A 72,089-nucleotide genomic window follows, 5' to 3' on the forward strand; every position below is an offset into this window, starting at 1 on the left:
ATTGTAGACTTACTCTATATATAGATGTCGACAGTTGAATAATCTGTCAATGGTGGACGTCTGATGTCTTCAGTTATGGTGTGGAGGTTTGTTTCCTTATAACAAAGACAAGTAAATCAAGCATAAAACAAAAAGATAAATATATTATGGTATAATGAAAAAAAGAAATTCTTGTTTTGACTTATTCCCAATATTACTATGTGCCCTTCTATTTGGATGGCATTTGCCCTTTGTAGAAGTGCTTGAAAAGTCTCTTGGATTTAACTGGTTTATTAGTGTTTTTAGACCACCCCACTCTTAGTCAATATATGTCCCTTAAAGAAGAAATTGTGGTGAGTTGTCAAATAGTTTTGGTTTCTCTGTCAGTGAGAGAATAGCGCTTTGCTTAATCAAAAACGATTTTGCTTTCTTACCGATGTCTGGAAGCTTATTTAACGTTATAAAATGGATGCCACATTACATTATATTTTCTCTCACTGTCAGAAATTTTTATTGTGTGATGGCTTTTGTCCCCTAGGCTGTGGTGACAACGGTCTTTGACTTTTTGGAACTCAGGGGAGGCTGATTGGGACAGTTTGGGACACTTTTTGTTATGCTATCTCAGTCCATAGCCAGCCTTTTTTAATTTTTGCTCTTGCCTACATATATATTTTATGTTATGGTTTTGGTTTCGTTTTGTAGACCATATTGTCTTCCTCGATCTGATAGCCAATCCGCTTAAAGGTCAGAGGTTTATGGAGGGAAAGTTATTAAATTGAAAGTCACCATCTTATTTTTCATGGCTGCCCCCATCTGGTGGCCGCCATTTTGTTTCACGGCCGAGTTATAAACAGTTTATATGGATTTTTGAAGTGTGCCATTTTGAAAGGAGTTATTGCTATCTTTGGGGAAAAATATTAGTGTCACTTTTGAATTGCATTATGGGAGTTTGGCTTTAACATTTTAAAATACACTGAGTTACATTTTATGGTTATGGTGAACCTTTGTTCATATACACTTAGTTAAAAAATAATAGGAATTTTCTTTGATTGACTTCTGTCTGTATGTCATTGCCTTGGGGTCTGATTGTAAAGTCTATAGGAATATGTATCAGTGCTGCAAAATATTATGTGCCCTACAAATATAAAATTTGTCAAAACTGTCTTGTTTCATTTAAATATAACTTTGAATATCTATTTAGGTAAAAACAGTATATATATGAGGTTTCCATGATAATAGTGACTCTTCTGGGCTCTTTTTGGGCTATTTTATTGAAACTTGAATATCTCATCTTCTATCGGGTCTTTTGCTTTGGTTCAAAGTTCTTTCAAATTAAAATAGGTCTCTCTTTCTTCCCCCTTGGCTTTCAGCTCCCTCTCGTGGGAATTAACTGAGTTCGTGTTTTTCTTCTCTACAGTGCCCCGAAAATTTTTGGTGAGGGTCTGCATTGCCTTCCTTACAGAGTTGTTCTTATTGGGACAAACTTTCAGCCAATTACATCAATTATTCTCTGAGTTAGAGCACTTTCTAAAAAAACAGCTTTTCATCCGGCTATTTTTGTAACATTTTAGGAAAAAATTCAAACCTCGATTTCTCGAGTTCTAATCATCGGATTTGGTTCAAATTTGGTGTGCCCACTGTTCTCCTGAAGGCCGTCTCTTTTCTTTAGTGGCACCCCCTAGCGGGAATTTTTTCCTTGGTTAAATAATATTCATTTGATCCTGTTTTCAGAAGTTACTTTTAACTGCCAGTATGTCTGGTTCTCATCGTAAAAAAAGTCCATACTACAGCGTCTTCTTGTGTGGCTCACACCACTGAGTCTCCAAGCCTGGTGGATTCTGAGAGATTTCCTTTGGATTCCGCTGAAAATATCTTAAAGGCATATGACTTTGCTAAGGTTCAATTCAATACTATAATGAATAAATCTGTACTTAAGCCAAAGATTTTGGCCAATGCTTTGCGCCTATGGAGCAACTTTGATAACATTGTTCAAGGGGTGGCTTCCTCTTTGGACGACTATATTAAACAGAATAAGGAGCTTCAGGAGTCCAATAGACTTCAGGATGCACGCGCCAGGGAGTTTATTTCTATGGTTGAGGCATCGAATACTAAACTTTGGGAGGTAATAATACAAAATAAAGAGACAACAAAAGAACTAGAACAAAAAACTTCTCTAATCTCTGAGTTGAATGCTAAACTGGCTTCCCTGACAGATTCTTCACAAGAATTAACTCTGCTAACAGACTTGGTGTCTTCTAAAGATCTCCAGATCTCAGAACTTAACTCAAAAATAACATTCTTGGAGGACATGGTGAAGAGACAGGATAATCTATTGAACACTCTTAATGCTAAAGAAGAAAAAATTATAGAACTACAATCCAAATTGAGTTTCATTACGGAACAAATTGAAATAATGTCAATTTAAAAACACTTCCAAATTCGGATGAACCTATTTCTTTATCTACTGATACGCAGATAGAGTAATCTTTGTCTCCTCAAGTTGTTGTACCGTCTCCTCCCAATACAGACTCTATTAAACATGTTGTTCTTGTTAACACAGACGAAAACTGCTCTCTGATAACTGGAGAGGAAGTTCGTACTACATTAATTAAAGATTTTAAAACTGAGTTTAAGCACGTGAGAATTAAATCTATTATTATTATTATTATTTGGTTTTTTTTTTTAGGAGCATTAGCAACTAAGGCCATATTAATTAAATCTATTAAAACTATTAGAGACCATGGTGTGGCTGTTGAAACTGCCTCTTCAAAGGATATTACCCTTCTTCAAAATTGTCAAAAGTTACGCGATCTCCATCTTAAGATTACTCTACCTTTGAAAAAGAACCCCACAATGATATTATATGATGTACCAAGAAACACTACTGAAGAAAGTCTTTTCGACGACATTTATTCAAGAAATTCCTTTTGTTCTGAATTCTCTATAACTGACTTTACAAAAGAAATAAAATTACGTTTCAAAATTAAGGCAAAAAATAAAAGCAACTTACATTGGATTTTGGAAGTTTCCCCTCGTTTAAGACGTTGTTTTCTCGGCCTAAAAGGCCGTATTTTGAATGTTGTCAAATGAACTAATGAGACTCATGGCAGAGAAGAAAAAAGCGTGTGCTTGATTGTAAATTATCAGGCGATACAGAAGCCTATGGCAGATATAAACTAGTCCGTAATCAAGTCACAAAAGAGGTTAGGCAGGCGAAAGAAGATTACGAGAAATCTTTGGCAAAGGATACTAAGAAAAACAGCAAGGATTTCTTTATTTAAACCTTAAAAGGAAGGGGATGAATCTGATTTGTCCAGTTGATATCGATGGTTCGACTGTTGCTGATCCTGCTCAGATAGCAAACAAACTGAATGAGTATTTTGCATCTACATTTACACTTGAGGAGTTATTAAGAAAGGAACATGCCAAAAGGTTAACAAATTGTAGCAGGATACTTAATGATTTTGTAATAACTGAGAGCAAAGCGGAGGAGAAATTGTTGAAGTTAAACATAAGAAAGGCACCTGGGGGTGGATGGGATCTATCCAGTTGTATTAAAGGAGGCGGCAAGGAAGTAAACAAACCCTTGGCCATAATTATGAGAGCATCTTTTTACTCAGGGGAGGTCCCCACGGACTGGAGATCTGCAAATGTATCCCCAATTCACGAAGGGGGATCGAAGGCTGACACGATTAACTACATACCTGTTAGTTTAATTCGTGTTCCGGAGAAAATAATCTAGTCACTGATTAAAGAAGCATTTCAGAATCATCTAGACAAGAATGCAGTTATAGTTAAGACAGCACACAAGGGATGTCTTGTGTGATCAATTTGATTGGATACTAGGATCTGGTCACAAAGGAACTGAATGCCAAAAATAATTTTGATATCATATACTTTTATTTCAGGAAAGCTTTTGATACTGTTGCACATGGAAGACTGCTGTACCAATTGGAGAGGCATGGCATTACGGGTAAGTTGCTACAGTAAATAAACGGATGGTTGAGTGGGAGACGACAGAGAGTGGTAATCAATGGACACTGCTTTTCGTGGACAAATGTTGTTAGTGGAGTTCCCCAGGGTTCGGTGTTGGACCCATTGTTGTTTTCTAGATTTTTCAATGATATTGATGAAGGTATATTCGGATTAATGTCCAAATTTGCAGATGGTACTGTGGGGGGATATATAGTTTACTTATATTAAAATGCTTTTATTTATTATCATATTTTATCTCACAGAAGATTTTTCTTAGGTGCCCTCACACCTGCCAAGGCCCCACCTTTTATCCACCTGACTGCTATACACTGTATCGCTCGCAGAAGATTCTCAAGATCAAGATCTTGAGGGTAATTTCTTTTTCTTTGTTTCCCCTTAATGAGTGTACAGGATTCTGTTGACAAATTGTGGGAGAGCAAACACTTAACCAGGCAAGCAAGGCGTGTGTTACTTAGAATAACAGGACTCAAAGTGAAAATAAAACATGAAATTTATTACATACATATATACAATATCACATACAACTGATTTAGATAGCATATGATCAAAATCTACAAACTGACTCAGAGTCACTTGTACACTGAATATATTATTATTACAGTTTCCCTTCACTAGTATAATCTGATTTGTCAATTATATAACAACCCATGATTCATTCCTCATGTCTTGACCATTCACTCTACCTATTTTGTTACCCCTGGATACAATACTGTTTCATATAATAATAATCAAAATGCCACATTCATCATTAACTCTTATTCTCACTACACTATTGCAATATTCAATCTGCACTACACTGTTACAATACCAATCTTCAGTGTCCTAATTCCCCTCCTTGTTTCTAATCATTCAGATAAACAAATTGTACACAAACTTTATCAATTAAAGCACTATATTCAGAGTTGCTCATATAACTTAATTACCTATCATTTTAAAACATATTCTTCTTTATATACCTTACTACCCTTCTAACACATTATGGTTATTTGTATCAATTTCATCTATTACTCATTACTGTGTTTCCCTTGCATTATACACTAACCCCTTTTAACATAATAAACTCTGTTAGTATATCTACCACAGCGATAATTTATCTTTCGCCTTACTTTCTAGGGCTACCCCCTTTTCTTTAATTACCCCACTTATTCACTAACAGTCCTTATTAACTTAGTGTACTTGTTATAATTTGCTCACCTACTTCTATAATTTTCACTTCTCCAGGGAAGTTTCAAATTTCCATCTTAGGCTCTCCAGGCTATCTTCTAAGGCTTTTCCTTCATCTTCTTTCCCCTGAATCTGCTTCAAATATTCTTCCGGAACTCTTGGCTGCTTAGGTCCGGCATCCTTTCTCCTGCTTTGAATACACAACACCTCCTTTACTCCGGATTACTCATATGTATCTTTCTCCAAGGGGATCGTTACTTTTCCTGATTCACTTATCTGTCTTTCATAACTTTTTTTTTACGATGCTTAGTCTTCCCTTTACTTACTACTCTCAACTATTTCTTTCTGTCTGGGGGCCTTTTCCACTGCCCAACTTACTTTTTTCACTCTGTCTCCACGATCATCCCTTTAGCCACACACCCTCTTATTCTCTTTCCACTTCTGTCTCTCCTCACACTCACGACCCCAACTTTTTATCCGTCGTTTGAACCTCCTTCCCCAGGACTCTCTACCCATCCCAAGAATTCACCTAATCGTCCCCTCTTTTCTATTCTTTAAAAAAAAATTACCATAACTATTTGCCCCGTGTGCAAACCAAGCCTTGTTCAGTAATTTTCTTGCTTAGTTCTCAGGGTAGCACAATCCTTTCATGTCTGCCGTCGTCTCCCAGGATAGCCATTTTCGTCTTTTCCCACTTACGAAAAAAGTAAAGTGTAAAGTGTATTTAGTGTCTAACGGCACCAGGGGTTTCCCCCATCTCCGCATTGCTTTCATTGTGGGTGTACCAGTTCACTGGGAAGGCCAGAGATTTAAAAGTGTATGGATATTTTACATGTGTAGTGTTGTGTTCTGTTGTTCATCTGGCCATTTAGCCGCTGGACCCCTACTGAGGCCCAACGTTGCCCACACCTAGCCCCGTGGAGGCAGACCAGGTACACCAGTAATTTTAGATAAGTACTCTGGCAGGTCCTGCCACCTAATTTCCTGAGATTTCAGTGGCTAGGACCTATATATAAAAAAAAAAAAAAAAAAAAAGGGGGGGGGGGATAAACGCTTGAATTTAATTAGGCCGAAAGAGGTTGCAAGTGTGTCGAGTTTGGCATTTAAAATTTTTACGTTGTGTGGGGCATTCGCTTTTCGCTGTCGATATAGGTAGATTAGGGGGAGAGACGGAAGGCTGGGGGGAAAAGACAGAAGTATGGGGTCAATAGGGAAGGCGACCCCAGGTATATCAGTGGGGCATGCCCTTGCCCCACCAGAGAGAAATGAGGGGGTGGTGGGGTGGGGAGGGGGCAGGAAGTCCTTCTCCTCACCCCACCAGGGATAGGGAGTGAAAGTGGGCTGGGCAAGGGAGCCCTGCCCAGTTCGCCATAGCGGCAATTTGCAGTGCCCTCCAGCAAGTGCAGTCTGTTGATGACTCGTTGGTGGGGTTTGGTCCTTTGCTAGGTGTGTGGTTTCATCCTGGGAGCGACGACATTCTGGCTGGAGCCACTCCCATTGGTTCCTAGGTCGATGCTGTTTCATTTATTCTGCTGCATATTACGCCGTTTGTCCTTAGTATTTTGCGATCATTTCCTCTGTGTTGATGTTTTATCAGTTTGTCTTTATTTATTATTTGTGGTCATCTAATCGTTGTGGATGGCTATTTCTGTTCGTCGTCTATTGAAGACGTCAAGTGCAAATCGGCTGAGGGCTCTGTATTCATCTTCTGAATCCAGTAGATGGTACTCTTGATTTTTCGGCAAGTATTGAACTTCAGTTATAAGTCTACTTCTGTGTTCTTCGTAGCATTCACAGTCGTGCATAATATGCTGCCAGGTTTCAGGTTCTCCACAGGTGCACGTGGAGTCTTCTATTATTCCGAGTGCGTTCAGTTTTGCTTTAAATGGGCCGTGGCCCGTCAGGAGGAAGGTTGTATTTAGCCCAGGATAGAACCACGAGGGGGCTTTTGGGTACATTTTTGCGACTATCGGTATGAAGCTTCTTGTAACTTGACCCTTTGGCGACATCTCCCATCTGTGCTGCCAAATCTTCAACATGTGAGCCACTATTCGTTGTTTCTCTACCGTCCGGCTGTTGGTTGAGTCCAAGGTAAAGTCATAGATGGAGGCAGGTATATCCTTGGACAGTAAATACATGAGTCCACATCTAGTCACCTCGAGGTCCAGCGGAAGAGCTCCTGCCAGGACCTGCAGAGTGTGGGTGCTCACCGTTTTGCATGCCCTAGTTATAGTTAGAAGTATGTTTCTTTGGATAGTGTCCAGCAGTCTTCTGTTGACCGCGGTTCCGGCCTTCCTGAACCAGATTGGTGATCCGTAGGTGATCGCTGGGATGAATATTGTTTTATAATACAGGGACAGGGTCTTCCTGTTGAGTCCCCAGTCCCTGCGAGATACTCTTGCTACAAGTGCTGCATAGTTCCTTAGTTTCTCTCTCAAGTAGGTGAGGTGAGGTGTAAAGGACAGGTTTCCATCCAGGATAATACCTAGATACTTTATTTGCTTTGCTAGTTTAATGGTGGATCCCGCTATCTTTATTTGCGGTGGTCGTCTGATGTTTAGAGAGCCTTTTAGTAGTACTGAGTTTGTCTTGGTTGGTGAGATCATTAACATATGTGTTTTTGCCCAATTCTGTAAGGTTTGTAGTGCTTGGTTTGCCTGTGTTTCAAGTCCCGTTCTGGAGTCCGCTTCCACCATTAAAATGAGACATCAGCAAAGGCCTGACTGGCCACATTTCCCAGGTCCAGAGCCAAGAAGTCATCAAAAACCATGTTCCACATTAGTGGCCCCAGGACAGATCCCTGTGGGCAGCCCCTTCGGACGCTTTTAACAACTCTTCGGAAAGTTGTGACGACCTCAATTTTCCTATCCGACAGATATGCCCGGACACTGTTATACAAGTTTTCTGGGATTGCTGCTTTCCGGAGTCTGCCAAGGACACTGGGCCACCAGATGGTGTCGAAGGCCCCAGCAAAATCCACTGCTATTACCAGAAAATATTTCTTGTTACTTTGGGTTGCCTTGGTTATGAGGTTTTGGACTGCTTCAATGGTCGAGAAGCCCGGTTTGAATCCATATTGCCTGGGTGATTCTAGGTTGGCGGTTTTGTAATGGTTCATGATCCTTTTGTGGAGCAGCCTTTCATAGAGTTTGCTTAGGGTAGAGAGTAGGGCTATGGGGCGATATGAGGCTGGTTGGTCCGAAGGTTTTGTTGGGTTTTTTAAGATAAGTTTTAGGTGTGCAGTCTTCCAACTTGTCGGGAAGTTCCCAGTTTCCAGGCATCGGTTGAGGAGATTAAGTATCAGGTTCGGTATATATTCCACAGCTTTTTTGACCATCTCTGGTTCTATGAGATCCGGGCCGGGACATTTCCTGTTGCGCATTTGCAAGGCCGCACCCTGTAATTCATCCACTGTGAAGGGCGGTTCTATTTCTTGGGTTCTATACGTTTGGTTTGCCTGGCATATTACCTTTTGTTGTTCATTAAGGATATCTGGTGGTTCATGGATGATAGTACTAAGGATATTGGTAATCGATTCCTCCCACGTTTTGGTCAGGCTTCCATTGGGCATCCTCGTTACAGTGGATGCTTCTCCCCTGGGGAGCTTGTTTGTGGTGATTTTATACACTACGCCCCAGGGGTTCTCGTTCCCTGTCTTGGAGACCAGGTTTTTCCAAGAGGCTCGCTTGTTCTTTTTAATTTTTTCTGTATAGGTGTTTCGCACCTCTTTGTATTGTTGCCTTAGTACTGCTACCTCTGTTGGTGGCCATGTTCTCCGTGCTCTTTGGAATTCTTTCCGTTTTGTCTGGACCTGTTTTCTCAATCTTTGCAATTCTGGAGTCCACCAGGGCATGTCCCCGACTGAGGGGGTTTTCCTCTTCATCGCTGTCTCTGCTGCTTCAGTTATGATACTGGTGATTTTCTCTTGGAGTGTATCTGGGTTTTTAATCTCACTGTCCACCGCCTGTCTATCCAGTTCTTCCAGCGTTTTTTGCGCCTTGCTGGTCAGTTGTACTCTGAAGAGTTCCCAGTCTGCCTTTTGGATTGCGAATCTGTTTGCTAATTGTCTGTTTGTAGTTATTTTTGTCATTGATCTTCTGATTTGGTAGGTTATTGTACGGTGATCCGATGTGGTCCAGGAATTTTGCACTGTCCAATCGGTCACGTGGGCTTCAATATTCCTCGTGGTCAGGGTGATATCAATCGTGGCTTCCCACAAGGTATTGCAGAATGTTGGCAGGTTAAAGGGTTGGTTTTTGACTGTGAGGATTGAATTTGCCAGGAATTCGTCCAGTCTTTGTCCATTTCTGGTTCCGCGGCGGTCCGGTGTGGCACTGTGCCAAACAGGGGAGCGGCAGTTTACATCTGCTCCTACAATTATTCTTTGTCCTGCTAGGGTTGTCTGGACGGATTGGAGATATGTGATAGCAAAGTCGATTTCCACACCAGGTCTGCAGTACAATGAAATTGCCTAGAAGCTCCCAATTGAGCTGATTATATGAGCACAGGCAGCCCAGGGCGTACAGAGCTGTGGTAATTTTGTTGCCGCTATTTCCGGATTCCTCACTACTACTGCTGCCCATGGGGTATCCTCGTCACTCTGGATAATTTTATAACTCATTGGGAATCCCCTGACCTGCTTTGTGTGTGTATAGGGCTCCTGGATAAGGATGATGTCGGCATTTTCTTCATCGGCTTTGTGGCGCACCTGGTCAACCACTGCCCTGGCACGCTGCCCATTGATCTGGTGTATCTTCAGAACTCCGTAGTTATATTTCTTATGGTGTGTCCCCATAATCAATTCGTTGTTGGAATACACTCTTTACTTTTTGGTACGTTGGGCATTTTGCATCCCGTATGGAGTGTGTGTGTGTGGTCCAGCCTCAGGGATTTGCAATTGACGCATATGGGATCTTTCTCCTTGTTTGGGCAGTTTTTAAATTCATGCCCTTTCTCTGAGCAGTGGCCGCACGTAGCTTCTTTCTGGTTGCAGGTATGGGAGGTGTGGCCATACTTGCAGCACCTATAGCACTTTATTACTGCCACATGCTCCCTATACTTGTGACTGCTCCACTCCACATAGATGGTACTCTGTGTTCGTAGAATTCGCCAAGCCTCAGGGGCAAGTTCTATGACCCAATTACAGTTGCCACTGTTATTTACTCTGGTTTTGTATTTTGGGAAAACCAGCACTTTCCCATCCCGGTCTGGGAGTGCACTTTTTAAATTCTTCCTGTAGATCTCCTCAGCCAGAAGTTCAGGGGTCAAATCCTGGTCCATGTTGAAGATAACCACTGAGGGCCTTTTTCTCTTCGGGGCCTCCGCTGTGAGGCCCAGTGTAGGGATCTTGGGGTTTGTTATAATTCCTTCTGCTTCTTCCTTACTCTCCGTTTCTATTACTATCCCTGGATTTCTGGTCTTTCTTATGGCTTTTATTCTGGTTGCTCCGAATTCTTCTCTGAGGTTTTGGATTACTTTTTTCTTGATTTCCTCACTTGTACTGGTTTCTTCCCCTGTTGGTCTTAAAATGACTATATTGGGCGTTGGCAGAAGTGTTTTCTTTTTAGCTTCTGTGGCCTTGCCCATTCTCAGTGTTTCTGTGGGTGTGTTCCTCAGCGCTTGAGCATATGATGGGGCGCGCTGTGGCATTTGATTGCCGCCATCTGCACGTAGGGCTTCCAGGGTTGCCATTGTTCTCTGGTAATTTGTATGTGTGTTCATTAGTATGGTCTCCAGCTTATTCCATTGCAGGATTATTTCTGCACGGATGGATGAAGAGATCCTACTACTATTCTCCTTCATTATGTTTTCGAGGGCCATACGCAGTAGGAGTGTCTGCTCTGGCACAGTTCCCCGTGGGAGTGTCGGGTCTAGGATGGTTCCCTCTGCCATTTTATGCTGTTCTTCAAGTCCTCCCACCTGATCGCTTGGTTGCTTGGCCTCACTTGTACTCCGGGTTTCCCGATCAAATTTCGGTAACGTCGATTTTGTATTTTTCCTCTTCGTGACCGATTTTGGATCCTTGGTCTCCTCTGTTCTTTCGGTTGAGTTCGGTTGTGTCCCCTGTATTGGTGGCGTGACCTCAATTGTGCTTGGAGCACCAAGCTCTGTCTCTTCCATTCCATTCTCCATTTCCCTACGATTTCGGATTTGCGGGGCTCTCTGGTTTAGCGGGATGCAAGCTATACTGTGTAAAGTCCTCCACAACAGCTGCAGCATGCATGCGATGAAGCACAAGTTCGTGCGTCAATTTGGGGCAAGAAACGGGAGGAGTTGAAAGTCAGTCGCGGAAGATTTGAATAAGTGGGGAGGGAGAGAATACAGAAAACATGATAGAATCAGTTGTAGCACAGTAGACGCTCCGAGGAAGACAATACAGATCTTCTTTTTGCCGTCGGTCAGCAAGGTCAATAAAAACGTGGTGAGAATTGAAACGTGGTCAATAAAAACGTGGTGCCGTCGGTCAGCAAGGTCAGCAGAGCTGCCGGAATGTTCAAGCGCACTTAAATCACAAGCAAATCTATCCACTGTCAGCACACAAGGGGGAAACCCACCCCCAGTCAAGGTCGCCTAGATACTTTCGTGGCGGCCAAGATAGAGTGACCGCACTCTCCAATGCTATGTCTATGGCGGCGTGGTGACCCGGCCCACAGACAATAGCGCCGGATAAATAACGAAAATATCCCAGCGGAGAACCCAAAAATCAAAATAAACTTACTCCCACGATAGTCCACACGACGAGGAATCCGTTGGTATATGTTTCAAAACAAAACTCATTGTTAACATTAATTTTTAAAAGCAAAAATCTGGAGCAGTAAACATGTGCGACTAACCAAGTAGGCAGACAACAGCGCCCTCCTTCCCACTTGCGAAAATGTGACCTGGTCTTTATCGACCCAAACGCTAGCCCATCGCGAATTATGTCCAGATGCCGCATATTTCTTAATCGCCTGCATTTCGCTGACCCATTGTTCCGTTTCTAGTAACCCTTTTCCGCCTGTCCACTAATGACCACTGCCCCCCTACTATGGGGAGGCTGTTTTTGTTTACTCACAATTCACCCCTTTTCCCACACATCTACATGGGTTACCTTCTCTTCCATTTGAGTGCTATTCAGTTTGCACATCTATCGCTTATTTTTAATATTGTATTCTTCTCATATATGCTTCTCTTAAATACCAAAATTTCCTTTTCCATATCAAAGATTAAATTATTCCCATATTACAATTTTTTTTCCCAAAAACTAACTCTCCATATTTCTAAGAGTCACATCTTACAATACGAAGGTTGGCAGGGTTGTTAACGACACTAAAGGCAGTATGCTACTCCAATTGGATCTAGATGAGTTGGGAAAATGGACTGAGAAGTGTCAACTGAAGTTCAACATTGACAGTGGGCTGAAGTGGGATTGAGTAAATCCCACTTCATCACACTGTGATCACTGCCACCTAGTGGTTCCTTTATCTGCAGATTCATAATGCATGAAGAATCACTACTGATAATCAGATCAAGGGTATTACTCCCTCTAGTTGTCTCCCGAACATGCTGATGTAGAAAACAATCATCCAATAAATCCAAAAAAGCCTTGCTAGTGTGTAACTGACCAACTCAGAAATTCCAGTCAATGTCTGGGAAATTAGACTAAGAACCTGAGGGGGCACAGTTTCAAATTAAAGAAAAATAGTTGTATAATAGCTGTGCTGAAATATGCTTTTAGCAGCAAGTTGTTGATTGATGGAACAGCCTTCCATCTTTTGTTGTGGAAGCTAAAAATAAATTTACAGCTGAGCTGGACACGCATTTGAAATGAATGGAGGGGTGAAATGGAAGCGTTTTTTTTTTTTTTTTCTTATGCCTCTACAAATGCTATTGTATTCATTAAATAAATATCAAATTTCACCATGTTTAATTACATTTTTTTCAACTTCACTCCCAGAATTTCTCATTAACGTGAAGGGTTTTTCTTCTGTAAATTTCGAGGCAAAATAACTGTTGAGTTCATCTGCAATTTCAGCAGGAGTGGCTAATACTGTCTCACGTCCATTACATAAGGGTCCGATCTGGTTTGTCCTTTTCTTCTTTGTATGTATATATATATATATGTGTGAATTCCTTATCCCCTTCTTTGCCAGCAAAAACCTTAACTATTGAAAATCACGGAAATAGTTTGTGCATGATGAAGAAATCCCGGGACGCCCAGCAATTTCTGCAAGAGAAGACTGTTACAAGAATTGAGGCAATAATCCTGGAAGTTCGCCGTATTGGCGTTAATAAACCGGACAACATCACCCATCAACAGTTGTGTCATGTCCGCAGTGTGCACCTGAAATGTCAATCTGCAAGAAAAACTAAAATATTAGCGTAATTTGCTTAATACCCTGACATTCAACCTTCCGATTTCTGCACTCAGGTCGTCGCTTCATGGAAAACAATTTGCTACTGCTAACGAGTTGATATTGAAAGAACGTAATACATAGTATTCAGCCAGAAGCAGATGCATGGTATCTGCTTCTGACTGAATAAAAAAATCCTTTTTGAAAGCACCACCCACCCGTAGTAGTCATACATTTGATGGAGATTCGTTTCGATGTAGTTCAATACCATTGCAACTCGCTACGTAGGCAAACCCTTTCTATGCTGTGAATGTGAAGAATAGATTGCCTGTTAGACAATCGTGCCGGATGTTATGTACACATCAATAATCTTTCATGTGGTGTTTTGAAATATTCTTTAAAATATATATTTTTCATTTTTATTAAGAATAATCATTACCAAAGCAATATTCATTCGGAATAATTCGTTACTAATAGTTCCTGACATTGAAATTTCGCAAAATACACAACGTGCCAAATTTAAAAATAATTGAGAAATTTGAAAGTAAATAATAGTTTACAAAATGTTATATATTCTTTACCTTTTAAAGCAATTTATACACATAATAAGTAGAGGAAAATACGACTTCGGAATATTGAACAAAACAATTAATAAAAAAAACTCATCATTTTTAATAAATACCAGTTACCAATGTTTCTTGTTTAATTCGGATTATCGATATCTTTGTAAGTTTGACATAGAAAACTAATACAAACACTCCTTTAACCAAAATAAAGCTTAATTTTGATTATTAATTTCCCAATAGAATTCCTGGTCAATAATGAAGACAATTCAATCTATCTTCATATCGATAAGACTTTTGATTTTAGTTTCCTGGCGCAACCCACTGGTACGAAGACAGATTAAAATTCTGTCTACTATTTTTACAACATATCCAATACATAACATGTTAAATATTCTTTGAAAAAAAAAAATCATTCATCTATATTTAAATCGATAATCCCTCCAGCTTTTTCTTTATTGAGTTTTTGGAGCATCGGCGACTAAGGCCACGTTGCTCCGTTTATGCTGTCTGTAAAAAAACATTGTCTGAGACCGACTAACTCAGCCACGGTATGATAATGGCCCATGAGAATTCCTCCCGTCATCAACGCGAATCTTGTCAATGACGGGAAGGTCTTTTCCACTCGTCGTGGAGAGGACAGCAATTCTACCAACTGTGTTACCAACGAGGACCGTTAATCCTAAGTACACTGCTGTGCAAAACTTAAGGACCAACACTATTTCAAAAGGTTACCAAAATCTTTACTTGAGGTTCTCTTTCCTGATGAGAGTAGATTCAGCCTAAGCAGCAATTCTGGAAGTCAGCTAATCTGGCGAGAGGTTGCACACGGTATCACTAAAAGGGATCGATATGGCGGTCGAGGTATTCTGGATGGACGTACACAACTCCAGATACTGGAAGGTGGTACTCTAACCGGTGCACGCTAGTGTACTGAGGTAATCGTTCTCCGTGTGCGTCTGTTCCGAGGTGCCATTGACCCCGAGTTCGTGTTTATGGATGATAACGCCACATCCCATCACACTGCAGCTGTTGATATGCTTTTGGAAACATTGTTCGTATGGATTAGCCTGCCCGTTTCTCGCATGTAAATCTCATCGAACACATATGGGACGCTCTGCTGAGACGCTTAGAGACACGTCCACACCTACCAGAAAATGTTCACCAGCTGAAGATGGCGCAGATAGAGGAATGGACGATGTTACGGCAAGAATTTATCAACAACATTGTTCTATGGACAGGCCTGCATCGACATGAGGGGTGGTCATATCTCCTTCTGAGGACCACCTCTTCTCTTTGTCTCATCTTTTTTCCCAGTGATGCATCTGTATCATGGCAGCCAGTGCAATGCTGCCATTTTTGAATAAAGTCCCTCTGTATCGCATCATTTCTGTACCTCACGAGGTTCCTTTGGTATGCTTTTCGCGTATCCAAGCCACCCCTATGTGAATTTACAAGTGAAAACCTGACTGGTCCTTAAATTTTGCACACAAGTGTAAAATGAATAAATTTTTAATACCCAACTTTATCATTTTCATAAATTGGAAAAAAAAAAAAAAAAGAAGAAAGTAGAATTCAGAGTAGTTCATTCTTCCCCCAACGGTGGATCGCCTCACTCAGTGTTTTGAGGAATAGAAGGCTGAAATGTATCTTCCTCGAAACACCTGGAACAGGATAACCATCACTGCATATTATCCAGCTTTTGGGATTTGCGTAAGGGATTTGCTTCCTTAAAATTTCCAAAATGTTAGTTTCTACACTTAGCAAAATATTGGGGGCTTGCAACGTGTTTCTGCAATCCAGAGTTTCGTCAGCTAGAAAATTTTTAGATTGTCAGGTAGACTACAGATATACACTCATTCGAACATTGACACAAAATCATAGCAATGCCTTGTTTTCTTGTATTCCTCCGTGTGGGTGTGAGTGCTATGGTCGGTTTGCCTGTTGTGTTTCAAGAAAAACCGTGCTATATTTTGGCAGAGACCGACTAACTCTGTCACTAATAAAAATAGCTTAACACTTCTATAAGGAAAGAAACTTCCCTTCTATAAGGAAAGCATCTTTCAATTTGCAAAACAAACAGAACGCAAGTTATTTTCACCCGATATGGGACACCATTTCCACTTGTCAACTCTGCTTCCGCCCCACCACATCACCTAATGAATTCCTTGTCCTCTTTTGCAGAAACAAAACTGCACACCAGAACTCAAGACATGAGACGTCCACCAAAATGACAAATATTCTCAAAAATGAGTCGACAATTGGACTTTTTTTTTTTTTTTTACAATGCATTCCAGTTACCTTCCATATTCAAGTATACTGGATTATTCGTAATAGATTCAAGCCTTGTTTCACAGTCATGGATAACGGCATCATTGTTCGATATAAAAACAAGAATTATAAAATGTTTAAAAGGTTTTTTTTTTTTGGCCTTTTTACTCGTCCTGTCACTTGTCTTGCCGGTCAGGGTAAGAAAATGTATTTTGTCACCCTTTCTGTGCTTCTAAAGCATGTTTTTTATATATATCCGAATCCTTGATTGATTTTGTTTGCAACAGATTAAACATTGGTCCATTTACGATATGTGGAACCAAATACGCATCACTTATAAAATATACCATAAGAGAATAAATAGAATATAGAAAATTACTTTTCTTTCTGAAATAATTTACACATTAAATAATAATTATAAACAAAAGAAGAGGCAGCTGAAAATCATTCACCTGGATTCCCACATCGTAATAATTCTGTTGAAAAGAAGGCCTGTAGTGACTTTGAGCTGCCTGTTGTTTACCTCTCTGCTATAATGGCCACTAAAATGAATCTGGGCGACTTTCATTATTACTTGCGATAATCTGATTGAGTTTATCTTCAGAAAATAATTAAGGAACACGGCATGAAATAATTACTACTTAGTAATTAATTATTTCCCTATAAAATAGGCAATTACAGAAGTATAATGTTAACGATTATCTATTTATATGCTCATATCGGGCAAATACTGGCATGTGCACACAGAGTGTGCGCAGTAGCGATCAGAGAGAGCGCCTCCAGCTGCAGTTATGTAAAGTTCAACAGTAAACCAAATATTTCACTTGTCCGCGTATTAAATGATCACCTCTCGTAAATCTATTAACAAAAAAACTATAAAACTACTAATATTAAATAATAAAGCTAATAAACTTTAATTATTCATCAATAATCTTTTCAATTACTCAGAGAAAAATAATCAGATAAGAAGTAATTAAACACACCATATTATTTCAAATATGCTATAATTCGCTTTAAAATGAAACAGTTCGAATATATGTATAGAACCGTGAGATTTATATTAAAAAATAAATGAAATAAATGAAAAATAAATGAATTTCGTTAAGATCAGTTTTTCTCGGTTAAAATATTCAGTGGATTAATTGCAGATGGATCTGCATCCTCCTGGCATCCTTTCTTATCCAACGATTGGGTTCCTTTCAACACTCATTTTGGACAATGTGTCTGCCTATGGCCTTTGGTCATTAAGAAACGTGGCGGGATTCCCGTCTCTCCAATGCTTGATCGGGATTATACTTCTGGAACAGAATCATCAATAAATGTCAAGGTCCTCTGATGTCGGAACGCAATGCTGTTTTCATCGTATTCGCCCTTTGCTTGCATTATTTCCTCGATGTAACAGTCCAATATGCTGAAAACTCATGTCAAGACTCTCAATTGATGAATATGAAATGTTGGGCAAGCATCAAAGGCAAATATTGTTGAGATATCAGAGACGAAGTGTCAGACAGATATAAGGGATGCAGAATTGGAATTTCGGGAGTTCAATATGTACAAAAGGGAGGACTGGTTAGGCTGTTAGTTAAGAAATACATGCAGTCTAAGGTCCAAACTCACTCAACAAAGCACCAGCTAAGGATGGTGATATGTTGAGTCAATGTGGTGTAAAATAAGCACTGAGAAAGCACAAATAACGGTAGGAGTGTGTAACAGGACGAGTATAATGAACAACTATAGAGAAAAATAGAGTGGGCCGGTAAATGAGAATATTTTATAATGGTGGATTTTAACTTCGCAGATATTGACTGGAACTTGTCGATTTGTCACCCCCACACTGGCAACTGTTTGTATATTTATCGGATAGCAACTGTTTATGAATAGTATTTCTACAAGTAACACATTGGTATTTTATATGAAAGGCAAACATATTCACAAGACTGAAGTCAGCGTTAAAACAAAAAAAAGGGTGAGAGAGAGAGAATTAAAAAAGCAATAAGTTTACAAAAAGAGCATACAACAGTAATTTATTACCAATATTTTCTAAAAAATAGTTCTAGGGATTGAACCAAATCCATTTAAAATACAAATTATTATTCACGAATTAATGGAAGAAAAATAAAGGTTTTTTTTTTTTTTTTTTTTTTTTTTAATTTAAACCCCAAACACGAGAGGTATTAGAAACTTCAGTACCGTGCTTGGGTTGGAGGTTGAGAAGACGAAAGAATATATTAGTTGACGTTGGACTTCAACTTCAGTAGACTGTAATTTTCAGGAAATACGTACGAAGGAAGGTTGTTCCAGAAAACGGCAGTTGAATGAATAAATGAGGAAGATGAAGAGTTGGTTCTGTGAGTTCGAAGTTGGACAGTAAATGGATGTTGGCTGGTTGCTGCACGTGTTCGGACTGTTTTCAAAGAGAGAGCGGGAATTATAGAAGCCAATTAAGAAAAACAGTGCCCATGTAAAAATCTGTAGAAGAGGCATGCAGCAGAAACAGTACGTCGATGAGACAGAGTGGAGAGACTCTGTTAGAGAGGAGTCATTAATTAATTTAACTGCCACTTATGAATGGAATCTAGAAGAGGGCGGATTTGCGATTTATACAGAGTGAACAGCTGTTTGGAAGAAAAGTAAGGCCGAGAGCGAAAAAGAAAACCGAGCGTTTTTGATGCAGAGGAAGCATTATTTGTAATGTGCTTGTGCCCAAAGAGATTAGAAGTCAGGGTAATCCCCAAAAGAGATATATCATTTTGCCCTAGAAATCGGAGGTCACCAAAGATAAGCATAACAAACAGCAGATAATTCTTTTTGCGAGATATAAGACAAGGCTGAATTTTAGAAGGATTGAAATCAACTGAGTTGTCGTTTCTCCACTGGAGAATTACCTCGAGATACACATTTAAGGAATTGGTAGGGGATATTCGAGAAGTTGAAACTGATTGAGCAGGGCAAGGTTTCTCAAAATAGAAAGTGGAATGCAATGTGCTACATCAGCAAATCTATGGATAGGATTTCCAGTCAATGGAAGAAGGCGATTAATATACAAGAGGAAAAGAGTGGGGGAAAGAACTGAACCTTGGGGGACACCAGCATTAGTGGAAAATTTAGGAGACAGAGAACCATCTACCATCACCCTCAGTGAGCGATCAGAGAGAAAACTGGATAACCAATTAACAGTGGCCAAACCATAAGATGGAAGCCTTTTTAGAAGACCTCTATGCCAAACACGATCGAAAGCCTTTGAGATGTCAAGAACAACTACTTGTATTTCACCGAACGTTTCCATTGAATTTGTCCATAAATGGGTAATATAAGCCAGAATATCACCAGTGGATCGACACTGACGGAATCCATACTGCCGATCGCTGATCAGACGGAAGGTTTCTAGGTAGTTTAAGAGTTGGCGGTTAATTGATTTCTCCATTACTTTAGAAAGAGTAGAAGTATTGGGAATGGGACGATAATTGGATGGAAGGGATTTGTCACCCTTTTTAGGAATTGGCTGGATATGAGCAAATTTCCAAGCAGAAGGAAAAACACCTTTGGAATAAGAAAGTGAAAAAAGACAGCAAAGAACAGGAATAAGTTCAGGAGCACACGTTTTGAGAAAAAGTGGACAAATACCATCAGGACCTGGAGCTTTTTTGGCATCAAGATTAGTCAAAATCTTTCTGACATCCTTTTGACGGAAGACCACAGGAAGGCATTGAATGGAGCAGGTTGGGAATGGTAGGAGGTGTTTTACCAAGATCATTGATAAACGAGTTGGAAGAAAAATGAAATGCTAGCAGGTCAGCTTTATTCTTGGCTGAAGTTACAACAGAATCATCTAGTTCTGACAGAGTTGGGAGCAAAGATGGGCAAATGTTGCAGCAAAAGACCAGAATGCTCAGCTACCATTAGGGCAAGAAGCAAGTTTTCTACTCTTAGCCTGATCAAACTCTAGTTTGGACTGATTAATAACTGCTTTACAATTGTTGCGAGCCTTTTCGTAGACAGAAAATAAAACTGAAGAATTGGAAACAAGTCAATTACGATATTCAACATTCTTCTCTTGAACAGCCTTAGCACATTTATTGGAAAACCAAGGTTTAAAGGGCGGGATTTTAAAGTGGAGTGCGGAATAAAGGATTCCATTCCTGCAAGAATAATTTCACTGACACGATCTGAGCAAACGTTGACATCAGAAGTTTTGAAACCGTAATCCGACCAGGGAAAAGAAGAAAAGAGATCTCGCAAGTCATCTTATTTTGCATTCTTGAAATGCCAAACAATACGAGGTTGAGAATAGCCATGAAATAAAGGCTCCATTGGAGAAGAGACAATCATCAAGTTGTGATCTGAGGTGCTTAAAGGACCAGTCACTTCGACGGTGTACTTAGAAGAGTTGTTTGTGAGAAAGTGATCAAGCGTGTTGGCTGTATGGTTAGGATTGTCCGATATTCTTGTAGGTAAATGAATAATCTGTGCAAGGTCATTAGTAATTGCAAAAGCCTCAGCATCTCGACCAGCTGGGTCGGTGTGACTAGAAAATGGAAGCTAGCTGGAGTTGTGAACATTAAAATCACCAAGGAAAATTACCTCACTGTTACCAAAGTTGGACTGGAGAAAGTCAAGCTGCAAACAGAGGAAGTTAAACAGCTCCAAGTGATTAGTAGAATTGGGAGAATACACAACAGATGAATTAGTGGAGTTGTTGGTATACACAACAGATGAATTTGACACAATGAGGTAGAGAGATTTTAAGCCAGAGAAGATCGAAAAGAGGGGATTCCATATTACCAAGTCTCTGACAGGGAATATCAGAGCGGACATGTGCACAAATACCACCTTTGAGGCGAAAGGAATCATACAGCCAATAATTTGGGCAACAGAGATGAGTAGTTGAATCAACCGATAACTGAGATTCTGTCAGAAAACGTACATGGGGTTTGGAAGACTGCAAGTAGAAATGGACATCGTTGAGATTAGAATTGAGACCACGTATATTTGTGAAATGAATTAGGAAGTGTTTGGGAGGTTTAGATCTTTTCGCAGAAACGTTTACTCTATTAATTTGACATTTCATGGTGTATTCAAAATAAGAAAAAGTGGAGGGGGCATGCTGTATGAAGTAATGAAATTTTTCGATATGGCATACGCATGGTAAGAATATATCCAGATCCTTGACATAATGTAGCCTCGAAAATGCCCCCGTTTACCCGCTACTCGGACTCCCTCCAATCACTATCTGGCAGAGTAGAGGTAGCAAGATTTTAGACTAGCTGATCCGGAAGCTTCCTAGAGAGTTACCAATAGGTTCAGTCTGGTGTACTAACTAGCGGCCGGCCTGGGAACACCGTTTTAGAGTAATTAACAATTATTTTTAATAATACTTTAATAACAACTGAACTAAATTATATTAAAATTCACCAAATTTAATAATAATATTTATAATGACTCTCTTTACTCTTCATGTTTTGGCTGTCCGCAAGATTTTAATAACACAATGCTTTTAATTCTCTCACGACAACAGAATTGACTATGTAGCCAGTTGCGCTTGTATTGTTCTACTTTTCAAGCCTTTAGGGCACTCGTGGGTAGCAAAGTTAATATAATCGCCGTCCTCCCCTCACCGGTTGGAAAAAAATTCAATTCGAGTCCTGTTGATGACGGAAGAATTTTTATACGCCTTTTCAACAACGTGGCTACGTTAGTCGCTCTCAGGCGAGGATAGCATGGTTTTTTTCTGCCGGAAACTCATGTTTGTTTTCCAGTAAACAGAAAATCGAACCACAGAACACACGTAATTTACAGACAGAAACACGGAGCAATATGGCATTAGTCGCTGATACTCCAAACACCCTATTCAACAAAAGAATAGGGTGTTTGGTGTATTCGCGCCTAATCCTGTATCACAACTTGGAAACCTGAATTCGCATATTGCATGGCAGCTGACTTTCTGCAAAATACCTGAACAGTTTCTAATATTCAGATTCAAACTGTCCGAATTGCTGAGGTGTATGAAACCAGTCATAGAAATATAGCATTATCTGAGTTTGGGTCCAAGGCCGTGCCTTCTGCCAAAGATCCGCTGCTTTGCTCCCCAGGTAATACTTAACCAGTGTCTGAAGCACTGGCGTTACAAAAGTAATCCTTCTCCAATCAGTTGTTCTTTTGTAGTCTTCTCGAGCGAGTTGTAAGTCTCCGAAATCGAACGGGACTGTAATACCCAACATTTGAAAACTGTCTGCTAACTACAGGGTGTGACAGTTACTATTCGATTTTTCCGTTTCGGACAACCAATTAAAGTTCCCTGTATGCTTTCGTTTCATTTCTTCGTTTACTTGGTGCCTGAAGCCTTCTAAACTTTGCGGTTATTCTCTTCCAAAATGAAAACATGGTGAAGTTTAACTATTTGGCTGAATGTGGTGAAACTATTTGCAAATGCAAGTTTTTTCTGCAATGAGAAATAATTCCCTTGTAGCATCTATGCCTTTTCTTGATAGCAGCACAATCTGAATAAAGGGAAAGATAGACTTGGAGCATCTTATAAAGACAGAAAAAACTCGCTCCTTTCTGCGGTATTTTTTAAAGACATTTGCAGTCTATACCTGAGAGAGAGAGACAACTGAAAAAAGAGAAACCGTTGAAGCTAAACATGAAACAGGGGTTTAGATGGATGAATATCATATCATATCTAATTCGTATTTATAATATTTCTTGATCTCAAACTAGATATCGTATTAATAAAGCTCACCGCCGTTTAGTTCTAGATTTTTTTTCTTCTTTTCCCACAAAGCATTCCGTTTGTTGGTTTAGAAGAGATCATCGTTCCATATTTTTCTCCTTCGTTTACTGATGGGGCTCCACTTCTTTTTAAAATACCAGCCACGGATGCTGATATCTTAAACAGAATAATCGAAAAATCAAGGGGAAGTAAATGTGAATAAACAGTAGATATTGAAGGTACCATTTTTTACACATGACACCACGCATGTGCAAATAAAAATGACCTAGTATAGTTGAAAATGTAAGTTTACCGGAAGTCATTGTAATAAACAATGAGTCCGATTGTAGACTTCCTCTATATATAGATGTCGACAGTTGAATAATCTGTCAATGGTGGATGTCTGATGTCTTCAGTTATGGTGTGGAGGTTGTTTCCTTATAACAAAGACAAGGACTTCATTAATTGACGCGGTGGCGCCTCGTGAGAAGCAGAGTGGACTTGTCAATCTGCTGTCCCACATCGGGTGAAAATTGTTTCGGTTTTGTTTGTTTTTCAAACTAAAACTGACAGATGGTTCCTTTATAGAACAATAGGAAACGTCTTTCAGCTATTTTGACTAGGTGGTAGAGTAAGTCGGTCTCTGCCGAGGTGTGGCATGGTTTTTCCTCCCGGAAACTCGGGTTTTTCTTCCAGCAAAACAGGCAAACTGACCATAGTACACACAGAGGAGTACGATCAAAGAAAGCATTCTTAGGGTTGGGGGGTCGAAAGAATGTATATGTAAGTCTAACCTTTGTTTTGCCAATTTTCGCACCCCGCGAAACCTGGAGGCCATAACAGGTAGCCGACCCCCAAGCATTGCGTGGAATGCAAAAACTAATCTTTGGAAATTTTAAGGAAGCAAATCCCTTACGGGCTGCTTCCCCGAAACTCGAAACACTCAAGAGTGATAAATTACCTTCCTACAAAGTACGTACCCTTTGAGGAAAGTAACAAACTGAATGATGGGGTCACACCAGTTTGTAGGAAGAATAAAGTACTCCGACATCTAAAATCATTTGTACACAAATTATGAAAATTACAAAACTGTGTATTGATAATGGTTTCATATTATGAATTATTATATGAAGTAAGGATTATTATAGTAATTTAAGAAATTATTTAACATTTTATGTGTTTTTTTTTTCTTTTTATCAACCGAAATTATATTTGCAAGAACAGTAGACAAATTTATCACTCTTCGTATCAATTTTATCTCTCTTCATATTATAGAGTGATATAAAGATGGATGTAAACTTCATAAACCAAAGTTCTTTCATTCTTCAAAGGAGTTACTTTTGTAAATTAACCACAATTAAGCTTTATATTGGTTTATATCAGTTTTTATACTAATTTTTATGATAAAGTTAGAGAAATGTGGTTAATCCGAGTAATCTGGGAACAGCGATAACCGGGATTAATAATGAATTATAAAATGTATTTCATAATTGTTTAGTTCAAAAAGACAACGGCTCTCATTCCTCTGCTTGTTATAGGCAAAATTTTATTATTATTATTATTTATTTTATTTTATTTTATTTTGGCTGGCGCACCATAAGCTTCCTTGTACTACGTGGCCATTGCTAATAACATACTAATACTTAAGTATTTTCATATCTTAAAATGAGTCTTGAACCCCGGTCAAATATTTCCTCGTAATAGCGATTGATTTTGCCGGGGCGTTCGACTCACTCTGGTGGCCGAGCGTCTTGGGCAGACTCAGGAAAGCTAAAGTACCCATCAACCTCTATAAAGTCATAGAAACCTATCTCTCACAAAGAAAAATTGAGATAAACACTCCATACAAAAAGATCGCAAGAACAGTACACAGAGGATGTCCACAGGGATCTGTATTGGGCCCACTCCTCTGGAACTTGGTATTTGATGAGTTCTTGAGAATGGACCTAGGCGCAGTGGGGGTGCAGGCCTTCGCAGATGACCTGATTTTGACAGTGCAAGCAAACTCCAGAGCCCAATTGGAAATCCTAGCTAATCAAGCCCTGCAGATACTCCAACAGTGGGCCAAGAAGAATTTCTTAACAATTTCACCGACAAAGACATTGTCGGCGCTGCTCAAAGGAACCCTGCAACTGAGACGACCAACCCAGATTAAGATTGATGGGACAACTATCAAGTTTGCTAGTCAACTAAAACACCTGGGTGTCATACTAGACAATAACTTATCTTTCCAACCACATCTCAAATTCCTAAGACAAAAGATCAGAAACTACTCTGCCATGATAGCTAGGGTCACAAGGCGAGACTGGGGTCTCAAAAAACGTACCCTAGCCTTATACTACAAGACAACCTTCCTCCCAATAATTACATACGCTTCAGCAATCTGGTATGACAAAACTGCCTTGGTCGTAAATAAGAGAACCCTGGATGCAATTCAACGCACCATCCTCCTCACTACCACCCGCGCCTGCAGAACGGTGAGTAACCCAGCGCTTCAGGTGATAGCAGCAGTACTTCCACTTGATCTTGAAATCGCAAGAATAGGACTCCTCTACTACTTATCTAAGGGAATAACCACCACTTTCTTGGAATTTACAATAGACCCAACAAACAACCATAAGGCAGAAAAGATCCGGCTTCAGTCTCACCTGCTGCAGGTGTGGCAGGACAGGTAGGCAGAAACAACCAAAGGAGCAATCACCCACAAGTTCTTACCGCAACTTGAAAAAATCTATCCAAAATCGCCTACTTGGTTCTTTCCGGGGTTGCAAACAACATACTTGCTAACTGGACACGGCCCCTTTAACGCAAAGTTAAGGTACTTCGCCCTTGTAGAGGACCCATGCTGTACATGTGGAGAGATCGAAACCTGGGAACACCTCATGTACGACTGTCCGCAATACGAGGATCTCAGGTGCATTCTAATCACGAGTATAAGATACCTCCCCAGAGGGCAAGAGTTTCACCTATTGGATTCAGAGGAGGAATACAGAGCCCTGACCAACTTCGCTCAAGAACTCTTCTCAAGAAGGAGAACCCTATATGCAATACACCAGGAGTGAAAGGCGACCAGCCAGATAAAAAAAAAAAAAAAAAACATCCTTTAGGACACACTCCAGAATGAAAATTATGTGGAAGCTACTATCTGTCTACCAAGAAACCCTGCCTATGTACCAACAAATATGAGACCTAAATGAAACTGACAAATATACTGAATGAAGATAGAGAACCAAAACAAAGACATTCAACTTGGACGAGACACTATCCCACGAGTGACTCTACTACCGGACTTATGACTACACTACGACTGATGCAGCCTCACTGCCATGTAGCAAAATGGCGATCTCTACCGGCTCCCTTGCCTGGTACCTTTTTTTTTCCCTAACCCTGGCGGGGGGAGGAGGAGATGGTCTTCCTGTTTCCTCCCTCCCCTACCACCCCACATATTTCGCCTGGTGAGGCATGGGCATGCCTTACTGACCATCTGGGGTTGCCTTCCCTATCGACCCCATACTTCTGTCTTTCCCCCCAGTCTTCAGTCTCTTCCCCCTACTCTGACTAATACGCCAGCTTAAACCCCACATAACTAATCAAAATTAACGATTTCTAAACTGAAAACTGAACCACATTAACCCCTTCTGGCTTTTTAAAACTTAAGTGCCCCCGTTTTTTTTTTTTTTTTTGTTTTTTTTTGAGGTCCTAGCCACCGAAATCTCAGGAAATTAGGTGGCAGGACCTGCCAGAGTGCTTATAAGCTACTGGGTTCCTGGTGTGCCTCCACGGGGCGTAAGTGGGGCAACGTTGGGCCCCAATTGGGGTTTAGCGGCTAAACGACCAGAAGAACAACGGTACACGACACTAAACGATCCAAGACCCACACACTTTTAAATCTCTGGCATTTACAGCGTACTGTAACACACCACAATGTAAACTACGCGGAGATGGGGGAAACTCCTGGTGCCGCTTGACCCTAAACACACTTAAACTTACTTAGCGCTCTCAACAATGAGATGTTTTTGCGGAAATGGTGTATGCCCGATACACTCATGATACTCTTGAAAGGTGATAGTGCAATTTGTGCACCACCTCGGCGATAGTGACTCTCGACGTTAATCCATACTGACATCGATTTACCGACTATGATGCAGTGCACGTACACAAAATAAGAAGCAGCAGGACTATCTCGTGCTTCAATCTGATAAGCAAGAAACGTCATAGATAATGCATGGAATTATTTTTCATTGCAAAGCAAATTTGCCTTTATAAAGAGTTGCAGTGGTATTGCACTACTTTTAAACACGGATTTTTATCCACATGTTTCGATTCGAAAATAAAAACTTTCGCAGCCAGTTTTTATTTTGGAATCGAATAACCGCCATCATTAGAAGTTTACAGATAGAAAGAAATCAAAGACATACGTGAGGCGTGAATGAGCTGTGAGAAACGGAAAAATCCAATCCCAACTTTCACTTTCTTGCAATTAGCAACCACAGTTCTCACACTTTGGGTTTTAATGCCTCGTCTGATTTCGCACACACTGTCGAAATATCGATTCAAGAAGACTGTACAGAACAAGTTGTGCTCTTGGTTCACAAATCGTACACCTCTTTCAATCTTTAGGCCGCACAAGGACTGATTCACGTCCTTGAGAAGACAAGAGATCACCATGCTATGGCTCACTTTCCCAAACAGTGCAACCATATCCCAACTAACTTCTACTTAAAAGTTGTAAAAGATTAAAACAGTAAACTATTTCTCTCGGAACATTGGAGTTTCCAACTGTAAACAGCTTGGTGGGATTCACAGATTAATACATTAAAAAAAGCCGTTGTCAGATGTGAAAGGGATTCTTGCACTGCCTCTATTGAAATGAGCAGCAGATTGGCATGTAAGATGCTACGGACTTCTAAAAGTGATGGAGTCATAATGGAACAAGTAAATACATGGGCTGAGTTCGGGTAACTAACAGTAAGAACAAGTGGATTTTTAAAACCTTGAAGAATTTGAAGTGCTGCTCAGGACATCAAAGGCAGGAATTGTTGGGATATCAGAGATGTGATGTCACACAGATATTACGAATGCAGAATTAGAATTTGAGGAATACAAAAGGCAGACAGAACAGGAAGGGAGGAGACGTTATGCTGTTAGTTAGGAAACATAAAACCTAAGTCAGTACTTCCATTTGAGTAATCGACAGTGCAATGTTGAGTCTGTTTTGTGAGACATAAGCACTCGGAAAGGAAAAATGAGGTTAGCAGTTTGTTATAGGCCTAATGACTGCGATCAGTACATCGACAATTGTTCAGAGAAACAAAGTGAGCCAGTCAATCAAAAAGTCGTGTTATGGGAGATATTAACTAACTTTTGGGTTGATCATTCACACGCAAGCAACATGTTAGAAAGGGAACCGGAGGTAGTAACACTCTTAATATTAGTATCAGCAGTGATTATTCGAGTTTTATCACAGTGTACCGATGTGGGATTTACTTAAACAGGAAACTGCTATCAGAGGTAAAGGGAAGGGTGTTTGCTTCCGTAAAGGTGACTACAGCGTCTCAGAGAAGTTTTACGTTTTACAGTGGGACCAACTGAGAATGTTACCAAGAGAAAATTCTGAATGGGAAGCATTTAAGGAATTAATCTTGGAACTTACTATGCTTTTTATTCAAACTAACAAATATCTTACAAGGTGTAGAAATAAATAGATGTCAGTGAACTAATCACACTCGTTGTAAAGAAGGAACATGCAACGGATGCAAATAAATTAACAGCGACAGAGAAGTTTATTTCTACTATAGGCTTCTACTCTGCAATAAACTGACCAAGGAGGTTAGTCAGGCGAAGACAGATTAAGAGAAATATTTGTCAAATGATGCAAAGAAAAACAGCAAAGACTCCTTTAGTTATGTAAAACTCTAGAAAGATAACTCAGATTGGCCCAATTGATAACGATTGTTCAACTGTTGATGATCCTGTTCAAGTAACTGCCAAACTGAATGAGTATTTTGCACCTACAGTCACAGATGAGGAATTCTGTGGGGAAATGGACGTCAGAATATTTATCCAACTCTAATAGAGAGATAAATGACGAGGTAAAAACTGAGGGAAGAATGGAGGCAAAATTCTTGAAGTTGAACACAAGAAAGGCAACTGGATTGTATGGGATCTATCCACGTATATTAAGTTAAGGGAGGCAGCAAAGGAAGTAAGCAAACCCTTAGCCAACCCTTTAGATTAGGCCCCCACTGCCTCAAGAAGGGCAAATGTGATCCCAATTCACAAAGGGGATCAAAGGATAACACGAGTAATAATAGACCTGTTAGCTTAACTTCCGTTCCAGGGAAAATAATGGAGTCACTGGTTAAAGAAGCCCTGCAGGATCATCTGGAGAGATATAATTCAGACACAGCAAGAGTTTGCTAACAGAAAGTCTTGTCTGACAAATTTGATTGGGTATTATGTTGTGGTCACAAAGGAACTGGATAAAAAAATAATTTTGATATCATATGCTTCGAATTCAGCAAAGCTTTTAAATCTGTTGCACATGGAAGACTGCTTGAAAATTGGAGCATTATGGCATTAAGGAAAATTTGCTAACATGGATAAAATGATGACTGCGCGAGGGAAGACAGAGAAGAGTGGTAATCAATGGACACTGCACTTCGTGGACTAATGTTACTAGTGGAGTAGCCCGGGGTTCATTGTTGAGTCCGTTGTTATTTTGTATATATTTATCAATTATATTGATGAATATATATCAGCCTTAATGTCCAAGTTGGCACAATTGTTAAGTGTAACGAGGGTGTGCGACTGCAACAGGATCTAGAAAATTTGGGCAAATGGGCTAAGATGAGGCAACAGTAGTTTAACATTGACAAATGCAAAGGACTTCATATGGGTAGCAATAACCGGAGAATAACACAACAACAGTGAACTATTAAACTCACAGAAGTAGAGAATGAAAATTTTCTTTGAGAAACTGTCCCATCCGATATGAAGTTTTCAGAGCAGTACAGACACTTTCCCGAAGCTGCCCATGGGGTCTTGTCAATGATGTAAAGGAATTTTTTTTATGAAGGAATAAGTTACTGATTATCGCTCTATTTAAGCAAAATGTGAGACCACTCCTTGAGTACTACATACAGATCCTGAAGCCTCGTTTAAAGCAGAGAGAAAGGCAACGAATGTTGGTGAAGTGGATCAAAGGAGTGCTCTTACCAAGAAATGCTTAAATCCCGTAAAATTACAACGTCAGGATACTAGACAGCTGCGAGGTGATCTGTTTGAGGTGTTCATCTTTGCAATATCAGGTGCAAATTCCAAGCTAAAGAAATACTTGCAGTTATTATCAATCCCTCAAACGGATTAGAAAATATCCCCGTGAAATGAGTTCCGAGATTCATATATTTATACCGTTTCTTTAAAGTTCTACACGATCCTACTCTACATATATTTGTAACATTAATAGTAATTTTATTTTTAGTGTTACACTGTGAGAAAATCACATTACAAAATCACATTTTAATGTGATTCATTACACCATAATTTTTCGAACTAATTTAATTTATAGTGTAATCCAATTGGAATTTTTGCAATACAGTACTATAAAAATTATTTAAAATTAAATAATAATAAGTGGTATTAAAAAAAATAATAATTAATAAAAGAAAAGAAAATATACAACCTCTGCGTTACTCTCCTAATTTAGGTTATTCTCCAGTTGACATTTCAATTTCTCCAAACTGTCTCCCTCTGCAACCCAAGTTTGTAACTTTTTCCAGCAATTTATAACTCGCTGGCTAAAATAAAACTACCTGCAATCCACTCTAAACATCTCCCCACTTAAATTGAAATTATGGTCCCTTGTTTTAGAATCAATTATAACCGTGAAAATGTCGTACTCATTCATTTTACTTTTGCGTTTAGAGTCTTAACACCTCAATCAAGACTCGGCTATTGTGCCTAGTTTCCAAGCTGTATAACCCACATTTCGAAGTCTTTCCTCATATGGAAGCCTTTTTGCCGATTTCATGAAGCGAGTTACCCGTCTTTGGATCCTTTCAAGAAGCACTATCTTTATTGAGGTGCGAGCACCCTACCCGAGCGCAGGATTCCAAGTGTGGTCTAACAATAGCTTTATATTATGTGGATTGTCAAGTCTTTATCTCTACTAGCAATTGCTCGCCAAGTCATCGAGAGGACACCATGAGCCGTCCTGGCAAGCTGTTTACAATGGTCGGAGAATTTCATGTCTGACCGTATCGTAACGCCAAAGTCCCTTTCCTCCTCTAGCTCAATTCCACAAAGTATATAAGTTATTTTGGGTTTACTGGTGCCCAGGTGTAATACCGTACACTTTCCTGGATTAAAGCATAGCTGCTATTTTTCGGACCATGCCTGAAGTTTATCTAGGTCACACTTTAGGAGCTCTGCTTGGCTGTGATCATTATCAAGTCTAATAATCTTTACATCTTCTTCAAATTTAGACATTAGGCCCTCTATCCCTTCATCAAAGCCATATATGAAAATCGAAAACAACACTGGTCCGAATAGCGATCCTTGAGGAACCCGACTTCTTACATCAACACAATTTGAGTAATAACCATTTATCACAACCCTCTGCTTCCTGCCCTGAAGCGATACAGCTATCCATCTAAGGACTTTTCCAGTGATTCCAACCTGTACCAGATTATAAAGTTACTGCTCATATGGGACTCAGTCAAATCCTTTGCTTAAATCAAAATAAACAAACAATGTCGAAAGTATTCCCTAAATGTAGCTCTTGGGTGACAATGTCAAATAGCTAACTAGATTAGTTAAATATGATTTTTCCTTTACAAAAGCATGCTGAGTATCCTCCAGAATTCCATTTGTATCTAAATGATCCTGAATTTCGACTTTTATCATTGTGTCCATGATTTTCCGAACTACTGAAGTTAGACTAAGAAGCGGTAATTTCCCACTTAATTCTTAGAATTGCCCTTATGATTTGGAGATACATTGGCACTTTTCCAATCCAAAGGAATAACTCCCAAGTCCAATGAAGTTCCCATAATTAGCTTCAATGGTTCAATAAACTAAGTTGCTGCCTCCCTTAAGATTATGGGGTTAATACCAACAACCCCAGGAGCCTTACTGGCCTGTAGGCTTCAATGTTTTTCATTAAAAAACTTAAAATTTCGACATCATTAATTACTTTTTATTTTCAACTTCAATTCTATAATTTCTCATCGACGTTAAGCGTTTTTCTTCTGTAAATATCGAGGAAAAAGTAACTGTTGCGTTCATCTGCATCTTCATTTGGGGTATCTAATACTATCCCACATCCATTATATAAGGATCCGATTGGACCCTTATATAATGGATATATTGGTATTTTTAATGGTTTATATGCATTCAAGGCGTTTGTGGTTATTGTTTTAAAGGTACACTATTATAAAATTGTATTCGCTCTCTGTGAGATATCTACCCACTTAATAGAGGCCAGGTAGTACCTTCGAAATTATAACCCATTCTTTTGTTTTTAAATTCTGATACTTCTCTCTTCAACGTCCACCGTAGAATCCCATGATCGGTTCCTCTTACCTGTTTCTGTACTGTCAGCCACATTATTTCGAGAGTACTGTTTTCCCTAGTACTTTCCTTGACATGCCGATACAAATAGCAATCATCTAGTTGATTTAAAATATTTGTCCTCCATGTGGAGTTTCCCTCCCATTTGCTCCAATCAGTTAGTGACGAATTCAAATCACCCACAATAAGATTTTGATGTTTATTTATTTATCCATTTGCATGTAGAGGCTCGTCATAATCTTCACAATCACCTTGCCTGTAGATTCCTCCCACTCTCATTATACAATTGTTTCCAACGATTTCACGCCATACAGATTCTCTATTAGTATGCGAAATGTCTGAATCCGGGAAAGCTTTCGTCTCGCTGAGGTTCTTTAATAATAATCGAGACCCGTTTTTACTGCCCTGTGCTTCCTCTATACATTATACATAAGGTAGTGACACTCGTCATCTAACTTCTGGAGGCACAACGTTTCTGTAAGACCAACTATGTCAGTTTTACTTGTCCTAACCAGCAGTTGGAATTCACTTATTTTATTGACGACACTTCTGACATTACTGTACAAACAATTAAGACTTAGTGTTCTTGTACAGTTCCCTACCCTGACACACCTCTTAAAGTAGGCGCCTCCGTAGCCAGGTGGGAAGAAGCAGCAGTGCGTAGCACACGCTTCTTGCTTAGACCGGGGTTCGAGCCCGTCACCACCAAATACGGAGGATGCGGAAAGGTCAGAGAATGACCACCGCATATCCCGGAGCAATATGGCCTTAGTTGCTAATGCTCCTAAAAACCAAATAACAACAACAACATAATAACAACAATAACCTCTTAAAGTTATTTAAGATTCCTTCCCTGGCATTAGCTACCCGTTCATTTGAAGCTCTTCAGAACATCCTGCAAATAGGTTCTGTTACGGCAACAAAAAAGACTCTTCAGGTATGTGCTAGCTTTCTTTGACAAAGAGAATAAACCACGCCTTGGCCTATAACAAATCACTTCTATTGTTGAAAACAGAGGATTAAACGGAAGTCATTGTAATAAACAATGAGTCCGATTGTAGAGTTCCTCTATATATAGATGTCGACAGCTGAGACTACTTGCCATATTAGTCGAAGCCTGATGCCTTGGGTCATGGTGGGGAGTTATCTATCATCATAAAAAAGGCAAGGAATTCATTATCTGACGTGGTGGTGCCTCGTGAGAAGCACAGTGGACAATTGAATCTGTGATCTCACATCCGGTGAAAACAGCTTCGGATCAGTTTCTTTTGGAACCTGAAACTGAGTGATGCTTTCCTTATAGAAAGAGGTTTTGTGCTGTTTTCACTAGATGGTAGAGTTAGTCGGTCTCTGCCGAGGTGTGGCATGGTTTTTTCTCCCGGAAACTCGGTTTTTTTCTTCCAGCACAACAGACAAGCCGACCATAGGACACACACGGATCACTATCAGGAAAGATGACATTACTATTGTTTTGGGTCCAAGTCGTAGTCTTGTGTATTCTGTACCTGGCCTAACGCTGGGTTATTGAAGCAAAAAGAGGTAGCCTCAATATTGCGTGCAATGCAGAGTCTAATCTTTATTTAATTTAAAGGAAGCAAATCCCTTGCGGGCTGCTTCCCCGAAACACGAAAACTTGCAAAATTGCTTATCCTCCTGTAACGTCTGCAAGAAGATATATTTTCTTGCTTCTATTCCCCACAACCGCGTTGGTGCAAGTCGGTTGTGGGAAGAATACATTTGATGGACGTCTAATATCATTTGTAATTAATTTATAAACATTTTAAAATTGTGTATTAAAACTTTAAGTATATATCTAAAGATTAAATTTATTCAATAAAGATTAATAAATTATTTTCGGTGAGCATTTAACATGTTTTGTTTTTTTAAAGAATATGAGGGTTTTTATTATTATTGTTTTTAATAACAGAAGTAAATTTTCATCAATCATCACATCCGTGTATTATTCGTGGATATGAAGATAGATGGAAATTTCTTCATTCTTCACAAGAATTGTTTTGGGATATTAATTAAAATTAAGCTTCATTTCGGTTTATAGCAGTTTTGATATTAATTTTAATGAACACTTTGAGATCTGTATAATTCAAAGTAAATGGAGAATGGTAAATGAGATTTATTAAGAATTATAAAAGTACATTTGATAATTTTATTGTTCAAAACCTGCGAAGACACATTCTTCTGTTTAAAAATTGTTTTGAGACCTAAAGAATATATAACACTTTTTAAACTGTTATTTACCTCCAGTTTCCTAAATTATTTTTGAAATGCATTTATATTTGGTATGTTTTTTGACACCAACGAAGAAAAATAGATTAAAATGGAAGGGGTCAACAGTTTCACTTTTATTTTTAAATAATTTAAAAAATAATTATTATTTTGTTCTTTTTCTGATAGATGCTGGAAAAATTATGGCCATTATTTGACTGAAGTAAATCAAGCATAAAACAAAAAGTTCAATATATTATGGTATAAAGAAAAAGAGAAATTCTTCTTATTTTGACTTATTCCCAATATTACAATATGCGTGAATATTAAAGATGCAAAAAATTATAAAACTAAACTTTATACAATTCTTAGAACTGAATATTTTCGCTTATTCTACTCAGAAATTTGGATTCTTCTCTTAAGGAGTACCTGTTATGTACAGAGAAACCCATCCAGCTTTTAATCACTCGATTTCACTGAGTGGTTTCACTTTATTTGTCGGGCTCATTCCTACTTGAACTGATTCTCCCATAATGGCCACAGAATAATTATAAGATGTCCACCGCTAGTTCTTTTAATTTACAAATATAGATTTACCAACTTCTTTAATCCTGTGCAGCAGGCCCTGACGATCATTATCCTTCCATTTGTGTACATATTAAACCCCACTGCTTCCATTTTAAAGTGATATCTGAAAGACAGATTATTTAATCAATCTATGCTGAAATACGAGATATTTTCTCTCCCTAAAATTAAAAATACCTTGGCTCTTAAAGACTTCAACACCATCTCTGCATCATCTTTCCTTTTGCAGTTCAAAAAGATGCATAAAAGCAATACTTCAGATACTCATCCATCAGATCCTTTTGGTTGAATTCGCAAATGTTCCCTGTGGGAAAAAGGGAGTCCTCACTGTTACTAAGCTTCTAAACCATAGTTTTCGTCAGGAGGACGCTTCATCAAAAGACTCAAATTGATAACTATTTCGACATCGTTGCTGCCTTTGATTCTTCAACTTTTTCTACACTTATTTCGTCTCTTAATCAAATTTGTGCAATTTCACGTGCAAATTGCAAGCTAAAGAAGTCTGCTTGCAATGAGTAACAACTCCTCAAATAGATTAGGAAAATCATACCCTTAAAATGTGCTAAGGAACTGATATATTTATTCTTATTTTAACTTTAATTGTAATTTAATATTTACTGTTATACTCTAAAAAAATCAAATTATAAAATATCATTTTAGTGATATTTTATAAATTTTAAAAATATCATTTTACCATAATTTTTTGAAGTTATTTAATTTAGTCTGTTACGCAACTGGATAAAAATATTTGTATTAGCAATAACACTAGGCTTATGGTGCACCAGCGAAAAGAATAAAAAAAATACTAAATAATTAAAATAAAATAATAAGAAGAAAAAATTTAAAAGAAAAGGAAATAGACAACCTATGCGTTTTTCCCCACACTTAGGTAATTATCCTGCAGACCTTTAAATTTCCCTAAATTGTCACCCTTTAAAACTCATGTATGTGTAACTTATTCCAGCAATTTATAACTCGATGACTAACAAAACTACCTGCAATCCAGTCTAAACATCTCCTAGCTTAATTTGTATTCATGGCCCTTTGTTATACTTGAATCACTTAAAACCTTGACAATTTCGTTATTATTCATTTACTTTTGCCTCTCATAGCCTTAAAAATCTCAGTAAAGTCCATCTAATACTCCAAGTTTCCAAGCTCTGCAACCCACATATTCGAGGTCTCTCTTCATAACGAAGCACTTTTGCCGATCTCACCAGACTAGCAAATATTGGATAAATCATTGATAGCACACCATGGGCCTTCCTTTCATCATTTTCATCATCTCATCATTTTGAATGGTGAGGCCTTCCTCACCATTCAAAATGATGAGATGATGAAAATTTCCCAAAATCTCTCTCTCTCAGAATTTTGCTGTCCCTGTGATGGTTTCAACATATTGAAGACCAACGACGCATTACATACGGATCAGACCGGGTGCATCCCTCGCCACGGTAAAGAGAACAGCTTCATTCCAACTCCTATTCCAAAATGTGCAATCCATGAGGAATAAACTGAATGAAGTTGAGGTGCTCTTGCTGTCCAGTTCAATGGACGTGGTGTGCTTCGCACAAACCTGGCTTGATCCCCAATGAATAAACGCTTTCCTCTACTTGGCCTACAAGGTATCAGATGGTGTGCACGTCTAGAGAAAACCGGAGGGGGGAGGAGTTGCAATTTTTATCAATGAGCAGGTATTTTCTGTCCTCCACTCAGTATCTAGTCAGTCTGACTCTTTTGAGGCAGTTCTAGTTAAGCTAAAATCTAAAAACAATAACAGTCAGAACAATTCTCTCGACATTGTCGCAGTGTATATCCCATTGGTTCCAGACGCACAAGTAGTTGATGAACTCCTCAATTGGCTGCTTAACCATCTCCATTCATCACTGAAACACGTCGTGTATGGGGATTTCAATCTCCCGAATATTCAGGGAAACCTCAAGAGGAGACTGTCAGCGTCTAGGTATATTAGGTCTCAAACTAGTTAGCACACCACCCACGAGGGGCGAAATCACATTAGACCTTGCGTTCGTGTCAGCAAATTGTGTGGCTGATCAAAACCGTACAAGCAACATGCAGTCTGATCATAAGCCCGTCATTCTCCCTGTGCAAATAAAAATGCCCATCACTTCTGGAAGAAGGAAAATCACAATCAAAACAATTACATAGCCCAAATACTTTAATCCTGAAAAGTGTGTTTATGTGACTCAAGCAATTCCATGGGATGTACTTGAGGAAAGCCAACCCGAACTCGGGATTGACCTGATGACAAGATGGATAGCCACTGTTTCTCTCTATGCTGCAAGGAAGAAACTAACCATCACAGAGCATTCAAAGGCCTGGTGGAATCCAAAAGTCTTTGAAAGATTCCACGTTAAACAGAATTTGCACAAAAAGTGGAAAAACTCCGGCTCACCCTCAGACAGAACTGACTATTCCCGAGCTAGGGCGCCTTTTTATTCGGAACAAGAGGGAGGCGATAAAACTTCACCTAGAGGATACCATAAATAAGGGGAAACCCTTCCACAGAGACCAATCAGAGAACGCCATTGACTCACTCAATATGAGCAGTTGGCTCGACCATATAACTAGGTTAGCTGCTCAGCCAGAATCCACTATACCAATGGAATTCCCAATCAATCCAATTTCGACAGACCCCTTAAATTCAGTTCACCTCACCAAAGACCAGCTGATCGAAGCAATGAATAGCTTAGCAACTACGGCCGCATCAGGTGCAGACGGATTTCCTCGGTTTAGGCTGAAATACCTCAGTACATTTGTTGTTGATCCTATCCTGTCGTTATTTAACAAGTTGCTTAATCAAAAATTTTATTATGGATCAAATTCTATCTAGTATTTGATAAATTTTGTGGAATGTCCATCTAGTAAAACTGCTAAAGAAAACACGCTCTGCTTCTCAGCCCAGTCACTTCTGTACAATTTCCACTGCATCATGCCTATTAAAGCTCTTTGAGAAATCGCTTCTAAGAACATTAACCATCCAAATTATGCCACAACAGCTACCGCACATCCACCGCTACAAATCTAGTCACCACCACTACAAAGATCCTCGGGGCATTTGAGCACCGTTCGAGAATCACCGTTACGTATATCGACATCCAGGCAGCATTCGATTCCGTATCCGCTCACGCCTTGGCAAGGCTACTACGTAAGTATTACTGCATTGGTGGAGACGTGCTCTGGTTTCTTCAGAGAATGCTGGAGAACAGGACCATTATTCGCGATGGCAATATGCGCTATACCAGGACTATTACAGCTGGAGTCCCACAAGGCGAGGTCTTGTCCGGAATCTTGTTCTCGGTTGTTCTCGTGCCATTTGTGTCAGGCCGAACTGATATCCTCACCTTTGCCGATGACATAAAATTGTTCACTCCCATCAGCCCTGGAGACTGCTGAATTCATCAATACCTTAATCCTTCAGAAAATCCGCAACCTTGAGGCCTTCCTCTCCGGTTTCGGACTTCAAATCAATCCTGAGAAGTCAAAACAGTGGACTTTCTCTCTCAAACGGAGCTCAACAATAGTACAACCCATTTGAAGAGGATGCGCGATTTCTGCCGTCCAACAACATACAGATCTGGGCGTTATTTTTGATCAAAAGCTCTCCTTTCTACCGCACATAGACCACTTGCAAATAAAGTTCTGTCGACTCCGGTGGACGATTAAACAACAACTAATGCACGTCCATAAGCAGGCTGTGGGTGCAGATATATTAAGACATGTGTTTATCCGGTCATACTCTATGGCGCCGAAGTCTGGACTTCAACTGTTACGACCCATCTTACACGGATTTTCGCGGGGGAATTCTGGCTACTGAAGTGGGCCATATGAAAATTTCGGCTACCCCCTACACCAAGGACCACCCAGATGGCCGCAGCTCTAAACAGCAGATGTCTTCCTGCCATTATTCACGAGAGAAGACTCGTCTTTGTCATCAAAATGATGGTCGGCATTATTTCAGTACCACATTTCTGGTCTAAATGCGGATGGAGGATCCCAGTCCCGAGCCTTAGGGCTAATCCAATCCTACAGGCCGTTCCTAACCAGTTAAAGCTAACTGATCGGTTCCTACCCGTGCAAATGCTGCAAGACATAGTCCTTGAAAGGCGAGCACTACAAATTCGCAGTCGACAAGGAATATAAGCAGAAAGTACTCGGTTGACTTCCTTCCCAGGACAACGCCAGAGTACATTACAACCTGCACCCGGAGCCCTTCATTACTGCCTTGAATCCATAATCCCAGTGTTCAAACATTTCAGGAGTCATAATGCTGTTTTTTTTAAGGGGGGGGGGGTTGTTATGTTGTGTTATTTCTTTTATGTAAACCCCTGGCTTGTAGCCGTGAAGGGAATTGTATACAGCAATCTGCTTTCTTTATATAATAAAGAGTTCTTCTTCTTCTTTTCTTATGTTTTTGCGGAAATGGCGTATTCCCGATACACTTTTGATACTCTGGAATGGTGATAGTGCAATTTTTGAACCACCTCGGCGATAGAGTGACGCATGTGTCGGGTTCCCTGTTTCAAAGCCGATTGACTCTCGACGTTTATCCATACTGACATCGAATTACCGTCTACGATGCAGTGCACCTATACATTATAAGAAGCAGCAGGACTATCTGGCGCTTTAATCTGATAGTCTGGCCAGCAAGAAACGGCATAGATAATGAATGGAATTATTTTTCAATGCAAAGCAAATTTGCGTTCGTTTGTTATTTGGTTTTTAGGAACATTAGCAACTAAGGCCATATTCCTCTTGCAAATTTGCCTTTGTAAAAGTTGCAGTGGTATTGCACTACATTTAAACACCGATTTTTATCCGCATGTTTCAATTCGAAAATAAAAACTTTCGCAGCCAATTTTTATTTTGGAATCTTATAACCGCCATGGTTAGAAGTTTTCAGATAGAAAGAAAACAAAGACATACATGAGGCGTGAATGAACTGTCCGAAACTGAAAATTCCAATCCCAACTTTTACATCCTTGCAATTAACAACCACAGTTCTCACCCTCTGGGTATTAAAGCCTTGTCCAATTTCGCACACTATGCCGAGTTATCGATTCAAGAAGACTGTACAAAAAGATTTGCACTCCTGGTTCAAAAACCGTACACCTCTTTCAATCTTTAGGACAAACAAGGACTAAGTCACGTCCTTGAGAAGACCAGAGATCACCATGCTAGGGCTCACTCTTACAAACAGTGCAACCGTACCCCAAATAACTTCTACATTAAAGTTGTAAAAGAGTAAACTATTTCCCTCGGAACATTGGACTTTCTATTCCATCTACAAAAAGCGTCCAACTGTAAACAGCTTGGTGGGATTCACAGACAAATATATTAAAAAAAGCCGTAGGCAGATGTGAAAGGGATTCTTGCACTGCCTCTATTGAAATGAGCAGCAGATTGGCAAGCAAGATGCTAGCGATTTCTAGAAGTGATGGAGTCATCATGGAACAAGTAAATACATGGGCTGAGTTCGGGTAACTAACAGTAAGAACAAGTGGATTTTTAAAACCTTGAAGAATTTGAAGTGCTGCTCAGGACATCAAAGGCAGGAATTGTTGGGATATCAGAGATGTGACGTCACACAGATATTAGGAATGCAGAATTGGAATTTGGGGAGTACAGAACGGCAGACAGAACAGGAAGGGAGGAGACGTTATGCTGTTAGCTAGGAAACACAAAACCTAAGTCAGTGCTTCCATCTGAGTTTTCGACAGTGCAATGTTGAGTCTGTGTTGTGTGACATAAGCACTCGGAAAGGAAAAATGAGTTTAGGAATTTGTTATAGGCCTAATGAGTGTAATGAGGGCATTGAACAATTGTGCAGAGAAGCAGAGCGAACCAGTCAATCAGAAAGTCGTGTAATGGGAGATATTTTCCATATATTAACTAACTTTTGGGTTGGTCTCACTCGCGCGCAAGCAAAAATATGTTAGAAAGGGAACCGGAGGCAGTTTTAAGTATCAGCAGTGATTATTCGAGTTTTAAGACTTTGCAGATAAAGGAACCACTAGGTGGCAATTATCGCAGTGTACCGATGTGGGATTTACTTAAACAGGTAACTACCATTAGGGGTAAAGGGAAGGGTGTTTGCTTCCGTAAAGATGACTACAGCGTCTCAGAGAGGTCTTAAGTTCTACACAGTGGGACCAATTCATGATGTTACCAACAGCAAATTCTAAATGGGAAGCATTCAAGGAATTAGTCTTCGAAATTACTATACTTTTTTTATTCCAACTAAGAAATACCTTTTAAGGTGTAGAAATAAGCATATGTCAGTAAACTAATCAGACTCGTTGTAAAGAAGAAAAATGCATAAAAATTATCAGCGACAGAGAAGTTTATTTCTACTATAGGCTTCTACTCTACAATAAACTGACGAAGGAGGTTAGGCAGGCGAAGGCTGATTACGAGAAATCTTTGTCGAAGGAATGCAAATAAAAACAGCAAAGGCTCCTTTAGTTATGTAAAGCTCTAGAAGGATAACTCAGATTGGTCCAATTGATATCGATGGCTCAACTGGTGATGATCCTGTTCAAGTAGCTGGCAAACTGAATGAGTATTTTGCAGCTACATCACAGATGAGGAATTCTGTGGAGAAGTGGAAGTCAGAATATTTATCCAATTCTAATAGAGAAATAAATGACGAGGTAAAAACTGAGGGAAGAGTGGAGGCGAAATTCTTGAAATTGAACACAGGAAAGGGAACTGGGTTGTATGGGATCTATCCAGGTATATTAACTTAAGGGAGGCAGTAAACCCTTAGCCAAACTTTAAAGGAGAAGGCCCTCATTGCCTCGAGAAGGGCAAATATGTGTTCCCAATTCACAAAGGGGATCAAAGGGTGACAGGCATAATAACAGACCTGTTAGCTTAACTTCCGTTCCAGGTAAAATAATGGAGTCACTGGATAAAGAAGCCCTGCACGATCATTTGGAGAGTTATAATTCGGACACAGCATGAATTTGTTAACAGAAAGTCTTGTCTGACAAATCTCATTGGGTATTATGACCTGGTCACAAAGGAACTGGATGAAAAAAAATGATTTTGATATCATATACTTTGATTTCAGGAAAGCTTTTAATACTGTTGCACATGGAAGACTGAAAATTGGAGCATTATGGCATTAAGGGAAAGTTGCTAACATGGATAAAATGATGACTGCGCGAGGGAAGACAGAGAGGAGTGGTAATCAATGGACACTGCACTTCGTGGACTAATGTTACTAGTGGAGTAGCCCGGGGTTCATTGTTGAGTCCGTTGTTATTTTGTATATATTTATCAATTATATTGATGAATATATATCAGCCTTAATGTCCAAGTTGGCACAATTGTTAAGTGTAACGAGGGTGTGCGACTGCAACAGGATCTAGAAAATTTGGGCAAATGGGCTAAGATGAGGCAACAGTAGTTTAACATTGACAAATGCAAAGGACTGCATATGGGTAGCAATAACCGAAGAATAACATAACAACAGTGAACTTTTAAACTCACAGCAGTAGAGAATGGAAATTTTCTTTGAGTAACTGTGCCATCCGATATGAAGTTTTCAGAGCAGTACAGACAGTTTCCCGGAGCTGCCCATGGGGTCTTGTCAATGATGAAAAGGAATTTTTATGAAGGAATAAGTTACTGATTATCGCTCTATGTAAGCAAAATGTCAGACCACTCCTTGAGTACTACATCCAGATCCAGAGGCCTCGTTTAAAGAAGGATGTAGAGCTGCTGGAAAAAGTAGAGAGAAAGGCAACGATGTTGGTGAAGTGGATCAAAGGAGTGCTCTTACCAAGAAATGCTTAAATCCCGCAAAATTGCAACATGAGGATACTAGACAGCTGCGAGGTGATCTGTTTGAGGTGTTCATCTTTGCAATATCAGGTGCAAATTCCAAGCTAAAGAAATCTGTTCACTTATTATCAATCCCTCAAACGGATTAGGAAATATCCCCGTGAAATGAGCGAAGTGATTCATATATTTATACCGTTTCTTTAACGTTTTACAGGATACTGCTCTACCATATATTTGTAACATTAATACTAATTTTATTTTTAATGTTACACTGTGAGAAAATCACATTACAAAATCACATTTTAATGTGATTCATTACACCATAATTTTTCGAACTAATTTAATTTATAGTGTAATCCAACTGGAAGTTTTGCAATATTATAAAATGTATTTACAATTAAATAATAATAAGTGGAATTTAAAAAATAATAATAATTAATAACAGAGAAGAATATATACAACTTCTGCCTTACACCCCAAATTCAAGTTATTCTCCAGCTGACATTTCAATTTCTCCAAACTGTCTCCCTCTGCAACCCAAGTTTGTAACTTTTTCCAGCAATTTATAACTCGCTGGCTAAAATAAAACTACCTGCAATCCACTCTAAACATCTCCCCACTTAAATTGAAATTATGGTCCCTTGTTCAAGAATCATTTATAACCGTGAAAATGTCATACTCATTCATTTTACTTTTGCGTTTTTGAGTCTTAAAACGTCAATTAAGACTCGGCTAATGTGCCTAGTTTCCAAGCTGTACAACCCACATTTCGAAGTCTTTCTTCATATGGAAGCTTTTTTGCCGATTTCATGAAGCGAGGTACCCATGTTTCGATCCTTTCAAGAAGCACAATATCTTTATTAAGTTGCGAGCACCCTACCCGAGCGCAGAATTCCAAGTGTGGTCTAACAATAGCTTTATGTTATGTGGATTGTCAAGTCTTTATCTCTACTAGCAATTGCTCATTAAAACATCGAGAGTACACCATGAGCTCTCCTTTTGCAACCTGTCTACAATGGTCGGAGAATTTCATGTCTGACCGTATCGTAAAGCCCAAAGTCCCTTTCCTCCACTAGTTCAATTCTACCAACTATATAAGTTATTTTGGGTTTACTGGTGCCCAGGTGTAATACCGTACACTTTCCTGGATTACAGTATAGCTGCTATTTTTCGGACCATCCCTCAAGTTTATCTAGGTCACCCTTTAGGAGTTCTGCTTGGCTGTGATCATTATCAAGTCTAATAATCTTTACATCATCTTCAAATTTAGACATTAGGCCCTCTGTCCCTTCATCAAAGCTATCTATGAAAATCGAAAACAACACTGTTCCTAATAGTGATCCTTGAGGAACCCCACTTTTTACTTCAACCCAATCTGAGGAATAGCTATTTATAACAACCCTCAGCCTTCTGCCCTGAAGCTATCCATCTAAGGACTTTTCCAGTGATTCCAACCTGTACCAGATTATGAAGTTACTGCTCACATGGGACTCAGTCAAATCCTTTGCTTAAATCAAAATAAACAAACAATGCCGAAAGTATTCCCTAAATCCAGCGCTTGTGTGACAATGTCAAATAGCTAACTAGATTAGTTAAACATGATTTTTCCTTTACAAAAGCATGCAGAATATCCTCCAGAATTCTATTTGTATCTAAATGATCCCGAATTTTAACTTTTATCATTGTGTGTCCATGATTTTCCCAACTACAGAAGTTAGATTAAGAGACAGTAATTTCTCACTTCATTCTTAGAATCGCCCTTATGATTTGGAGATACATTGGCACTTTTCCAATCCAGAGGAATCACTCCCAGTCCAGTGAAGCTCCCATAATCAGCCTCGATGGTTTAATAAACTAAGTTTCCGCCTCCCTTAAGATTATGGGGTAAATACCATCAACCGCAGGAGACTTACTGTCCTGAAGGCTTCAATGTTTTTTATTATATAAACTTTAAATTTCAACATCATTAATTTCTTTTTATTTTCAACTTCACTCCAACAATTTCTCATAGACGTTAAGCGTTTTTCTTCTGTAAAGAGGAAAAAGTAACTGTTGCGTTCATCTGCAACTTCATTTGGGGTATCTAATACTATCCCACATCCATTATATAAGGGTCCGATTGGACCCTTATGTGATGGATATATATATATATATATATTAGTATTTTTTTATTGGTTTATAGGCATTCAAGGCGTTTGTGGTTATTGTTTTAAAGGTACACCATTATTCAATTGCATTCGCTCTCTTTGAGATAACTACCCACTTAATAGAGGCCAGGTAGTACCTTCGAAATTATAACCCATTCTTTTGTTTTTAAATTCTGATACTTCTCTCTTCAACGTCCACCGTAGAACCCCATGATCGCTTCCTGTTACCTGTTTCTGTACTGTCAGCCACATTATTTCGAGAGTATTGTTTTCCCTAGTGCTTTCTCTGACATGTTGATACAAATAGCAATCATCTAGTTGATTTAAAATATTTGTCCCCCATCTGGAGTTCCCCTCCCATTTGCTCCAATCAATTAGTGACGAATTAAAATCACCCACAATAAGATTTTGATGCTTATTTATTCATCCATTTGCATGTAGAGGCTCGTCATAATCTTCACAATCACCTGGCCTGTAGATTCCTCCCACTCTCATCATACAATTGTTTCCAACGATTTCACGCCGTACAGATTCTCTATTAGTGTGCGAAATGTCTGAATCCGGGAAAGCTTTCGTCTCCCTGAGGTTCTTTAATAATAATCGAGACCCTTTTTAACTGCCCTGTCCTTCCTTTATACGTTATACATAAGGCAGTGACACTCGTCATCTTAACTTCTGGAGGCACCACGTTTCTGTAAGTCCAATTATGTCAGTTTTACTTGTCCTAACCAGCAGTTGGAATTCACTTATTTTATTGACGACATTTCTGACATTACTGTACAAACAATTAAGACTTAGTGTTCTTGTACAGTTATCTATTTTGACACACCTCTTAAAGTTATTTAAGATTCCTTCTCTGGCATTAGCTACCCGTTCATTTGAAGCTCTTCAGCCATCAGAACAACCTGCAAATAAGTTCTGTTCCGGCAACAAAAAGAACTCTTCAGGTACGTGCTAGCTTTCTTTGGCAAAGAGAATAAATGACTAGTATTGTTGAAAACAGAGGGTTAACCGGAAGTCATTGTAATAAACAATAAATCCGATTGTAGATTTCCTCTATATATAGATGTCGACAGCTGAGACTAGTTGCCATATTGGTCGAAGTCTGATGCCTTGGGTCATGGTGTGGAATTATCTGTCATCATAAAAAAGTCAAGGAATTCATTAACTGACGTGGTGGTGCCTCGTGAGAAGCAGGGGACAATTGAATCTGCGATCTCACATCCGGTGAAAATAGCTTCGGTTCAGTTTCTTTTGGAATCTGAAACTGAGGGATGCTTTCCTTATAGAAAGAGGTTTCGTGTTGTTTTTACTAGGTGGTAGAGTTAGTCGGTCTCTGACGAGGTGTGGCATGGTTTTTCCTCCCGGAAGCTCGGGTTTTTCTTCCAGCACAACAGACAAACCGACCATAGGACACACACGGATCAGTATCAGGAAAGAAGGTATTACTATTATTTTGGGTTCAACTCGTAGTCTTGTGTATTCTGTACCTGGCCTAACGCTGGGTTATTGAAGCAAAAAGAGGTAGCCTCAATATTGCGTGCAATGCTGAGTCTAATCTTTATTTAATTTAAAGGAAGCAAATCCCTTGCGGACTGCTTCCCCGAAACAGGAAAAATTGCAATTACGCTTTTATCAACCTTAAACGTTCCTTAAACGAAAAAGGAAGATAAAATTTCTTGCTTCTATTCCCTACAATCGGTTGGTGCCGCGATTGTAGGAAGAATACATTTGATGGATATCTAAAGTTATTTGTGATTAATTTATAAATATTTTAAAATTGTGAATTAAAACAATATGTATATATCTAAAGATTAATAAATTATTTTCGGTGAGCATTTAAGATGTTATGTTTTTTTAAAAGAATATAAGGTATTTTTGTTTTTTTTAATAACAGTAGCAAATTTTCTGCTATCATAACATCCGTGTATTATACGCGGATATGAAGATCAATGGAAATTTCAAAATTTCTTCATTTTTGACAAGAATTGTGTTGGAATATTAATTAAAATTAAGCTTCATATTGGTTTATAGCCGTTTTTATATTAATTTTAATGAACACTTTGAGATCTGTATAATTCAAAATAAATGGAAAATAGTGGTAAATGGGATTTACTAAGAATAAAAAAGTGCATTGGACAATTTTATTGTTCAAAACTGCGAAGACTCACATTCTTCTGTTTATTGCAGTTATAAATTCTTTTGAAACGTAAAGAATATATAACAGTTTTTAAACTATTATTTACGTTCAGTTACCTGAATTATTTTTGAAAGGCATTTTAAATTTGGCATGTTTTTTGGCACCAACGAAAAAAAATGGATTAAAATGGAAGGGTCCAACTAATTTTTAAATTATTTTTAAAAATATTATTATTTTGTTCTTTTTCTGATGGATTCTGTAAAAAGGATGGCGATTATTTGGCTGAAGTAAATCAAGCATAAAACAAAAAGTTCAATATATTATGGTATGATTAAAAAAAAGAAACTCCTTATTTTGACTTATTCCCAATATTAGAACATGCGTGAATATTAAAGATGCAAAAAATTAAAAAACTAAACTTTATTCAATTCTTAGAACTGAATATTATCTCTTATTCTGCTCAGAAATTTGGATTCTTCTCTTAAGGAATACCTGTTATGTACAGATAAACCCATCCAACTTTTCAGTCACTCCATTTCAGTGAGTGGTTTCACTTTATTTGTCGGGCTCATTCCTCCTTGAACTGATCCTCCCCTAACGGCCACAGAATAATTATAAAATGCCCACCGCTAGTTCCTTTAATTTACACATAAAAATTTACCAACTTCTTTAATGCTGTGCTGCAGGGCCTGACGATCATTATCCTTCCAATTGTGTACATATTAAACCTCATTGCCTCCATTTTAAAATGATGTCTGAAAAACAGATTATTTAATCAATCTATGCTGAAACACGAGGTATTTTCTGCCCGGAAAAGTAAAAATACCTTGGTTCTTAAAGACTTCAGATCCATCTCTGCATCATCTTTCCTTTTGAAGTTCAAAAAGATGCATAAAAGCAATACTTCGGATACTCATCCATCAGATCCTTCTGATTGAATTCGCAAATGTTGCCTGTGCGAAAAAGGGAGTCCCCACTGTTACTAAGCTTCTAAACCATCGTTTTCGTCAGGAGGATGCTTAAAAAAAGACTCAAATTGATATCTATTTCGACATCGTTCCTGCCTTTGATTCCTCTCCTTTTTCTACACTTATTTCGTCTCTTAATCAAATTTGTGCAATTTGAACGCAAATTCCCAGCTAAACGTTTGGTTGGTTTGGTTTTTTTTTTAGGAGCATTAGCAACTAAGACCATATTGCTCCAGGATATGCGGTGGTCATTCCCTGACCTTTCCGCATCCTCCGTATTTGGTGGTGACGGGCTCGAACCCCGGTCTAATCAAGAAGCGTGTGCTACGCACTGCTGCTCCTTCCCACCTGGCTACGGAGGCGGCCACAGCTAAAGAAGCTTGCTTGCCATGAGTAACAACTCCTCAAATGGATTAGGAAAATTATACCCTTAAAATGTGCTAAGGAACTGATATATTTACACTTATTCTAACTTATGCTTGTCACTTTAATTGTAATTTAATATTTACTGTTATACTGTAAGAAAATCAAATTATAGAATATCTTTTTAGTGTAATTCTTTACACCAAAAGTTTTTGAACTTATTTAATTTATTCTGTTATGCAACTGGATTACAGTATTAGTATTAGGAATAACAATAGGCTTCACAAGCGAAAATAAAAAAAGAATACTAAATAATTAAAATAAAATTATAATAAGAAAGAATTTAAAAAAAAGAAATAGACAACCTATGTGTTTCTCCCCACACTTAGGTAATTATCCTGCTGACCTTTAAATTTCTCCAAATTGCCAACCTCTGCAACTCATGTATGTAACTTATTCCAGCAATTTATAACTCGATGACTGACAAAACTACCTGCAATTCAGTCTAAACATCTCCCAGCTTAATTTGAATTCATGGCCCCTTGTTCTACTAGAATCACTACTAACCGTGAAAATTTCGTCATCATTTTTACTTTTGCCTCTCATAGCCTTAAAAATCTCAGTAAAGTCCCTCTAATGCGCCAAGTTCACAAACCCTGCAACCCACATATTCGAGGTCTCTCTTCATAACGACGCCCTTTTGCCGATCTCACCAGACAAGTTACCCGTCTTCGGACCCTTTCAACAAGCACAATGTCTTTCTTTAGGTGTGGCCTCCATACTCGAACGCAGTATTCCAAATATGTTCTAACAATAGCCTTATATAGTGGGATTATGACCTCCTTATCTCTACTAGCAAATATTGGATAAATCATTGATAGCACACCATGAGCCTTCCTTGCAACCTGTCTAAAATGGTCGGCGATTTTGTGATTAATGTTTTAGGAGTATACCATAATGCTATTGTATTCGCTCTCTGCTAGATATCTACCCAGTTACGAGAGGCCATATAGCATCTTAAGCCATCGTAATTTCCTTTCCTGAAATTATAAACCATTCCTTTGCCTTTAACTACTGCTCTCTCTCTCTCTCTCTCTCTCTCTCTCTCTCTCTCTCTCTCTCTCTTCATCGTCCACCGTAGAACTCCGTGATCACTTCCTCCTACTGGTTCCTGTACTGTCAACCCTATTATGTCATACGTTTCAGACCTGATGATGAGGTCTATTGTATTCTTTTCCCGAGTACTTTGCCTGACATGTTGATACAAATGGCAATCATCTAGTTGATTAAAATTTTTGACCCACATGTGGAGTTTCCTTCCCGTTTGCTCCAATCAGTCAGAGGCAAATTAAAATCACCACCCAGAACACATTGATACTTGTTTATCATTTGCATGTAGAGGTTCTCATCATAATCTTCACAATCACTTGGCCTGTAGATTACTCCCACTCTCATTATACCTTTGCTTCGAACTATCTCACACCACACAGATTCTCGATTAGCATGAGAAACGGCTCAATTAGGGAAAGCATTCCTCAAGCTTATGCTCTTTGATAAGAAGCATGAGACCACCACCCTGCCATATCCTTCCTGAATGCATTGTACATACCGTATTGAAACTCATCATCCCTATCCCCCGGTTCCTGAAGACCTATTATATCAGTGTTACTTGTCCTAACCAGCAGTTCGAATTCTCTCATTTTATCGACGACACTTTTGTCATTACTGTATAAACAAGGAAGACTTCAGTGTTCTTGTTTAGTTAACTACCTTAACAAAACCCTTATACTTATTTTAGCTCGCTTCCCTGCCATTAGCTACAGTCTGACTTTAAATATTTCTGCCCTCAGAATGTCTTCCTAATATTCTGTTGCCGTAATAAACAAGAACTGTTGAGGTATGTGCAGGAGTTCTTCGACCAATATTATCACATAAACGCGTATCTATATTAACCTTACCCCACATACAAACTAGTGGTTCCCTGAACCTTTAAGGTATCCTCAATTATTTGTAATCTTCACCACCGTACATGATTCTAGAAGATTCCTGCACCAAACGACTTGCGCTTCTTCAGATGAAGGCTGAAAATAATACACTTAATTCAGTGCATATATAGTTTGTTCCGTCTCCACGGGGCGTGGACGGTTACTGAGAAGTAGACTTTCTGGTGATCGTCGCTTCCTGATAGCTAAGCGAAACAACTAAACAACGCACTCACTGATAGCAGTACATTCATTTCTGACCGTTGTACAGAGTTTTGTATATCATCACAGAGAACCATGGCGGATATCAACTAATGTTTAGGGGCCGCCTTACATAAGACCGAACACAACACATAATCTTGTAGGAATGGAATCCTTTATTCCACACTCCACCTTAAAATCTCGTCCTTTGTCTGAACAATTGTTTCCCAATAAATGTGCTAAGGCTGTTCAAGAAAAGAATGTTGAATATCACAATTGGCTTGTATCCAAATCTCCCGGTACATTTTCTGCCTTCACCAAAGCTCGCAACAATTGTAAAGCTGTTATTAATCTGCAAAAACTAGGAGTAGAAAAGAGTAGAAAAGTTGTTTTTTTTTCCGAGTGGAAGTCGACCATACTGGTTTCTTGCCAAAGAAATTGGCCATAGTTTTAAGTCATATCTTTTCTGACCTCTGTCAAAACCAATGGTTCTATTGCCAATTCACCCAAGAAAAAAGCTGAGGTGTAAGCTTCCTATTTTTCTTCTAACTCGTGTATTAATGATCCGGTGAACCACCTCCTACAATTCTCTGTACACTCCATTCAATTCTTCCTGTGTTCTTAGGTTAAAATGACGTAAAACGAATTTTGATAATCTGAATTCTAAGAATGTCACAAATCCTGGTTGTATTTCTTGTTTTCATAATCTGTGCTCCGGAACTTGCTCCTACTCTGTGCTCCTGAATTTACCCCTACTTGCTTCTATTCTTTCGAAATTAATAGAGAAATCATTTAACCACTAAATCTTAAACTATCCTCAAATCTGCCATCTGTTCAATTATCACCAGAAGAATTCCTGAGTGTCGATCCTCTGATGATATTTAGGATTTACGTTCCAAATCTATGGACAACTTGAATGAAATTGTTTGGAGAAACTCTAGTAGTTTCTCTTTACATGTCAAAGGTTTTCATTCTTGTTTTGCATAAATAAACTTCCATCCTATGATTTTCCAACTATTCCGTTATTGGGCATCCAGGTTTCTCTGTTACCGCTAACTCCATTTCATCGTAGACGTCTGTCTTTGTTATTGCTTATCCACTGATTCTTGTATTCCTGAAGGTTCAGTTCTTCCCCCACTCTTTTTTTTTTCTTCTATATTAATGACCTTCTTCCATTTACCGGAAATCCTATCTTCACAGTTTTGCTGTAGAAGCGTATTGCATTCCACTTTACACTTTGAGAAACCTTTCTCTGCATTAACAGCTTCAGATTCTCGAATATTCCCTTCCAATTCCTTAAATGCTAATCCCTGCGTAATTTTCCAGAGGGGCAGAAATTATTTTGTTGATTGTAATCCTAATAAAAATCAATTCTCGCAAACTATATCTCGAAAAAAGGATTCATCTGGGCAAGGTCCCATATCTCTGTTGCGGATTTCCCTGAATATTGCTTCCTCTACATCTGAAAAACTGCATTCTCTATTTTCGTCTCAGCGTTACTTTTCTTCCAAATCGCCGTTCACTCTGTAAAAGTCACAAATCCGCCCTACCATGGACCGTTGTTGTTATCGTTAGTTCAGCATTCTATGCTAGGGGCCCTCGCTACCCACAAGGGCCCCTAGCATAGAATGCTGATATCCCATTGTGGACATGTCCCCAAAACCTCTCCAGACTTCTAGATTCTATTCAAAAGCGGCTGTTTAATTAATGTATGAATTTCAGAAGGTCCCTCTACTCTCAATCCATCACAGTTTCTTAGGAATGAAATACAGACTGTATTAGTTGTGTACTTTTTATATTTATGTAAATATAAGAGAACATGCGTAATTTATATTAGCATAATTTTAGATTTAGTATGAAATCATATTAACAGCATCATATTAGTAGGCTCCAAAATTAGAAAAATATACTTAGATAATCTATTTGTTAACAAAAGAATACTTATATTGGGGTGGGAGGCATTTTAAATGAATTTTAAATGGGTAGATTTGAAATCATAATTTAAAAAAATAATTGAAAATATTCAAATCTGAAAATATTATTTAAAGTTTTAGAGTATATTCAACCGACATTTTATGAATCTTATGTAATGGTGACTAAATATTATTTTAAATAATTCAAAATATATGATAAGCTTGCTTATAGATTAACTGATTTTAAATGAATTCTAAAAGATACCATTTGATTTTATATTTAATTTTGCGAAGTTTAGTTGAAATTATTGAAAAGGCGAAAAATTATCCCTAATGAAGAGAAAAAATGAGATCTAATTTTAATATCAGCCATTGATGCATGTATCTGAATGAGAATAACTCTCATAACTCTCAAAAATTATGTACAGCGGTGCAAAAATCATGCGAACCCACCTGACAACGAGTATGCCCAACCATCGCCAGGATAATGGCAATCATTATGATACAAATAGCAATCAACCAGCTTATTCAAAAAATTTACCCCCATGTGGAGTTTCCTTCCCGTTTGAGGCAATCAATTAGAAGCAAATTAAAATCACCCCAATAACACATTGATGTTTACTTGCCCATTACATTTTCATGTGGAGGTTCTTATCTTAATCTTCACAATCACCTGGCCGCCAGATTGTGAACCACGAACTCTCAGTTGATTATGTTCTGAATTTGATCTTGTCAATGCCTCGACGGTGTGCTGCTGTCATCAGGGCCAGAGGCCGTTCAACTAATTATTAGTTTGCACCTGGTGAACTTTTCATTTTGTTTTCCATTTAAAATGATAAAGTGAAACTGAGGGCTTCTGATAACATTCCAGTCATAATTGTTGTGTTTACCAAAACTGTTGTATAAAGGTTGCAAATGCTCATTTTGGAATATTTTGAGAGAAGCTGTCAAATATTATTTAGTTTTGCCTTTAATATTAATAAATATCTTTTGTTTACATTTCTATTTGTGTCATTAATGTAACATACCATCGCAAAAAATGGTTTGAACAGTGAAATTCCCAGGTGATGCACTTCTTTGAACAACAGTGTATATAAAATGAAATACACTGTTTCGTCATTCTTAATGAATTCCAGTTACCAATGTTCCCCGTTTAATTCGGTTTAGCCAGATCTCTGTAAGTTTGTTATAAAAATTTAATATAAAAACAAATATAAAGTTTAATTTTGTTTTAAGTTGCCAAAAGAAGAATTCCTTGCTAAGAATGAAGAAATTTTGAATTATTAAATTTCCATCTGTTTTCGCATCCGCATTTAATACACTGATATGAATATAGATTAAAATTTTGTCTACTGTTTTTTTAAAAGTTTGAGCTTTTCTTAAAAACACACAAATAACTTGTTAAATACTCTCTGAAAAAAATTTATCAATCTATATTTAATGAAATTAATCCTCAGTTATTGTTATTGGGTTTTAGTAGCATCAGCTTCTGTGGCCATAATACACATCCTAAGGTTTTTGCACTACTCTGATTCAAGCCCGAGGTGGGATTCGAACCCGCGTCCTTTGGGTTGCCAGATAGGTACTTTACCCACCCGGCTAGTCCGGTCGTCCAAATTCTAAGTGGGAAGCATCGAAGGAATTAATCGTCGAAGCCACTAAACGTTTCATACTTATTATTAAGAAATATTCTTCAAGGTTTAGGCCTAAATGTTTGTCAAATGAACTAATGAGACTCGTGGCAGAGAAGACAAATGCGTGTGATTGATTATAAATTACCAGGCGATACAGAAGCCTATGGCAGATATAAACTAGTCTATAATCAAGTCACAAGGGAGGTTAGGCAGGCGTAGGCAGATTACGAGAAAACTTTGGCAAAGGATGCTAAGAAAAACAGCAAGGATTTCTTTATTTAAACTCTAAAAGGAAGGGGATGAACCTGATTGGTCCACTTGATATCGCTGGTTCGACTGTTGCTGATCCTGCTCAGATAGCCAACAAACTGAATGCGTATTTTGCATCTATATTTACACATGAGAAGTTATTAAGAAAGGAACATGCCTAAAGGTTAACAAGCTGTAGCAGGCTGCTTAATGATTTTGTAATAACTGAGAGCAACGTGGAGGAGAAATTGTTGAAGTTAAACATAAGAAAGGCACCTGGGGTGGATGGGATCTATCCAGTTATATTAAAGGAGGCGGCAGAGGAAGTAAGCAAACCCTTAGCCATAATTATGAGAGCATCTTTGTACTCAGGAGGTCCCCACGGACTGGAGATCTGCAAATGTATCCCCAATTCACAAAGGGGGATCGAATGCTGACACGATTAACTACATACCTGTTAGTTTAACTCGTGCTCCGGAGAAAATAATGGAGTCACTGATTAAAGCAGCATTGCAGAATCATCTAGACAAGAATGCAGTTATAGTTAAGCCAACATGGGTTTGTTAAAGGGATGTCTTGTCTGACCAATTTGATTGGGTACTATGATCTGGTCACAAAGGAACTGAATGCCAAAAATAATTTTGATATTATATACTTCTATTTCAGGAAAGCTTTTGATACTGTTGAACATGGAGGACTGCTGTACCAATTGGAGAGTTATAGCAATACGGGTAAAGAGTGGTAATCAATGGACACTGCTCTTCGTGGACAAATGTTGTTAGTGGAGTTCCCCAGGGTTCGGTGTTGTACCCATTGTTGTTTTCTAGATTTTTCAATGATATTGATGAAGGTATATCCGGATTAATGTCCAAATTTGCAGCTGGTACTGTGGGGAAATATATAGTTTACTTATATTAAAGTGCTGTTATTTATTATTATATTTTATCTCACAGAAGATTTTTCTTAGGTGCCCTCAAACCTATCAAGGCCCCACCTTTTTCCCATCTGACTGCTATACACTGAAACACTCACAGAAGATTCTCAAGATCTTGAGGGTAATTTCTTTTTCTTTTGTTTTTCCTTAATGAGTGTCCAGGATTCTCTCGCCAAATTGTGTGAGAGCAAACACTTAACCAGGCGTGTGTTACTTAGAATAACAGGACTCAAAGTGAAAATAAAACATGACATTTATTACATACATATATACAACAGGACATAGAACGGATTGGTTTGGTAGTTGTTGGCGCATCGGCTTCCGTGGCCATAGTGCACCTCCCAAGGTTTTTGCAGTACTTTGATCCAAGCCCGAGGCGGGGTTCGAACCCGCTACCTTTGGGTTGCCAGGCAGGCACTTTACCCATCTGGCTAGCCCGGTCGGCACATACAACTGAATTAGATAGCATATTATCAAAATCTACAAAGTGAAACAGAGTCACTTGTACCTTGAATATATTATTATTAAAGTTTCCCTTCACTAGTATAATCTGATTTGTCAATTATATAACAACCCATGATTCATTCCTCTTGTCTTGACCATTCATTCTACCTATTTTGTTACCCCTGGATAAAATACTCTTTCATATAATAATAATCAAAATGCCACATTCATCATTAACTCTTATTCTCACTACACTATTGCAATATCCAATCTGCACTACACTGTTACAATACCAATCTTCAGTGTCCTAATTCCCCTCCTTGTTTCTAATCATTCATATAAATCAATTGTACACAAACTTCCTCAATTAAAGCACTATATTCAGAGTTGCTCACATAACTTAATTATCTATCATTTTAAAACATTCTTCTTTATATACCTTACTACACTTCTAACACATTATGGTTATTTGTATCAATTTCATCTATTACTCATTACTGTGTTTCCCTTGCATTATACACTAACCCCTTTTAACATAATAAACTCTGTTATGATATCTACCTCAGCGATAATTTATTTTCACCTTACTTCCTAGGGCTACTCCCTTACTTAGTGTACTTAATATATCGCTCACCTACTTCTATCCTTTTCACTTCTTCTCCAGGGAGGTTTCAAGCTTCCATCTTAGGCTATCTTGTAAGGCTTTCCTTCATGTTCTTTCTCCTAAATCTGCTTCAAATATTCTTCCGGAACTCTTGGCTGCTTAAGTCCGGCATCCCTTCTCCTACTTTGAATCCACAACTCCTCCTTTACTCAGACGTATCTTTCTCCAAGGGGATCGTTACCTTTCCTGGTTCACTTAACTGTCTTTCATAAATTTTGTCTTATGATGCTTAGTCTTCCCTTTACTTGCTACTCTCAACTATTTCTCTTTCTGTCTAGGACCCTTTTGCACTGCCCAAGTTACTTTTTTCACTCTGCCTCCACGATCACCCCTTTAGCCACACACCCTCTTATTCTCTTTCCACTTCTGTCTCTCCTCACACTCACAATCCCAACTTTTTCTCCGTCGTTTGAACCTCCTTCCCCATGACTCTACCTATCCCAAGAATTCACCTAATCGTCCCCTCTTTTCTATTCTTTAAAAAAATTACCATAACTATTTGCCCCGTGTGCAAACCAAGCCTTGTTCAGCAATTTTCTTGCTTAGTTCTCAGGGTAGCACAATCCTTTCATGTCTGCCGTCGTCTCTCAGGATTGCCATTTTCGTCTTTTCCCACTTGCGAAAATGTTGACAAATTACCAAAAAAGTCGCCACAGTGACCTGGTCTTTTTCGACCCAAACGATAGCCCATCGCGAATTATGTCCAGATCCCGCATACCTCTTAATCGCCTGCATTTCGCTGACCCATTGTTCCGTTTCTAGTAACCCTTTTCCGCCTGTCCACTAGTGACCACTGCTTGGTCACTAGTGGACTATTTTAAGAGTCACATCTTACAATACAAAGGTTGGTAGGGTTGTTAACGACAGTAAAGGCAGTATGCTACTCCAACTGGATCTAGATAAGTTGGGAAAATGGACTGAGAAGTGGAAACTGAAGTTTAACATTGACAGTGTGCTGAAGTGGGATTGAGTAAATCCCACTTCGGCACACTGTGATCACTGTCACCTAGTGGTTCCTTTATCTACAGATTCTTAATGCATGAAGAATCACTACTGATAATCAGATCAAGGGTATTCCTCCCTCTAGTTCCCTGCCGAACATGCTGAGGTAGAAAACAATCATCCAATAAATCCACAAAAGCCTTGCTAGTGTGTGACTGACCAACTCAGAAATTCCAGTCAATATCTGGGAAATTAGAATGAGAACCTGAGGGGGCACAGTTCCAAATTAAAGTAAAAAAGATCTATAATAGCTGTGCTGAAATATGCTTTTAGCCAGCGAGTTGTTGATTGGTGGAACAGCCTTCCATCTTTTGTTGTTGAAGCTAAAAATAAATTTACAGCTGAGCTGGACACACATTTGGAATGAATGGAGGGGTGAAATGGAAGCGTTTTTTTTTTTTTTCTTATGCCTCTACTAATGCTATTGTATTCATTAAATAAACATTAATTTCACCATCTTTAAATACATTTTTTTTTTCAACTTCACTCCCAGAATTTCTCATTAACGTGAAGGGTTTTTCTTCTGTGAATTTTGAGACAAAATATAACTGTTGAGTTCACTGCAATTTCAGCAGGGGTACCTAATACTGTCCCACGTCCATTACATAAGGGTCCGATTCCTTATCTCCCTCTTTGCCAGCAAAAACCTTTTCTGTAGCACTATTACAGTTCAATTCGTATCTGCCACAAACTTTTGTACTCTCTGCAAGATTTCAATGCCGTCTTTTTCTGCTCAGGTAATCTGGCAACTTCACTATTCATCCAATTTGGAACCCTCCTCGTGGAGTATTTTTTTTAATGGTATATACGCATTCAAGGCTTCTGTGAATAATGTTTTAAAGGTATACCATTATTCAATTGTATTCACTCTCTGTGAGATATTTATCCAATTAATAGGGGCCAGGTAGTATCTTTGAAATTATAACCCTTTCCTTTGCGTTTAACTACTGCTACCCCTCTCTCTTCATCGTAGAACTCCATGTTCACTGACTGCAATTGGTTCCTGTACTGTCATCCCTATTATGTCATCTGGTTCATTGGTAATAATGAGGTCGAGAGCATTCTTTTCCCTAGTTCTTTCCCTGACATGTTTATGCAAAGAGCAATCATCCAGTTGATTTAAAAAAATTGTCCCCCATGTGGAGTTCGCCTCGCATTTGCTCCAATCAATTACAGGCAAATTACGATCACCCACAATAAGACATTGATGCTTACTTGTTCATCCATTTGCATGTACAGACACTCATCATAATCTTCACAATCACCTGGTCTGCAGATTTCTCCCACTCTCATTATATATGGTTTGAGATAGTTGGAAGCAAAGCATCCAACTATCATACACCATACAGATTCTATATTAGCATGCGAAACCTCTGAATCATGTTAAGTCTTCGTCGCGGTAAGGCTAATTTTGATAAGACGCATGGCCCCAAGACCAACCTCTATCTGCTCTATCCTTCCTAAATACATTATACGTTCCGTACTTGTCTTAACCAGCACTTTGAATTCACTCATTTTATTGACATTACTGTACAAACAATTACGACTTATTTCTCTTGAATCGTGAATTACCCTGACAAACTCCTTTAACTTATTTAAGCTCGCTTTCCTGGCATGATCTACCAGCTCATTTGAAGCGTTTCAGCCTTCAGAACCGTCGTGCAATTATGTTCTGTTGCGGTAACAAACAAGAACTCTTGAGGTGTTTGCAAGCGTTCCTTGACAAAGAGAACAGTCCTCGAAAGCAAGGGGAAACTGGATATAAACCACGCATGCGCGAATTACAATGACATTGTTGAAAAATGTCGTTTAACCGGAGTAATTTTAATAAACAATGAGTCCGATTGTAGAGTTCCTCTATATATAGATGTCGACAGCTGAGACTACTTGCCATATTGGTCGAAGTCTGATGCCTTGGGTCATGGTGCAGAGTTACATATCCTCATAACTGAGGCAAGGAATTCATTAACTGATGTGGTGGCGCCTCGTGAGAAGCACAGTGGACAAGTGAATCTGCGATCTCACATCCGGTGAAAACAGTTTCGGTTCCGTTTCTTTTAGAACTTGAAATTCAGTGATGCTTTCCTTATAAAAAGGAGTTTCATGTTGTTTTTACTAGTTGGTAGAGTTAGTCGATCTCTAGCGAGGTGTGGCATGGTTTTTCCTCCCGGAAACTCGGGTTTTTTTTCCAGCTCAACAGGCAAACCGACCATAGGACACACACAGACGAGTATAAGAAAAGAAGACATGACTAGATTTGGGGCAAAGTACGACTGGATGTAAGTCATAGGCCCGCAAATTCTGTGCCTGGTAAACGCTGGGGTATTGGCGCAAAGAGGTCGCCGGCCCTCAAATATTGCGTTCAGTGCAGAGTCTAATCTTTATTTAATTTAAAGGAAGCAAATCCCTTACGGGCTGCTTCCCCGAAACAAAAAAAAATTGCAAAATGCGTTTATCCTCCAAAGAGAATACGTTTTCTTGCTTCTATTCCCCACAACAGTGAGGTGAGGTGATTCACTGTTGTAACAGTCAGGTGAGGTGATTCACTGTTGTGAGAAGAATAGACTTGTCTGCCATCTAAAGTTATTTGTAATTAAGTTATAAAAATTATAAAATAGTGTATGAAAGATTGATTCATATTACTAAGAATTAGACGTATTCAATAAAGATTTATAAATTATTTTCAGCTAGTATTTAACACTTTTTTTTAAAAGAATCTACTCAAATTGTTTTTTTTTAATATTACACTAATTTTTCATCTAACTTCACAATCAGTGCATTATACGTGGATATGAAGATTCATGAAAATATCATAATTCAAAATTTCTTCATTCTTCACAACGAATTCTTTTGGGATATTAAACAAAATTAAGCTTCTTATTGGTTTATAGCCGTTTTTATATTAATTTTAATGATCCACTTAGAGATCATTAAAATTAATATAAAAACGGCTATAAACCAATATGAAGCTTAATTTTCTTCCGAGCTGCTTCCTCCCTTAACTGATTCTCCCATCGTGGGCACACAATAGTTATAAATAATCTCCCCCCCCCAATAGTTCCTTTAATTTACGAATATAAATTTACCAATTTCTTTAATCCTGTGCAGCTCGGCCTCACAATAATTATTCTTCCAATTGTGTACAAATTAAGCCTAATTATCTCTCCATTTTAAAGTGATGTCTGAAAGGCAGATTATTTACTCAATATTCTTAAAAAAGAAAGTATTTTCTCTCCGAAAAATTAAAAATAATTCGGCTCTTACAGACTTTAGCTCAATCTCTACTTCGTTTCTCTTTTGAAGATCAAAAAAGAGATGCATAAAAGCAATTCTTGGATACACATCCATCAGATCCTTCTGGTTGAATTCGCAAATACTCCCTGTGGAAGGAGTCCCACTCTTACTAAGTTTCTAAACTTTTGTTTTCGTCACTAGGGTGTTTCATCAATAGGCTCAATTAATATTATCTATTTCGAAACCGTTGCTGAGGTTGATTCCTCTACTTTTCCTAGATTTATTTCGTCTCTTAATGAAATCTGTGCAATTTCAAGCTAACGAAACCTGCTTGCAGTGAGCAACAACTCAAATGGATTAGGAAAATCAAACCCGTAAAATGTGCTACGAATTTTATATATTTATACATATTCTTTTATCTACAGGATACTACTCTTCCACCTATTTGCAATATTAATAGTAATTTTATTTGTATTGTTAAGTTGTGAGAAAATCGAACACTAAAATATCTTTTTAGTGTAATTCATTACACAGTAACTTAAACTTATTTAATTTATTGTGTTATGCAGCCGGAATTTTTGCAGTATTAGAAATCCGAAATAATGCTTGGAAGGCAAGGCTTAGGCTGCACCAACCAAAAGAAAAAAAAATACTAAATAATTACAATAATAAGAAGAAAAAATTTAAGAAAAATCATAAAAGAAAAGGAAACAAACAACCTATGCGTTTCCCTCCACGCTTAGATAATTATCCAGCTGACCTTTAAATTTCCCCAAACTGTCAGCCTCCACCACCCTTGTAGGTAACTTATTCCAGTAATTTATAACTCGCTGGCTAACATGAAACTACTACCTGAAATCTAGTCTAAACCAATTCTCGATTAACTTGAATTTATGGCCCCTAGTTTTAGTTAGAATCATTTATAACCGTGAAAATATCGTCTTCAATTTTCCTTTGCTTCTCAGAGCGAGTGTAGTAGTGTGGTCTTTTTCTCCCGGAAACTCTGGTTTTTCGTTCAGAAAAGAGAAAATCTCCACAGAACACAATTCAGAGATAGTATATACAGAGCAAAGACCTTAGTCGTTGACGCTTCTAGAACCCCACTCAACAAAAACAATACCTTATTTTAGCTGTATCATAAAATTGAAAACCGAATTCGCATAATGCATGCCAGCTCATTTTCAGCAAAATACCTGAACAAATTCCAATGATCATACTCAAACTGCGCAAATTGCTCAGCTCCATCAAACGAGGAGTAGAAATCTAGCATTATCTAAATTTGAGCGGTGGGAGTGCCCTGAGCCAAAAATCCTCTGCTTTTCTCCCTAGGAAACACCTAACCAGAGCCAAACACTGGCGTTACAAAAGTAATACAACTCCAAGCTGGTCTTTTTGTATTCTCGAGCGAGTTATTAGCCTCCGAAATCGAACAGGGCTTTAATACCCAACGTGTGAGAACTGTCTCAACTAACTGCAGGGATGTGACAGTTGTTATTCGATTTTTCCTTCTAAACTTTGCGGTAATTCCATTCCAAAATCAAAACATGCTGTGAAAACAGACTGACCTTTTAGCCATTTGGTTGAATGCAGTGGGATCAGCAAAGAAACGTTTTGCAAATGCAAGTTTTTTTCTGCTATGAGAAATAATTCCATTGCAATATCTATGCCTTTTCTTACTGGCAGCACAATCCTCTAATAAAGGAAAAGATAGACTTGGAGCATCTCAATTTAGAATTGAAACCACATATATTTCTGAAATGAATTAGGAAGTGTTTGAGAGGTTTAGATCTTTTCTCAGATAAGTTACTCTATTAGTTTGTCAATTCATGGTGTATTCAATAGAAAGAAAAAGTGGGGGTCAGGCTGTATGAAGTAATGAAAATTTTGGATATGGCACACACATAGTAAGAATATTCCCAGATCCTTGACTAACGTAGCCTCGAAAATACTTCCCGCATACACGCTACAGCAAGATTATACACTAGCTGATCCGGAAGCCTCTTAGAGAATTACCAATAGGATCGGTCCGGTGTACTAATTAGCGGCCGGCCTGCGTACACCATTTTAGAGTAATTAATAATTACTATTTAATTATTTTTAATAATACTTTAATAACAACTGAAATAAATTATATTAAATTTCACCAAATTTAATAATAATATTTATAATGACTCTCTTCACTCCATGTTTTGGCTGTACCCAAAATTTTAAACTGCATTTGTAACACAATGCTTTTTAAATCTCACACCACAACAAAATTCACTATGCATCGAGTTGCGCTGGTATTGTACTACTTTTCAAGTCTAAGGGCACTTGTGGGTACCACAGTTAATATAATCCCCGTCATCCCCTCACCGGGTGAAAAAAATTCAATTCGAGTCCTGTTGATGACGGAAGAATTTTTATACGCCTTTTCTTTTGATTTTTTTGATTTTTGATTTGGTAGTTGTTGGCGCATCGGCGTCTGTGGCCATATTGCACCTCCCAAGGTTTTTGTAGTACTTTGATCCAAGCCCGAGGCGGGAATCGAACCCGCGACCTTTGGGTTGCCGGGCAGGTACTTTACCCACTCGGCTAGCCCGGTCGGCCTATACGCCTTTTCAACAACGTGGCTAAGTTAGTCGCTCTCAGGCGAGGGTAGCATGTTTTTTTTCTGCCGAAAACTCAGGTTTGTCGTCCAGCAGACAGAAAATCGATCCACACAACACACGTAATTTACACACAGTATACACGGAGCAAGATGGCATTAGTCGCTGATACTCCAAACACCCTATTCAACAAAAGAAATACCTTATTTCAGCTGTATCACAACTTGGAAACCTGAATTCGCATATTGCATGGCAGCTCACTTTCTGCAAAATACCTGAACAGTTTCTAATATTCAGACTCAAGCTGTCCGAATTGCTGAGGTGCATGAAACCAGTCATAGAAATATAGCATTATCTGAGTTTGGGCCCAAGGCCGTGCCTTCTGCCAAAAATCCGCTGCTTGTCTCCCCAAGTAATACTTAACCAGAGTCTGAAGCAATGGCATAACAATAGTAATCCTACTCCAATCAGTTCTTCTTTTGTAGTCTTCTCGAGCGAGTTGTAAGCCTCCGAAATCGAACGGGGCTGTAATACCAACATTTGAGTACTGTCTGCTAACTACAGGGTGTGACAGTTACTATTCGATTTTTCCGTTTCGGACAACCAATTAAAGTTCCCTGTATGCTTTCGTTTCATTTCTTCGTTTACTTGCTGCCTGAAGCTTCTAAACTTTGCGGTTATTCTATTCCAAAATGAAAACATGGTGAAGTTTAACTATTTGGCTGAATACAGTGAAACTCTTTGCAAATGGAATTTTTTTTCTGCAATGAGGAATAAATCCATTGCAGCATCTATGCCTTTCCTTGATAGCACAATCTGAATAAAGGGAAAGATAGACTTGGAGCATCTTATAAAGACAGAAAAAACTCACTCCTTTCTGCGTATTTTTTAAAGACATTTTCAGTCTATAACTGAGAGAGAGACAAGTGGAAGATAAATTGTTGAAGCTAAACATGAAACAGGGGTTTAGATGGATGAATATCATATCATATTATATCATTCGTATTTATAATATTTCTTGATATCAAACTAGATATCATAGGGTTCAATATCAAGAAATCTGTTGTATCTGTACACGAATCACTGCTTTGTAAATTGGTGGACTCTAATAATCGTATTAATAAAGCCAACCGCTGTTTAGTTCTAGATTTTTTTTCTTCTTTTCCCACAAAGCATTCCGTTTGTTGGTTTAGAAGAGATCATCGTTCCATATTTTTCTCCTTCGTTTACTGACGGGGCTCCACTTCTTTTTAAAATACCAGCCACGGATGCTGATATCTTAAACAGAATAATCGAAAAATCAAGGGGAACTAAATGTGAATAAACAGTAGATATTGAAGGTACCATTTTTACACATTAAACCCTTCAGCAGGGTTAAATTTGAAATTGTCTGCAATCCTGCCCAAAAATGATAGCAAGGAGTTTATGATGAGAGCCTTGTCGATCAATTCGGCTCTAATCCTTTGTTCAGTGTTCATGGATTAGAATTTTTCTCAGCGTGGGCAATGCTTGTTAACCGGAGAGATAGAGGGTCCAACTGATGATGGTTACCAACAGCAAATTCTAAAAGGTAGCCATTCAAGGAAGTAATTTTGTAACGTAATAGGGATTTTGTTCCAACTAAGAAATACTGCTCTAGATTAACGCCCAAACGAAGGTAAGATGAAATAATCAGACTAGTGGTAGAGAGGAAAAATGAATGGGATCCACATAAACTGCCAGGCCAAACAGAAGCTTCTGGTGGATAAAAGCCAGTCTGTAATTAAGTCACAAAGTAGGTTAGGCAAGCGAAGGCAGATATGAAAAATCTTTGACAAAGGTTGCAAAGTAAAAGTGCAAAAACTTCTTTTCTTATAGAGTATAAACTAAAAGGAAAAATATAAATCAGATTGGTCCAACTGATATCAATGATTTCACTGTAGATGATCATTCTCAGATCGCTGCCAAACTAAATGAGTATTTGGCAAATACATCCACACATGTTCTTCAAGTAGGAGAGGGCCAGATGTTTATCAGACTAACTGCAAGTTGAATGATTTTGTAATAACAGGGAGGAAAGTGTAGGAGAAACTATTGAAGTTAAAAGTAAAAAATGCACCTGGATTAATAATAATCACGGCATATGATGCAAGAGAGCAAGCGTATGAGCTTATGTATCATGAGCAAAAAAAAAAAAAAAAAAAATTCACACACCATTTGCCCAATTCCTCCTTAAATTTATTTAACCTATCAACTTCCACAACGACAGATAGAAGTTTTTTCCAGTAATTAGTCACCCGCTGGCTAAAGGCAAATTTCCGCACATCTATTCTACATCTGCCTTTTCTTAATTTGAATTTATGACCCCTTAGATTCGTAATCTGAGAAAGTGCAAGAATCCCATCAGGTTTCAGCGTGCTCAACCCATTCAAGGCCTTATACACCTCAATCAGATCACCTCGCAAGATGCCTAGTCTGCAGCCACTGCAATTTGCAGAATTTAAGCCTCTCTTTGTAAGGCGATCCCTTCATTCCCCTCACCAATCTTGTTGCCCTTCTCTGTACACGCTTAAACAAACCTACATCCTTCCTAAAATGAGGCCTCCAGTCCTGTACACGGTACTCGACGCGTGGCCTAACCACTGTCTTATACAGAAGGAAAATTACCTTTTCCATGCTAGCAAAATTCCAGTATATCATTGAGAAAACCCCATGATTTGCTCTTGCAGCCTGTCTGCATTGTTCAGAAAATTTCATATCTGACTGCACAATTACTCCCAGGTCTTTTTTTTTTCTACCACCTTAAGTGTAGTACCACACAGTTGGTACATTCCTCTGTGGTCATTTCTACCCAAATGTAATACTTTTCATTTGTCAATGTTAAACTTCGTAGGCATTTCTCAGCGCATCTGCCCAAATTTTCTAAATCCAGTTGCAGTAGCACACTTCAATTACCAAGCCTGCCAACCGTTGTAACACCTGCAAATTTGCACACTAAGCCTGATATACCTTCATCAATATCATTGAAAAATATACAATAAAAAACAGTGAACCCAACACCGAAACCTGCGGGACTCCCCTATAACATTAGTCCACGGAGAGCAGCGCCCAATGATTACAACTCCTCTTTCTTCTCTCACTCAACCATCCTTTTATCCATTGTAGCAACTTACCCTAAATACCACTCTGATCCAATTTGAAGAGTAGTCTTCCATGCGCAACACTTTCAAAGCTTTAATGAAATCCAAGTATATGATATCAAAATAATTTTTTGCATCCAGTTCCTTTATGACCACATCATAATATCATATCAAATTTGTCAGACGAGTCTTTCCCTTAACAAACCCATGCTGAGTCTGAATTATTGCTGCAGTCTTCTCTAGATGATTCTGCAGTGCTTCTTTAACAAGTGACTCCATTATTTTTCCCGGAACAGAAGTCTAACTGGTCTGTAATTACTCGTATCATCTTTCGATCCTCCTATGTGAATTTGGGATACATTTACACATCTCCAGACCATGGGGACACCCCCCCCCCTGAATGCAAGGATGCACTCATAATTATGGCTAAGGGTTTCCTTAGTTCCTTTGCCGCTTCCTTTAATATAACTGGATAGATTCCATCCACCCCACGTGCATTTCTTACGTTTAACTTCAACAATTTCTCCTTTGTATGAATCCAGTTATATTAAGGGAGGAGGAAAAGGAAGTAAGAAAACTCTTAGCCATATTTCTGAGAGCATCCAAGGAATCGGAGGAAGTCCTCACTGACTTCAGATTTGGTCAGTGAGGACTTCCTTGACATAACGTGGCCTCGAGAATGCTCCCCGCATACACACTACTCGGACTCCCTCCAGTCACTATCTGGCAGAGTAGAGGTAGCAAGATTATACACTAGCTGATCCAGAAGCCTCCTAGAGAGTTACCAATAGGTTCGGTCCGGTGTACTAACTAGCGGTCGGCCTGCGAACACCGTTTTAGAGCTGTACCCTCGAAATGTAAGGAATATTGGATCTCGCCACGACGTTCATCATAACCTCAAAAGTCAACAATCATACTGCATGATGTAAGATATAGGGAAGGGTTGCTCTGGGGTTACTTCTACCCGTAAGCAGTACTGACTTCAGTTTTCATTTTTCAATGTTAAACTTCAGTCGCCACTTCTCAGCCCATTTTCCCAGATCCTGTTGCAATAGCACACTCCTCTAACTGATATTAACAACCCTACGAACTTTTGTATCATCTGCAAACTTTGATACTAAACCTGATATACCTTCATCAATATCACTGATAAATATACAAAATAAGATTGGACCCAACACCGAACCCTGTGGCACTACACTAATAACATTAGTCCACGAAAAGCAGCACCCATTGATTACCCCCTCTGTCTTCTCCCACTCAACCATCCTTTTATCCATTGTAGCAACTTACCCTTAATATCATTCTGCACCAATTTGTACAGTAGTCTTCCATGTGCAACAGTGTCAAAAGCTTTCCTGAAATCCAAGTATATGATATCAAAATTATTTTTTGTATCCAGTTCCTTTGTAACCACATCATAATATCCAATCAAATTTGTCAGACAAGACTTCCCCTTAAACCCATACTATGTCCGAATTATTGCTGCAGTCATGTTCAGATGATCCTGCAATGCATCTTTAACAAGTGACTCCATTATTTTCCCTGGAACAGAAGTTAAACTAATTGGTCTGTAATTACACGTGTCACCCTTCTATCCCCCTTTGTGAATTGGGAATACATTTGCACAACTCCAGTACATGGGTACCTCCCCTGAGTCTAAGGATGCGCTCATAATTATGGCTAAAGGTTTGCTTAGTTCCTTTCCCGCCTCCTTTAATATAACTGGATAGATACCATCCACCCCAGGTGCCTTTCTTACGTTTAACTACAACAATTTCTCCTTGGTATATATCCAGTTATATTAAAGGAGGTGGAAAAGGAAGTAAAACTCTTAGCCATAATTATGAGAGCATCCGAGGGATCGGGAGACAAGTCCACTCTGACTTCAGATGTGCAAATGTATCTCCAATTCACAAAGAAGGTTCAATTGGTGACAAGAGTTATTGCAGACCTCTTTGACTTCTGTTCAAGGGAAAATAATGGCGTCACCGGTTAAAGAAGCACTGCAATATCATCTAGACAAAACAGCTCGGGTTTGTCAAGGGGAAGTCTTGTCTGGCTAATTTGATTGGTTTGGATATTTTGCATCCAGTTCATTTGTTTTTACAAAGGAACTGGATGCAAAAAATAATTTTGCTATCATATAGTTGAATTTCAGGAAAGCTTTTGATGCTGTTGCAAATAAAAGACTTCTGTAGAAAATGGAGCAATATGGCATTAAGGGAAAGTTGCTACAATGGATAAAAGGATGGTTGAGTGTGAGATTATAGTGGTAATTAATGGATATCGCTCTAAGTGGACTGTTATTAATGATGTCCCTCATGGTTTGGTGTTGAGCCTATTGTTTTGATGCTTATCAATGATATTGATGAAGGTATATCAGGTTTAATGTCCAAGATTGCAGATGATACGAAGGTTGGCAGGGATGTTAATAGTAGCAATGACAGTATGCAGCTGCAATAGGCTCTGCAAAAGTTGGGCTGAGAAGTGGCCACTGAAGTTTCCCATTGACAAATGCAACAAATGCAAAGTATGCGTATGGGTAGAAGTAACTCCAAAATAATGTACCAATTGTGTGGCGTTACCCTCAAAATGAAAGAGTCCTGGGGGTAATTTTGCGGTCAGATATGTTTTCTGATCAGTGCAGACAGGCTGCCAGGGCAGGAATTTTGCGAGCAGGGACAGTGAGGTGATTGGGCAGAATGACCATAACCTAGGCACTTAAAGCATTTTAATAACTACAACATTTTTTTTTAAAAATATGTGTGCAGTAAACCAAGTAAATTGGCTTTTTTAAATAGATACTTCAAAAGCCTAGGCGCAAGCCCACAATAATTAGTCAACTTTATTTTACACTCAGATATGAAGTCCTCGCTTCACGGAAAAACAATTTGCTACTGATAACCAGTTCATTTCGAAAATTGTAATACATAATATTTGTTTCGAACTTTTATTACAACTGATTCAGGCTAAATAAAAATCTTTTTCGAAAGCCCCCTCCCCGTAATGGTTATAAATTTGATGGAGATTAGTTTGAAAGTAGTTCAATACTACTGCAACTCGCAATGTAGGCAAAGTCTTTCTCAGCTATGAAAAGAAAGAATAGCAGAATAGAGTGTCTATTAGCGAATTGTCACGGGTGGCGTGTACCCATCAAAAATCGTTCAAGAGGTTTTTGAAATATTCATTAAAATATATCCTTCTTTAATTTTTAAGAATACTCATTACCAAAGCAATATTCATTCCGAATATTTCGTTCGTAATAGTTCCTAACATTGATATTTGGCGAGATACACAAAGTGCTAAATTTAAAAATAATTGTGAAATTAGGAAGTAAATAATAGTTTACAAAATGTTATATATTCTTTACCTTTTAAAGCAATTTATACACATAATAAGTAGAAGAAAATGCGCCTTCGCAATATTAAGAAAAACAATTAACAAAACTCTTACGTCATTCCTAATAAATTCCAGTAAACAATGTTGCCAGTTTAATTCGGATTATCCATATCTCTAAGTTTATCACAAAAAACTAATACAAACACTCCTTTAACCAATAAAAGTTTAATTTTGATTATTAATTTCCCAAAAGAATTCCTGGACAAGAATGAAGAAAATTCAATCTATCATCATATTATACATTTGATTTTGGGTTTACTGGTGCAACCCACTGGTATGAATGAAGGCAGATTAAAATTCTGTCTACTGTTTTTATAAAATTTCGGATACATAACATTTTAAATACTTATGAAAAAAAAATCATTAATCTATATTTAAATCGATAATCCTCAGAATTGTTTTTATTGGGTTTTAGGAGTTTCGGCGACCAAAGCCATGTTACTCCGTTTATACTGTCTCTAACTTGCATGCGTTCTGAGGTCGATTTTCTATTTGTAGAAAGAAAAACCTGAGTTTCTGCGAGAAAAAAAACCATGTCTGAGACCGACTAACTCAGCCACGGAGTGATAATGGCCCATGAGAATTCCTCCCGTCGATGACAGGAGGGTCTTTTCCACCCAGTGTGGGGAAAGACAGCAATTCTACAGACTGTGCTACCCACGAGGGCCACTAATCCTTAGTACGCTGGTGCGCAAAACTTAAGGACGAACACTATTTCTAAATGTTACAACCAGAAGATCTTTACTTAAGGTACTCTTTACTGATGAGAATAGATTTACTCAGCAGCGATTCTAGACGTCAGCTAATCTGGCGAGAGGTTGGCACATGGTATCACCCCCCCCCCAAACATTACTGAAAGAGATCGTTATGGCGGTCAAGGTGTTCTCGTCTTAGAGGCGTTATCTTGGATGGACGCACAACTCCAAATACTGGAAGGCGATACACTAACCAGTGCACTCTACTGTATTGAGGTATTGCTTTCCCATTTGCGTCTGTTCCAAGGTGCCATTGGCCCCTGTTCATGGATGATAACGCGACACCCTATCGCAATGCAGCTGTTGATATGCTTTTGGAAAGTGAGGATATTGTTCGTATGGATTGGCCAGCCTGTTCAGCTGATCTAAATCCTATCGAACTCAAATGGGTCGCTCTGGGGAGACATCTAGCGGCACGTCCACGCCCACCAGAAAATGGAGCTTACAGAGGAATGCACGATGTTGTCGCAAGAATTTATCAACAGCATTGTTTTAAGTATGGACAGGCCTGCATCGACATTATGGGTGGCCATATCTCCTTCTGACAACCACCTCTTCCCTTTGTTCCATCTTTGGCAGTGATGCATTTGTATCATGGCAGCCAGTGCTGTGTTACCATTTTTGAATAAAGTCCCACTGTATCGTTTTGTTTCCGTTGTTGTGTTGGTGTTGTTTCCTTCATCGTTTCTGTACCTCACGAGGTTCTTTTGGTATGCTTTTCTCATATCCAGGCCACTGCTATGAAAAACCTCACAGATCTTTAAATTTTGCACAGCAGTGTAAAATGAATAAATTTTTAATACACAACTTTATCATTTTCATAAATTGTAAAAAAAAAAAAAAAAAAAAAAGGAAAGAAGAAAGTAGAATTCAGAGTAGTTCACTCTTCCCCCAACGGTTAGTCACCTCACTCAGTGTTTTGGGGAATAGAAGGGTGAAATGTATCTTCTTCGAATCAACTGAAACAGGATAATCCTTACTGCATATTATCTAGCTTCAGGGAAGCAGCCCGTAAGGGATTTGCTTTCTTAAAATTGCTAAAAGGTTAGTTTCTGCAATTCGCACAATATTTGGGGCCGGCAACCTCTTGCCGCACTACACACTTTCGTAAGGCAGAAAGTTTTGAGAAAAAAAAAAAAAAC

The sequence above is a fragment of the Mastigoproctus giganteus genome, chromosome 11, assembly GCF_048544385.1.
Source record: "Mastigoproctus giganteus isolate SK-2022 chromosome 11, ASM4854438v1, whole genome shotgun sequence".
NCBI lineage: Eukaryota > Metazoa > Arthropoda > Arachnida > Uropygi > Thelyphonidae > Mastigoproctus > Mastigoproctus giganteus.